This window comes from Myodes glareolus, chromosome 4 (assembly GCF_982192425.1).
Source record: "Myodes glareolus chromosome 4, mMyoGla1.1, whole genome shotgun sequence".
Classification (NCBI taxonomy): Eukaryota; Metazoa; Chordata; class Mammalia; order Rodentia; family Cricetidae; genus Myodes; species Myodes glareolus.
In genome coordinates this window covers 2,469,462-2,538,593 of record NC_142029.1, presented here as the reverse complement: position 1 = coordinate 2,538,593, position 69,132 = coordinate 2,469,462, and the positions used below count along the sequence as shown (strand labels likewise).

The window sequence follows — 69,132 nt, the reverse complement described above, 5'->3', positions numbered from 1 at the left end:
CATTCTCCAACTCACTTGCAAAGCCAGTCATTGATGCCACGGTCAAAGTGCCTGTGGGAAGAACATAAGGACTTGACTCTGCCAGAGGCAGAGCCTTTGGGCATGGGACACAAAGCTAAGGACAGCCGGGAGCCAGTGGCGACCCGCCCTCCTCACTCACGTTTCTCCGAAGACATAGAGCGCAGTAATACACTTAGGCGGCTGCGGAGGGTCCAGGTGGTCCAGGCGTGCCACCGTGTTGACAACACCGAAGAGGACTGCTGCCTTCACCCAGTCGTACACCAAGTTGGAGTAGGCCAGGCCAGCTGGGGACAGGTGACATCACTCTCTGGAGGTCAGTGCACTGATGGCCCCGTATCCTGAATCTCACCTCCCAACCCCGTGGACAAAGAGTCTTGCTTTTGTCCCACCCCTATCTCCACAGAGACCCCGCACCTCTCTAGAGGTGTGTGCTGGGCCCCACTGACCCGTGAAAATCAGCCGCACCCCTCAGGTGGCATCTGCAGTTTGGGAGGCAAAGGGCTTTATGTGATGAGACAAATGAGCCGTGCACATTTCAAAGCCTTGGGTACCACACAAGTGGGGGCTTTCCTGGTGGTGGCCCTGCCTCCGTCCCGTTGGGGGGACCCACCGAGAGCACTGTCTGGGAGGCGGCTGGCAAACTTAAGGTCGTTGGGGATGGTGAGGATGTAGAAGAAATGGAAGAAGATGTCCACAGCTGCGATGGCCGCTGCGCTGAGTCCTGCCTGGGCCTGGATGCGCCACAGCTCCCCTTCTGGCCTCACTGGCTCCTGGCTCACCTGGAGGGGTAGAGCCCTGTTTGAGAGGGGAGCCACAGATGGTCTGAGGATGGGGTGCTCATACTTGAGGAGTTAGGTCTGAGACAGGAGTCCTTGTCAGGAGAAGGAGACCCAGCCATGGGTGTTCTGTGATCCCACGGGGTTCCCCTCACCTGAGCATGGAAACGGTCAAAGGTCATGATGGGCCCGAAGAAGAAGAAGGGCAGGTAGAAATTGTACTTCAGCAGGTCAGCAAGGGAGTAGCGGCGGTCAGGGTGGGCGCAGCTTTCCAGCGCGAAGCTGGTGCACCGAAGCACCGTGAAACCACTGCCCCCGTGGAAGAGCACGTCTTGAAGATCAAAGGTGCCTGTTACAAACCCACTCTGGAAGGAGACAGCAAGCCTCTGGCTCACTAGCAGGCCCATGCTTCTAGGAGAACCCCTTTCTGGCTTCCCACAGAAGCTGGGCCTGATCCTGCTAGGCAACACTGATTTTAGCTCGGCAACACAGCAGAGCAAGGGACAAAGTGCAAATGGCCACCTCACTCAAAGACTTGAGGACAGGTGGAAAAATCGAGGAAATGCTTGGGAATGCTCCAGACAAGGCCCCCGAGTCCTCATCCCTAACCCCCCTATCCTATGTACCTGCCAAGAGATCAGGGGGTCCATCTTGAAGGAGGCCAGGCTGGCCAGTCCAAGGGCAAGACACAGCCAGGGCTGACCCAAGAGTGAGGCCACATAGAGACCGACACAGTGGCCAAGCAGCAGCAGCAGGTACCATGGACCCATTGTGCCCAGCACAGCCAGGACTCCATACACAGCATACATCCAGGAGCGGAGCTGTGGGCACAAGGAGGCCTCGGTTAAACTCCCACAGTCTTTGGGGGGCTGAGAAGGGCAGGCAGGAGGAGGTCAAGTGCCCCAGGCCTGGCTCACCTGGGGGGCCACCATCGTGCAGAGTTTGGCAAACAGCACGTGTCCCAAGAGTGCAAAGACAATGATGTTTCGGAAGTTGGTAAACCACATCACCCACTCGAAGTCAGCCACGTCCTGGACAACCAGAGCAGGGGGAAGGTAGGCACGCTGAGGGCGGTGGAGAGGGTAGGACAGACAGCAGAGAGGGCAGGACAGACAGCAGAGGTCACAGGTGTCTACGCTCACCCTGAGGGAGGAGCCCAGGAACAGGAGGAAGGAATGGATGGGGGGAGGTGGCCCTAAGGAGGGGCTTGCTTCTCAAACCTAGCGTGCAGCAGATTGATGATACGCTGCTGGTTGCCTAGTTCTGGAAGGCAGTGCCCGCGGGACAGTTTGAGTACATTGTGTCCTAGGGAACCCATTTCCTAAAGGAGCCTGAGAGCCCTGAAGTTAAGGCAGAGCCCTCCTTGCCCTAAGGCAAACAAACAAACAAACAAACAAAAAAACAAAAAAAAAACAGCTGCAAGAGTAGAGAGTGGGGAAGGATGTGGGGTGAGATGGATCCAGGGTCAGGGACCCGAGAGGTATGGGAAACCGGGGAAACCTACCATCTTCCGGCCCAGGTACTCCCAGCCAGGTTGCACAGACTCCCGGAAGGCCTTCCTGTGGGCCCCATCTGAGAACAGAGCGAGGCCTCTGAGCAGCAGCCTCTCATAGGCCCTGCCCTGGGACATCCCACCCGGAGGAGAGAGGACAGAGCCTCGGAGCTGCAGCCAGAGGAGAGGGGACAGAGCCCCAGAGCTGCAGCCAGAGGAGAGGGGACAGAGCCCCAGAGCTGCAGCCAGAGGAGAGGGGGCAGAGCCCCAGAGCTGCAGCCAGAGGAGAGGGGGCAGAACTCCAGAGCTGCCGGGCTCTTTGGTAGAGAGGGATGGGAGGTTTCTTTGGCATCTACAGCTCTCTGGATCCAGGACTGGGTGTTTTGCATGTCTGAGTCTAGGTCAGGCAACCTCTCTATCCTCTCTTCTCCCCTGGCCTCTGTGTGTATGAGTGTGTGCACCTGTGCATGCATGCATGTGTACTTGTACATGCATGTGCATGCATATGTGTCTAAAATGGTTTTCAAGGACTATGCCTAACCTATGGCCTAGAGAATACTTAGGGTCTGCAGTCTCCAAGTTCCTGGCCCTGTTGATCAGAACTATTACCTTGCGATGCCTCCAGGAGACCTCGGCCAGCGTAAGCCAGGGACCCGCTCAGCACCAGGGAGTAGAGACCGAGTTCCGCTACAGGCAGTGCTGTCTTGATGCCCATTGCCTGAACAGGGCTGCAGGAGAAGCATGGGTGAGTCCCCCAGTTGTCAGCCTTGCCTACCCTCATCTCATGAGCTCTCACTGGGGTGGTGGAGTCCTGGGGAGACTGTTCCGCTCCTTCCTTGGGGGCACTTTCTGTCAGTCTCTCCTCCCACCCAGGTACCTCCTTCCTTCCTCTGCAGCTGCCGATTCTGCTTCCTTAGGAAATTCTCCAAAGTCCAGACCTCACACAACCACCTTCCTCTCCTTCACATCTCTCTGACGGACTTTGCCCAAAACTGCCCCTCCTCGACCCCAAGGTCTTTCCCTTGGGGGAGACCCTGCCTCTAGCCCATCAGTCAGTTTCCCCATCTCTCAGTGAGGGTGCCTTCACCCCAGCAAAGCCATGCTCACAAAGCCCCTTCTTCCCAGATCCTGTGGCTCTGCCTGACCGTGTTCCTCCACCAAGTAAGTCCCTGACCAGTAGTTTGTCTTATCCCGGATCCCTACCTGTGTTCACCCACTGACCCCCCCTGGGAGTACTGTGTAGCCTTGCTGGCTGCTGGCTGGAGGCTCTGCTATCCTGCTGGCCAGAGCTGGGCCAGGCAAGGCCAGGCAGGAACTGGGAGTGGGCTGGCTGCTGTCCAAGGTACTGACCGGTATCAAGCCCAGGATGAGTCTAGTCACTCCTGCTACCCTGCTGGCCATCCCTGGGACCCAGGCCATACCGAAGCCCCTCCCACCCCCTTCAGCCTGCAGTCTCCCCAAGGACTGCACAGGTTCAGACTTGGAACTGAGTGAAAGAGGAACACGGTGTTGGTGACCTTTTGGAAATGGTTAGGGTCATTCCGTCTCCCCCTGCCCATGGTCTTCCTCAGCCCTGCAGCCAGGGCTCCGAGAGTTCACAACTTCTTATACAGCAGAGGGTGTGGGCCAGAAAGGGGCAGAGACCTAGTGAGCTTCTCTAAAGGGCAGGTGCTCTTGGTGAACCCCTCCAGAGTCCCAGCTCAGACCAGACCACTGCTGGCCCCGCTCGCCTGCCTCAGGCCCTGACCCTCCTGGCCAGTCTCTGCAAGGTGGGGGAGGGAAGCATGGGATCAGGTTAGTGGAGCAGGAGAGTGAAACCAGAGAGGATGCAGAGAGCACAAAATAGCTGTGTCAGCTGCCTCCCACTCTCCGCTTTCCAATTTTAGCTCCCCATGGCCGGTGGGGAGTGTCCCCAGTGAGGCCTCAGCAGGCGGTTGGCCCCCAGCCTGGGGCCCCTCCTGGGACCCCGGACCTGTGCTGACTGTGGACCCAGGGTGCCCTTTGCCCAGCACTGCTTGGCTCAGGTGCACCTGCAGCGAAGCCCACCTTGGGGCTCTCGGTCTAGGAGAAGAGCTCTGGGGTAGGACCCACAGGCCTCAAGGGCCCCGGAAGAGCTGCACACCCAGCTTGCACTGACCTTGAAGAAGCTGTGAGGGACCCTGGCACACTGCCCACCTCGGGGCTCCGGGGTCCTGCTTCCGACTGTGAGTCTGTCCGGCTGGCTGAGCTGTGGGGCCACGGTGGGGTGTGTCCAGCTCTGGGGTCCCCACCCCCTGGAGGCTAGAGCGGTGAATGGTGACAGCAAGGGGAGGAGGGGAGAGGAGGAGGTGGCCTTCCTGAAGTGGAGCGGACCGTCTGTGGAGCGGAGCCCAGTGCTGCAGTACTGTTGGCCACGGGGAGCCGCAGGGAGTGGCAGGGAGGACGGAGGTGTGACCGGAGAGGGAAGGGATTTCTGGAGATGCAGGCTCAGATGGGGGCTCCTGGGCCTCACCTGACCCCCACCTCATGCCAGGAAAGCCTGAGCACCCCTCTGTGCTCTGTGCCAGGACCTCTTCTTCCAGGAAGCTCTCCAGGCAGCCCTGCCCCCCACTGCAGTCCCCACCGTGAGTCTTCATCCTGGCAAGAGCCTGGGCTAGGTAGGCACTGGTGCTTAGGGGAGGGCTGGCGTTTCTGCTGGAATTGGAACTGGAAGGACCATGGCTCTGTGTAGTGGTTTCATTTGTCTGAAGATCAGAGAGTAAAACAGCCCCACTGGTCAGCCTTACAGACCAGGCAGTGGTGACACACACCTTTAATCCCAGTAGCCACACTAGTTTACCATAGAAACCAGGCGGTAGTGGTGCACGCCTTTAATCCCAGCCTAGAGAGGAATATAAGATGGGAGGAGACAGTTCTCAGCTCAGTCTCATTCTGAGGATTAATGGAGGCAGGATTGCCTTTTCGGATTGATGTAGAGGTAAGAGCCAATGGCTGGTTGTTTTGCTTTTCTGACCTTCAGGTTGAACCCCAGTATCTGTCTCAGGGTTTTTACTAATCGTGTTGCAGTGCTGAGGGGCTCCAGTATCCCGGCCTTGTGCTCACATGGAGTTGTCTGGGTGGATGGGTGCCATCAAGGTTATCTGGAATGGACAGTGTCCTCTTAATGGCAGAAATGGTCCTCTTAATGGTAGTAAGAAATCTGAATGTAACATCCCCAAGCAGTCGAAGCGCCTGCTGGGCAGGGGCCCCTGGAGAGGTCCAATCTTGAGTCTTGGAGGAGCTGGGTATGTGGGTCCTGTCTACACAGGTCAACTCTTGGGCACCAGGGCTTGAGAAAAGGTCCTGGGAGCTTTGTGACTGTTGTGACAGGACTCTTGGTCTCCCATCCTGAGCTCAGCTGAGGATGGACAGGGAGGGAGATGTCTCCACCCAGCAGAGTCCTGGACAAACCCTGGGAAGTTAGGTCACAAGCTTCCTCCCTGGAATGCAGACACATGGGCACAGAGGGCGTGGCTGGGAAAGCTCCACACACCCTCCTCCGAGCCCACCTCAGAAGCAGAGACGCTGGTCTTTGACCCTGAACAGTGTGCTGGGCAAGGGGTTGCAGTGGACAGGTTGCCTGGGGCTGTGGTTGCAATCCTGATGCTAGAGGATGAGTCAGTCACAGCTCCAGCTTCTGGGCAGGCATGGCTGACATTAGGGCACTATGTTGAGGGACAATCAGTGGTTATCAGGGACAGTAAATAATAACAGCCAGGATGAATGCGGAGAAATTCCTTTTAATTTCTTGTGGGTCCCCACAACCCACGAAGGCCATCTCCAGCAGGTAGAAGAAAAAACTGAGAAATACAGTAGACAGTGGTTAGGATCTGTCCAGAAACTTCTGGAAGAGACTGCATCATGGTGTGAACTCAGGTCATCCACACCAGACAGGTGAGACCACCCTGGGTGGGTCATGTCCACACCAGACAGGTGAGACCACCATGGGTGGGCCATGTTCACACCAGACAAGGGGAGACCACCCTGGGAGGGCCATGTTCATACCAGACAAGGTGAGATCACCATGCATGGGCCATGTTCACACCAGACAGGGTGAGACAACCCTGGGAGGGCCATGTTCACACCAGACAGGTAAGATCACCCTGGGAGGGCCATGTTCATACCAGACAAGGTGAGATCACCATGCATGGGCCATGTTCACACCAGACAGGGTGAGACAACCCTGGGAGGGCCATGTTCACACCAGACAGGTAAGATCACCCTGGGAGGGCCATGTTCATACCAGACAAGGTGAGATCACCATGCATGGGCCATGTTCACACCAGACAAGGTGAGACAACCCTGGGCGGGTCATGTTCACACCAGACAGGGTGAGACAACCCTGGGTGGGTCATGTTCACACCAGACAGGTGAGACCACCATACATGGGCCATGCGCTTGGTGTGTTGTATAGCAGTCTCCTCTGAGATGAAACATTCCATCCTTCATGAAAGCTTCTTACCACTGAGGAAGTAAACAACTCAGAAGCTCAACAAGCTCCTGAAACTGACCAGATCACACTAGGCCCCTTTCTCCCCCACTGAAGACAATACTAAGGACTGCCGAGACGCTCAGAACCACGATGGGACCCTCCAGCCTGCTGAGCGGCCTGCAGGCTGTGTAGTGTGCTCCAGGCTCCCAGCGTTTGGGAGCTGTCACCTGTGCTGGGAGAAGGTGATGCAGCTGCCATGGAGTCGTTTCTGGTCCTGTAAGTGACCCCTCACCCATGTAAATAACCCCAATAAAACTCACTGGTTCACCAAGGTGGACTTTGTCTGTTGTCGGTGCCCTACCTGGAATAAGCAGACACGTGTTTGTGTCTCCCCAGGAAGAGTGTCCACATGACATGGTGCCCTCAGGAGGTGCCAAGAGGGCTGAAGAATTGAAGTCACTGTTTTGGGGCTCCAATTTTTATTTTTTAAGTGGGTACACTATGTATGGGTATTCAGTGCTTTTAGGGGGTCCAGTGACTCACCTCATGTGCACGACTCATTACCCTGTGGGTGCTGGGGAGCCAGACACTGCGGCAGTGCCCATTGAGCATTGGCACACTCCAGGTGACCCCGACACTGTAGCATGCAGGGATGTGGCTTTGGGAAGGCAGAGAGTGGAGACTAGTCAATCCCTCCACCTGTGCTAGGGGCTGTCGGGTGGGACACTGCTCCATAAACAAAGGACAGGAAGTTGGCTGGGCTGACATCTATAGGACTGCGAGCTACTTCCTGGTGCCTCCCGGGTCCCTGGAAAAGTTTTGAAGAAGGGACCCCATTTTGACTAAACGGCAGAGGCTCTTCAACTCAGCCTCATGTGTGTTGCTTCTTAAGTTAAAACTGTGGGTCACGTGTGCTGGATGTGTGTGTGCTGTGTAGCATCAGGGTGTGAGAGTTATATGCTTGCTGTGTGGCATGTGAGTGTGATGTGAGCTGTGTATGGAGGCTCGGGGATGGCAGGAGAGACTGCGTGTGGCAAGACCACTGGCGTGTGTGTGTGTGTGTGTGTGTGTGTGTGTGTGTGTGTGTGGCGGGGGTGACGGGAAACTGCCCTATGCTGAAGGCCAGCTGCTGGCTCCCTGGAACCCGGGGATGCGAGACAAGCTGGTTTGGGGCATTCCGCTGGAAGCCACCCTGTCATGGACTCCCTGAGGATGGGGAAAGGGCCTGGTGATGGTGAGTTTGTTTGGGTCAGCCAGACCAAGCCTGCAACCTTGCCGGGCTGCTCCGTCCAGAGGCCCCCATGTGGACAGAGGCCTGACCACTCCCATGACAAAGTGCCCCCATCAGTGTGGAAAGGTGAGCTTCAGATCCATGGCACCTTCCTGGGGGGTGGCCAGGGACCCTCCCCTAAGGTCACCAGCTTCTTTGCCTGCGCCCCTCCCTTTTTGCCCGGCTCACCTGGTGAGGGATGGAGCACTCACTCATCCTCAGGGACCACGGGGTCAGGTTGTACCCAGGGAGACACCATTGGAGACAGACCAAGCTGCTCTTCTCCCCATCTGACCTAGCTGAGTGAGCCCTCAAGACCCAAGTCCTTCATCCCTTGATAACTTCCCCACTTCCCCTTAAGAGTGCTCCCATCCGCTCATCCCAGCCCCTTCCCCTAGGAGCCCTGCAGAAGAGCTGGGGAGGGTGCTCTGTGCCCGTCTACATCCTTCCTCTCTCCACCCACGCCATCACAACCTCTTTCCCATGTCCTTCTGACTGGGTCAGTTCCACCCCAGGCCCTTCCCAGGCCTAGCAAGGCGATGACTACTTGATGTCTGAATATATGGTAACCGTTGGGAGCCTGTCTCCCCATCTGTCCTGGGAATTCTTGGTACCCAGAGTGCTCACCTGCCTCACCTCAGCGCCTGGGGATGCTTCTCAGCAAGTATGTATTGATTGCACCGGGGAACTGCGAAGAGCAAGCATTTGCTGAGTGCTTGCTGTGAGCTAGCCGCTGCTCTGCACACTGTGTGCTCTGCTCGCTGAGTGCTGAAGCAGCTACAGTGAGGGACACTGGGAATCTGGTTTACCTCAGCCAGCAGAAGTGGGGGGATGGGCCCTGGCACGAAGCCCCAAGCAAACTGTTTGAGGTTGCCCGGAGGTTTTATAAACTCTGCCTGCTGGCCTTTATCTCCAGCGCCTGCAGGAGCTGGCATATGTCAGGACTGCCCATGCAGGACAACTTCTGTAAGATGCCAGCTCACCCCACAGGGTCCCAATGAGTCACTGGAATGGGGGAAGTCAGTCTGTGGACACTTGTCCTTGCACAGAAGTCATCAGTAGATGTCCTGTTCTATGGACAGACCCCTGAACAAGATTTCTAGTGCTGCCCCATTCCACAGATGAAGACATGAGGTTGCCAAGTGGGATGCAAAACTGCCTGGCTCCCAGCTAAGGTTCGGGCTGCACAAGCCAGGACCCCTTCCTTCAGTTCAGCCGGGCTAGGAACCACACAGACTGCTGCAGTAGCCAGGACAGGGTCCAGTCCTACCTACCCTTCCCTGCCGGCCTCTGAGAGAGGCTGGCTGGTTCTTGTCTGCGCTTCTCACTCCCAGAGGTTCTGCTGAGGCCTGGTGCCCGCAGCCCCATGCTCGGATTTCTCGCAAGGTTCCCCAGTGTCTGAAGAAGGTGCCCGTGACTCTCCTTCTTACGGTCACATGCTGTCTCCTCCCAGCACAAGTCTTCCTGTCCTCTCTCTTCTCTGCCCACTGCTCGTCACAAGGAGCCAGGGGAACACTCTTCCTCCCTAAGAGTCCTGGGACTGTATCCAAACTGCTCCTATCCCAATGGCCCACCTCTTACTGTGACATCTTGGACTTCTGTTATCCAGGAGGTCTTGGGCAGCGTGGATTTCTCCACAGACCCCTGAGAATGAGCTGAGCACACAGGGTCTCAGGAAATCCCAGCTTTCCAGGGAGGGTACTCCACAGTGTATCTTGTACAAGCTGTACACGTGGTTGTGTTTCATGGGAGGGGGTCTGTCTGCTCTTTTCTCAGGGCCTCTGTGCGGAACTGCCTTATGGTGTGTGTGAACACATGTGCGAACCTTGTGGCTGTGATATGACTGTGGGTGACCATGACACTGTTACAGTCACTGAGATGAGGGTGTCCTGGGCCCCTCCTGTAGCAGCCCCTAGCTCACCATAGCAATGCCACAGTACTCATGTACCAAGGCCCACTGCCTCACCTGTCCACCTGTGCCCAGGCCTCCTGGTGACTTCTGACTCTAGCACCTGTGCAGCCCTGGGGCGAGTCAGAGCTCTGGGCACCCACTCATCTGGGGACCCCAGCTTCAGAGTCAGGTCCACCAGAGCAACCGACTGGCTCAGCTTCTATTTGGAGGTCTGTGCCCACAACTGTAAAGCCCTGGCAGGGGAGGAACACATTCAACCAGAGCCGCAGTGACTGTGAAAGTAGTCTTATTATGCCAAGTCCACAGAGAGGCAGGGCACAGCGGAGGGATGCCCAAGTGGGTGACTATGGGGAGGGATGGATGGCACTGGTGGATGCCCCCATCAGGAAGCACCAAGGGTTTCATCTTTGTGTGTCCTGGCCAGGCCCTAGGACAAGGCCACAGCACCTGCTCAAGGTCACACATCTGCTGGGGGTGGCCCGGGCATCCTCCCTGGCCCGGGCATCCTCAACCTCAGCCTGCCTGCTGAGCAGGTCTGAGCTCAGCTGGTAGTCCAAGTTGCTTCTGGGAGGAGCCTGGTGGGTGCAGCCTGCACAGGGGGGTCAGTCGTCTGAGAGCCCTGCCCCCCAGGAGTCGAGCAAACAACTGTGCCCTACTGCTTGTTAGCTTTCTGCTGCCGCAGGGCCTGCAGGAAGACCCCCTTCACCTGGCCCAGGGTCTGGTGGTACATGCGGAAGTCCTCTTCCTTCCCACGCAGGGCACTGCCCAGGGCGTCCCTCAGGATTCCGTTCTCCTCCATTTGGATGGCCAACCTAGATGGGGGGAGGGAGATGGGGCTGAGTGTGTGGAGGCAGCAGGTGTTCTGGAGCCCAGGGTTTTAGCAGATGCTGTGGTGCAGGCTTAGGGATCCCTTCCAATTGCCCCCTCCTCTCTGGACTCCCCAGGAGACCCATACCAAATGGATCTTTCTCTGGGCTTACCCACAGTCCTGACCCAGAAGCTCTGAGCAGCCTCAATTACTCAGATTCCTATACACCCCTCATTTCTTGCTTTTTTTCCCCACCATACTTTTAAATTTATTTATTTATTTATTTATTTTGAGATAGGCTCACATGTGCCCAGTAAGCAGCCAGGTGTGAGTGCTGCGATTACAGGCGTGGACGGCCACGTCCTGTGTACACAATGCTGGGGACTGAACCCAGGGGTCTGTGCAGGCCATGCCAGCCCTCTCCTGACTGGGACACACCCTGGCCCCTTCAATTCTCTAGAAGGTAACTACTGGAGAAAGCGAGGGCACACCCCAGTGCCAATACAGGTTCTCTTGGGACCCTGGGGTCATCGGGGCCCTGGGGAATCCCCCTACCCCAGGCCAGTCCTAGCACAACCATCCTTCTGGGCAAATAGAGGTCCTCGCTGCAAGGGAGAGGGACATGGTCCCTCTGCCTGTGAAGCCTCCATGTGGGCATCTCTACCCTTTCTGGAAGCCTCCATGTGGGCATCTCTACCCTCCATGTGGGCATCTCTACCCTTTCCGGAAGGCTGGGCAGGAAGCACCTGGCGGTCAGCTCTTCGATCTGGGATTCCATGGGCATATCAGAAAGCTGAGTGGAGGACGAGTCTTTCTTGGCGCTCCCAGGTGGGTTGTGCTTGGTGCTGGTGGCCGGTGGCCCTGTGGAGGGGCAGCAGCCACGTTTTGTAGTGAGGCCAGAGTTATTAGAGCTCCCCCTCCCCACCATGCCCACTTTCTGTGTTCCAGCTTGTGGAGAGTGGAGATATCACATCTCCTACAGGGTGCAGGCTGGGGCCACCTCTCTCCAGAAGCCCTCCCTGCTGCTCTCTGCATTCCCATCCTGGCTCTGCCTGCCTGTGCCACGGTGGCCCTCACCTTCACTCCTCCACGGTTCTGTCACCAAGAAGAGACAGTGGGACCTTAGGGTTGGCCTGAGATCTGAGCCCAAGTCCAGGCTGTCACTGCTTCTGAGGCCACCCCTACCCTGGTCCCCATATCCTGGTCCCGCTACTGGGTTCCATGGTTTCCATTCAGGCTGGCAGCATTATATTAGGAAGCTATGGGCGACTAGGCCCAGTGGCCACAGAGTGCTCAGAGAAAGATGGCAAAGCCATTTGTGACCTTGGGTGATGATGTCAGGGCATCAAAATATTCTGAGCTAAAAAGGCCTCAGGAAATACCCAGCCTTCACCCCAGCTGTATGGCCTTGGATAAACCATGGAAATCCCTGAGCTGGCCTCCTCCTTGGCACTGCGAGGATAGACGGATTCCAATTTGCCCTCAGTGAGCGTGACCGAATCACAGAGAACCCCTGTGACTTAGGTTACCCCACTGTCCCTTGGCCTCCTGTCTCCTTGCTGTTCCTTTGAGCCTAGCTGAGCCTCCACCACTGTCTTTGTCCTGACTGGCCCCTCACCTGTGCTCATGAGCTGTCCAGGGCAGGTGGCGGGGGTGGGGTGGGGACAGGAGAGCTGTGCTCCACGATGGGCCAGTGAGAGGCAGAGGACACAGGGGCTATCTAGGCGTCTCGGGTGACAAGACAGAAGCTGCCCATGCGAGGAGAGTGGCACCCTAGAAAGGGACTTGGGCCTCCCAGCCATGGAAAGTTCACCTGAGCCTTTCTTCAGAAGCCCGAGTGTTACACTCTCCCACTGTGGTTGGCCCAGTGGACCAATTCTGCCCGAGACCAGCTATGATCAGGGCTTGATTAGGCTCAACCAAGGGCCAAGCTAAGGCTCTGGAAGGTGGCACAGGGAGTAGAGGCCGAGGGCATGCAGCAGGGGTACTGCCGGTTCAGGCTAAGGCTCCTACCTGGCTTGCTCCTGGCAACTTTCTGGGACACTGAGGTCCTGGAGGGCTCCAGGCGCATCTTCTCCAGGTGCTGCTCCAGCAGGACTGCGCGCTGGCGTTCCTCCTGCAGCCTCTGCTCCGCCTCCAGCAGCTTGCTGCTGCTCTCCTCCACCCTGGACGTTAGACACAAGCTTCATGCCCTGCAGGCAGGTGCCCCCCTGCGCGATTCTTGGATCCCACAAGTGGTGCACACACTATGGAGGTGAGGGCTTGCCTCCCTCATCTTGAGTTCACAGCAGTAACACCAGAACAGGCGTTTCAAACTCTCTGAGGCGTACGATGCACGGCTGGCAGGTGAGCCACCCTGAGCTCCTAGCTCCTGCCCTCAGAGCAACCAGCTCTGGTGTTTTTGTTGCTGCTTCTAGAACTTTCTGCCACACTGTACAGATGCTCATGAGCCTAGTTTGGAGGACTGGACACAGGTCTTGGTTTCCTATCATGCTGAGTAAGGGTTTCATTTTGCTTTACTGTCTCCTGTCAAACACAGTCCCCTCCCTGCTTCTCGGATGAATTTTTACTAGGTAGTCTGTTTCTATTGCTGACCCACCACAAAACAGTAGAAATTAATAAGCAAAATTAACACAAAATTGCTTGAAGACAACACAAAGTTAGCATCTCATGGCAGGCTCCAGGTACCACAGGTTGAAAGCCAAGCGTCTGCTGACGTGGGTTCCTATCTAGAATCCCTAGTGGGAGAGAATCCCCTTCCAAACCCACTCAGCGTCACCTCCTGCCTACTGCCGGCTTCAGAAGGCACATCATGCCCTCCATCCTCGAAGCTGGCTTTGGATTACTCTGACCAACTCATTCCCCACAGCTCCCTTGAATGGCCCCAGGTAGGAAAACTCTGCTTCTCTGGGCTGAAGTGATCACCCCGGGCTTGCCTTGTTTTGGGGACCATGATGCACTGCTGATATCCACAGGCAGATACCATGTCCTGCCTTCCATGGGGCACATTCAGTGACTCTGCAGATGTAGGGGCCATGACACGTCCTTACCGCTCTGTTCCCCTGGACCTGGCGCGTGCCACACGCTTCTTACACTGCGCTCTTCACACCTGCTGCAGACTGAGGCCCTTGGACATCCTACTCTGATTACCTCACACAGAAGCTTGCTCTGTCCTGTGGGCCTTGCTGAGGCTCCCTAAAACACTTTGGATTTCTGTGGCCATAAAAACTCAGAAGGTCAGGGATTCCTGAGATCCACCCGAGCCAAAGGTTACAGAAATAGTGGCCGATCGGAGCTGCAGCCCGGAGTCCACAGTGGACAGCAGAGAATCGAATCATCTCTCTGTGTTGGTGAAGAGACAATGGAGGATTGGAAGGGCAAGAACCTGATTACTAACCAGAAACTGTACACTGGGCTGCCGTACACTAGCCAGAATAGCCAGAGGCACCCATGAGGCACGAGTTTCTTGAAACTATCTTCAAAAGCAGGGTGCACAGCTGCTCAAAGGCCAAAGGAATCAGATGGAGGAGTGAGGCTGGCTCGTGCCCCACACGCTCAAGCTGAGCTGCCCTGGCCGGTGTGGTGGTTGTGCCCAGTGCCCACAAGTAGCTCTAAAGCAGTGAACTCTAAAGCAATGAGCTCCCCTGCTCCTCAGGCACGCTGGCAATGTACCAGGCTTTGCAAAGGCTCCTGTGGTTAGTGGTTGCTGCACTGCATGCCACAGGCCTAAACCATCTCTACCAGCTCTGCCAAGTAACCCCACTCTGACCAGCAACACACACATGGCTACTCTGCAGGTCATAGGTCACCCAAACAAGACAACACAATGACACCAGTGTCAGTAGGCCTGCCTCTTCATATCCGCCATGCGAGAACTGAGGTCCTTGACAAGGGAGGGTGGATGATGGACAGCTTAGTCTGGATGCGGTTGGCAGTGGGGGCAGGGTCGCTCTGGTCCCTGTCTACTCAGTAGAGCTTGCAGCAAACCCAAGGCCCTGCCCTGCGGGGTGTCACAGCTCTTCTGGGCTCTATGGTCATCTAGAATGGCCTTCCCTGGGCTGTCCTATGACACGAGTACTGCAAAAGAATGGGGCGGACGCCAGGAAGAAACTGAGGCCCTGTCTCAGAAACAGACAGACAAAACGTCAAAGTAAAACAAGGACAGAAACGAACGTCTAACACAAGAAAGGGTTTGCAACTAGAGACCAGGAACTCAGATAGAGAGAGGGGTGCTCGATCAGCTGGGAAGTCATGTGATTCGTCTGCCTCTCCAGGAGGAGAGCGATCCATGGGGTACCAGTGAGTCAAATAAGCAGAGGTTGTGCATAATGTATGGTGCGATTTAAATATTTATAACAAATTAACAATTTAAAAACAAACAAATCCAAGGCTCATGCCAGCCAGGACCCTTCCTACTGTACCCTGGGGTAAGGGGATCCCAGCTGATTGTCGGACCTTCCTCGGGACAGCAGAGGTTAGGAACTAGGTGAGGAAGGAGTGAGGCAGCCAGAAGCTGCAGGATGGGCGCCGGGGGAGACAGAAACTACGTAAGTAACACCAGGGCTAACTGCTGGGAAAGTACTTGGGCTCTGAGGACGGGAAGCCTGGTTTTGGGGTGATGCTCTGAAACTCAACATATCATATCTTGGCCGAAGAACCTGAGGACAGTCCTGCAGAGCTCCACAGTGACACAGGGCAGCAGAATGAACCAGGGGCTCCAACGGCTGATGGAGGTGCCTGTGACTCTCAGCCATTGCCCCCTAACACATATCCTGGCTGATTTCCTGCCTCACTCTAGGCCCAAGGCCACTTCAGGTGAAGAAAAAGGCAATGGGGAGGGAACTGAGTCACCCTGCTCCACCTGTGGCAGAGAGAGGCCAAGGGGGCGCCCCCAACTGCCATCATGTGGGGCAGTTCCCAGTGAGGCGCAGGATTTCTAAAGGACCAACCATGCATTGTACGTAAAGCCCCTAAGTCAGGACGGCAGGTCTGCGGCTACAGGTAACCAGGCCACCCTCCAACCATAGACATAACCTAGAGAAGTGGGGCCAACGCCCCAGACAGAGGACAGACATTTGCACTAGCCACTGAATGCAGTCATAGAGAAAGCAGGTGTTTTCGGTGCCTGAGAACCAGCGTGTGAGACTCTTCATTGCTTCTGCACTGGCCCCCCCTAGTTCCCTTGGAAGCAAGCCCTCTCCCCCAATTCCGTGAGTACCGGGGGGGGGGGACCACCAGTCTGGTTGCTCTCTCTTGGGGATGGGGTGGGGCTATAACTCCCAGAAAACACGCTATCAAGACCTCTGCACCTCCTCGGGCCTTCTGCTCTGTTCCCCAGCATTTCCAATGCTTTCCCTCTACTCAGCTGAGGCAGGGCGGTGACTGACACACAATACCGTGGTGAGGACAGGAGCTTGGTGGTGTCCCTCATGGCTGGCCCATGTGCCGGCCTGGGTACCTTCAGTTATTGCCAGCCAGGCCATGGGAGCAGGGGCACTGAATGATTTGAGTGGAAGCTGTCAGCAACCCTCTGGAGGCGGCTAGCCCTCCTGGGTACCTCAGCTGCATGCTGGCTTCCTGCCTCTCAGAACCTCATCTTCTCAGCTCAGCCACCCTGTGCCCAGCAGCTGCCAGCATCAGGCCAACTAGGCTGTCACTTTCCCCACAAGATCCTCGGGCAGCTCTGACAGGACGACCACACGCCACAGAGCTTAACACCCCTTGAATTAAGTCTGACTGTTCTCGCTACAGAGCCAGGCTCCCAAGGTTACCACCTGACGGGCCTTCTGGGTGCACAGAAGACAGGACTGTCCCTGAGAACAGGTTCTCCAGTGAGGACAGAGCCCAGTCCCCAACCACACAGGACTAGGAGAGAGCTGGCTGGGCGTCATGTGTTACCGCTTCTGCAGGACAGTGACAAACTCATTCAGGCGGTCGCGCTCCACCTCGGCGGCTTGCCAGAGGGCCTTCATTTCTGCGGCTTGCGCCTGCCAGCCTTTCTGTTCTGGGGAGTCCAAGAACCTGGGGCCAGAGTGGAGGGCAGAGGGCAGAGGTCATGTTAAATTTGAAGAAACAAACATCCCCATACAGTGGCAGGAGGGATTGTGACATCTAGAGGTTCTGGATGGCCATAGGGGAGGAAGCCCAGCCACCACCTGGTTATGTAAGTCACTCGGGCCCACTAAGTCTATCAATCCCTATGGAGGCCCAGGGGCCCAGGATGTGGCTTCTGGGCCTGGTTCCCTGCCAGTGTCAAGTGTCACAGGTACTACTTCACGAGAGACAGCAGGCCAGAGAGAGAAAACCAACTTGCTTTATAGCCACATGGTAAATCTCAAGCGAGATCGCCTGGATCCCGAGCTGACCTGCATGGGGCCGGGGCATGCTGGCAGCAGGCGTCTCCAGTGGACAGTGCATAGGACAAACCATCCTTTGTCCGTGAGCCCACAAGAACAAAGGGTCCTTTTAAACCCTGAGCCTGGCTTTATTCATAAACAGGGGGCTGGAGAGCCAAGGGGATATCAGTGACTTAGTGTGGGGACCCACATGATGTGGGGTGCTCCCCCTGGAGAAAGATTCTCAGCGGGTAAGAGAAGGCTGTGGAAGGTGGAGCCGGGCTGACTCCCTAGTAACAGGAAAGAGGCCCAGACTGCCTGTCAGGGCCAAGGTCTGGCTCTGAGGCTGTTTACTCTATCAGGTGGCCCCGCCACAGGCCTCTCCGGCCTTATGTAACCCTCCACAAATGCTTGGACTTTGCCTGGCCTCAGTTCTCCATCCCTTAATAGGCTGGGGATGCTGAGCCAGGGAAGGTGGTAAGCGTGGGGACTCCAGAGTTAGGGATGCTAGGCTCCTACCTGGGTGAGGTCCCGTGGGGACTAGTCAGGGATGGCCTTGTGAGAGCAGACTCCACCAGTGTGTGGCCCAGGCTGGTCACAGAGCTGTGTGGAGGCAGAGGGGGACATCAGCCGGGATGGAGTGGGCACTGCTGGACTACACAGTGAACAGGGAGAGAGGGAGACAGTGGAGGAGGCCGTGTGGGCCTCAGTTTCCCCATGGGCCAGTTATCCTTCCTCGTTCAAGATAAAACAGAGCCCAAAGCAATGCAACAGCAGTGAGTCTGGGAGACTTGGGAGGAAGTGCGCCCCGAGGCTGGCGCAAGAAGCTGGACAAGGGACTCCCAGCAAGTGCTTGAAGTGATGAAACCCAGGGCTGACAGCCCCTTCCTACCATGAGGAGCCAACAGAATAGGAGAGGGTTTCAGGTGGCTCGGCAGCAGAGCAGGCAACTTGAAACACTGCTATGTGTGCATGTGTGTGGTGTGTGCATCATGTGTGGTATGTGGGATGTGTGTGTGTGTGCTGCGGTGTATGGTGTGTGTATTGCATGTGTTATGTGATGTGTGTGTTGGTGTGGTCCGGCTTTCTAACATGCACAAGATCCTCGTTTTGATTCTCAGTATTGCATGAACTGGTGGTATCTGTAATTCTAATACTGGGGAGATAGAGTCAGGAGAGGCAGGAGCTCAGTCATTCTTGGCTACATCTCAAGTTCAAGGCCAGCCTGGGATACTTGAGACTCTGTGTTAAAAACAAAAAGGCCAGACATATTGGTACAGGACTTTATCCCAGCACTGGAGACAGAGGTAGGAGGATCCCTACATACTGAGTTCCAGGCCAGCCAGGGCTATATAGTGAGACCCTGTCTCAAAATAAATAAAACAAAACAAAGTTGCACTCAGGGGCTTTCTTTAAGAGGAAGCAGGGAGACATCATGTCTCTGAATACTACGCAGTCACTCACAATCCCTTCAGCCTGTGTTTTCCTTACCGAGAGGATCCTAGCCTGCCGACATGATCGCCTGCCGAGGCTGGAGAGCTGGTTACTGGGGTCTGGTCCTCAGTGAACCTGGCATGGGTGGGGCTGGCCCCTTCACCCCCTCCTTTACTGTGGAGATACTGCAGGGAACAGATGTGGGGTTGGATGTCAGGGTTTTGGTGCCAGCAGGGAGAGGGCAGGGGCAGGCTTGACTGGCTTCCAGCTCCCCGGTTATGAAAGAAGCTCCTCTTCAGGGTGAATGCTGGCCTGGGCCGCCAAGGCACGGCTTGCATGACAATGACAGCTCACAAAGCCTCTGCTCTGACTGAGGCTCCAGATGAGATCAGTGCCGGCCAGGATCACAGGGAGGTGTGAGGGCAGTGGGGGCCAGAGGCACAGAGAGGTCAGAGCTGATGTCTGTCCTCGGTGGCCCCACACAGGGTATGACCCGAGGTCAGGGCCAGACTAAGTCCTCACACCTGGACTTCAGTCTGAGGGCCAGTGGTTGTGTGGAAGTGGGGCTTCCCAGACTCCTCCCTCTTTTGGCCTCTTCCTCTCTTGTGTGCACCAGCAGATCCTTAGCGGGAGGCTGAGCAACCACCAAGGCAGTGAGTGTGGCTTCTAACAGCCTGACATGGTATGGCCCCAGGAATTCGCAGAAAACCAGAATATGCAATTGCTTCGGTGAGGGGAGCTTGGCTCCCAGCTGACTGGTGACCTCTTTTGGAGACCCGGAACAAGGTCAGAGGTGATGGTGCTAGGATGTTCCAGCACTCCTCTCAGAACGTCAGGACTGGACTGCAAGGCGATGTCCCCCACCTGCCTGATGCCCAGAGCTCTCCCTGGGCCAAGCCTGCAGCCCCAGGCTCCCCTGGACACAGCAGGCCAGCCAATTAGTGCCAGTCTGAGTTGAGAGAGGTCAGAGCCCTGGCAGCTCTGATGGACCTGGGGTCCTAGAAGGAAAAAGGGACAGAGCTGCTCTGGGCACCACCTCCACCCACATGGTAGGTCTGAAGGGACCCACCTCCACCCACACGGTAGGTCTGAAGGGACCCACCTCCACCAACCCGGGCCTCCTGGAGGGGCTTGTGGGTGCTTGCATCCTAAGGAGCCGCTGGCCGGGGCAAGGCAATGGGAGAGGAAGGAGAAATACACGTGTAGGGACATTCGAGGGACGGGGAGACTGCAGAAAGGAGAGGGGTGATGGGAAGACACAGAAGGGGACGTGGCCAGAGTTGGAACATGTGCCCAGGATCTGGATAAAACGTGGGCTAAGCAGGAATGGGCATGGGGTGGTGGTGGTGGTGTAATGGAAACCAAGGCTCTATGAAAAAGTGATATGGGAAAATATTATTTTATAAGCCAATTAAAATATACAACAATTAAAAAGAGTGTAAGAGAGGTGCCCTGCAAGGGTGGACAATGCTGCTTCTAAAATCCACAGGCCGTCAGATGAAAAGTGCCCTGCCGGGCAGGTGACTCCTCCCTCCATTAATCAGGGAGGCCTCACAGGCTCCCAAAACAGCACAGGCTTTTAACACTGCTCTTAGCTGTCCACCATAACTAGACAGTAAGGTCCTACTGCTGAAGGCATTAGAACACAGAGAAATCTAGCCAGGGGAAAGTTGGGAGTGTCCACTCTGCTGTCCTGGTGCCAAAGGTGGTATGGAGGCTGCTGGGGGTGGAAAAGAGTCACCAAGGGTCATACCTAGCTGTGACACTAGCCTGCCGGGCAAGATGTGCCCACTGGCGCGACAGTGGCATGACTTCTGGGGGCAACCAATTGATTTTTGATTGGATTTGAAGCCTGGAATTCATGCCTGATACTGTAAACATGGGCAAGAGCCCATGGCCTAGGAGGTCACAGACCATAGGGAGGGATCTTCTACTGTTATTTTGCTAAATGGACATGGTACCAAACTGCCTTCCAAGTGCGTTATACCCGCAGTTTAGTGTGGGTTTCGGCCTCAGTCACAGAAGCTTCTGCTTGCGGTGACAGAGACTTACAAATGGGCAAAGCGCTAAGAATAAGTAACTGAGAGCTTAGCCCTAAATTGGACACCTACACTCCCCTCTCAGAGGTTCAGCGAACTCAAAGAACAGGGGACAGGAAGAGCATCATGAGGATGGGAGGGGAGCTGTGAAACATTGGCCCATGGACGTGATGCGGCTGCTGCCCTCATGCGGTTACAGCAGGTGCGGTTCCCCGTACAAGCCCTGAACAAACAGGGCCTGCCAACAGTCCAGCAGGGGAAGGGAGGGGCTCGTAAGACCACACCCTTCTCGGGAACTTCTGACAGCCAATGGTTGCTGAGGACTCAACTTTCTTCAGTGTTGTAGCCACTGGTGAGTTGCCCTCCCTTAATGCTAAAGCAACCCTAATTAAATTCAGTGGTCACACACACAGAGAAAATAAGAAAGCAGGAGACACATTGGGAAGAGAGTTAGTGCAGGGTGGGAAGGGTGAGAGAGGGTAACTTGTATGAAAACAACCCAAGTATCTTTCATACATGTATGACATTGTCAAAGATTTAAAAGTTTTAATTTTAAAAAAAAAGTGTGGCCGTCCTACTGACTGCAGTGTGAACACATGGCTGGAACACAGCTCCCACATGGATCATGAAGATGGGGGCCACAGCTGCACATGGGAGAGGACAAGCTGGGAGGAGTCTGGATCCTCTTGGCCCTGGTGAAGTTGAGGGTGACAGGAAGCCAGGGTGGCTTTGAGCTGAGCAGGGACATGATCAGGCTGGTGTTTTAGAGAGGTCACACGTGCTCAGGGTGGTGTGGCCACAGACAGGGCTTGTGTTTTAGGAAGGGAGCGTGTATACAGAATTAGACAGAAGACTGCTGGACACAAGGGGTCCACGTGGACCCAGGATGGCGCAGTGTGGCCAGTGCCGACCTGAGAGCAAGGAGGTAGAAGGTACTAACCGGGCACGGACGGGCCAGCCTGGGTGGCACCCTGCTCACCTGGACACTGAGTTGTCCCCCGGGTGGCACCCAGCTCACCTGCACACTGAGTTGTCCCCCGGGTGGCACCCAGCTCACCTGCACACTGAGTTGCCCGATCTCCAGCTCCAACTGCTGCACCTTGGCCTCGCGTTCAGCCACCATGGCCCGCAGCTGGGCCACAAGGCTGCTGCTCCGTTGGGCCTCACTGTTGACCTTCTGGTCCAGGTGGTGCTGGGATGTACGCCTCGATTCCTCCTGCACACTCAGGCTGCCCAGAATGTCCTGCAGCTGCTTTAGCTGGTCCTGAGGGGCAGACAGAGGGCAGGTAGAGGCAGCCTTGGGCTACTTTGGGTAGGAAAGAACAGGACGGGGCAGCTGGCTTCCTTACCCAGAGCCATCTGACTTTCCCTAGGCAGAGACCACCCTGGCAGGAGACACTAGTTATCCCACTGAGAACCAGGAGCACCTTCCCTGGGGATTCAAGGCTCAACTCTGATGCCTTCTGGCCTCAGATTTCCTCCTGGGAGACTGGGGCCAAGAAGGCCAGATGGGAAAAGTGACCCTTCAGTTAGCAGAAGGCAGTTCGGTGGGTGGGTGCCCAGCTGGTAGGCACACATGTGAGTGCAGGGAAGGACTGATCCAGCATGCCGCGTGAGGAGCCCATCAGCACCTGACCTGAGGCCTGGACCCTGGACATATCCCCAGGGAGGCTCTAAGGACAGAGGCTCCTTGCTTTGGGGCAAAGAGGAACGACAATATGACTTGGGACAGGAGACCTCAGCAGAAAACGGAGACTCAGAGCACTCCAGGCACAGAACTGTCAGTGAGGTGCCCACAGAGGCAGACTGACCCTAGAGGTGGGTGCCCCCATCTCACCCCATTACAGAGTGCTGTCCCCTCTGGGGTCCCAAGGCCAAGGGCGCTAGGGTCACAGTTATCTCCCTCAGGCACTCTGGGCTGTAGGAAGCACATCTGAGGTGTCTTTGCTCTCAGCGCCCCCCGCCCCCCGCATACCATGAGGGCATCAATCAGCTCATCGTCATGCCTGCCCTTCTCCACCAGGGTCACCATCTGGGTCTTGAGGGTCTTCACCTCACTGGACAGCACCTTGTTGCGAGAGCGCATGCCCTCAAACTTCCTTCTCAGTTCTTCCAGCTCTGTCTGGAGGGCGTCCCGCTCACTGGCCAGCTTCTGTAATTAGGGAGTGAGAGTTGAGGCTAGCCCATGCCGTAGTTTAGGGTAACCCAGTTCCCATGACTGGGGAGACTCGGAAGGGGCGGCTGTGGAAGGCCACAGGAACCAGGGATAGCGCCAGGGCCCTATCCCCCTTTTCCTGATGGGCACATGGCAGACAGCTCTAAGGGACAGCAGCGCACCTTCCCTGCCTTAGAAAACGAACGTGAAGACTGGCAAGATGGCTCAGAAGATTGAAACCCGGCCTTGATCTCTGGGACAGGAATAGAAGGTAAGTCCTGCAATACTCTACAGGTGCACACACACGCACATGCATGCACACATGCCTGGACTCTACATGTGCACACACATGCACATGCATGCACACATGCCTGGACTCTACATGTGCACACACATGCACATGCATGCACACATGCTCTCTCGCACACACAGCACATAACTACAATTAGCCACACTGCCTACCAAACCCGTTTCTTCATCAAAATGGCTGGTGGCCACTTTACTTGTGTTTTGTTTATGGTTTCTAACAGAAATACAATGCTGTTGGGAGCTGACTACTGACCTCTTCCCACTTAAACCCACTCAGCAAGGGGCCGCACAGCTAACAGGGCTTCTGCAACATCCCTACAGTGTAGATATGGGAATCCCCTCTGCATTCTGCACCCGGTCCTGTCCGGTATGAACTAGATGCTCACATGCTTCACGCATTTTCAGAGCCTCTCATACCTTCCTTCTTACGCTTCCTGTGGGCCTACTGTGTGCACTGTGGCAGGAGCTGGGTGAGGCCGAGTAAAGCAGAGTATATGTTCCTAAGGAGTGACCCTCACACCTGGGAGACAGACTGCTGCCTACTGGGATGTGGGGGAGGGGGCAGCTGAGCAGAAATGGGAGCTGCCTTGAAGAGTTAGTCCTGTGCATGCTAGAGTTCGGGCGGAGGAGCTGGTCAGAGGTGGGCCAGTCAGAGGCAGAGAGGCAGAGAGGCAGAGAGGCCAGGCAGACCAGCTAAGCCCTTCAGAGTCGCTAGGGTGGGTGGGGCAGCAGAAGGCTTCTTCCTGGATCCATTATGTCTGGAACGACATCAGCCTAGCTAAAGATCATGGACAAGTGGAGCGGTAGGACGTGATGGCTTTACCCAGCTCTGGATAGAGGACGCCGTGGGCCTGGACCTGTCTCCTCCTGTAGCCATTGTGACTCAGGCAATCCCTTCTAAACGTCTTCCCACAGTGTGCGCTACAGCCAGGAGCAGGCAAAACTGCCTTCCTAATCCTGCGGTTCCCTGTCCCCAGAGTCACCCCCACATCCCATGTGTCCAGCCTGCCGTCGTCAGCTCCCTACCTCGGGGTGAGTGCTGAGTCACATCTCGGAGGGTCTGTCACTCTGCCTCTGTGTTGGCTTGAATAGGAATGAAAGCCATTCCTATCCACAGACTCGTGTGTTTGACTGCTTGGCCGCACGGAGTGGCACTGTTTGAGGTGTGGCCTTGTTGGAGGAGGTGTGGCCTTGTTGGAGGAGGTGTGGCCTTGTTGGAGGAGGTGTGTCACTAGGAAGTGGGTTCTGAGTCTCAGAAGCTCATGCCTAGCCAGTGTATCAGTCACATCTGATGTCGATGGGTCAGCTGCAGAACTCTCATCCCCTCTCCAGCACCATGTCTGCCATGCTTCCCACCATGATGATGATGGGCCAAACCTCTGAACTGTAAGCCAGCCCCAATTAAATGTCTTCCTTTATAAGAGTTGCCAAGGTCATGGTGTCTCTTCACAGCCATAGAAACCCCAAGGAGGACAGGCTCTCACCCCTCCTATTTCACCTCCTTCCCCCTAAACCATGCCACCCGTCCAAAGATCAGGGGACCCTGTCTCTTCACAAATCCAAGTGCCTTGGTGATGATGCTGGCATACGAGGTTCAGCAGGACCCAATGTGCCCAGCCCTACAGACAGCTGACATGCAGAAGGCTGGACGAGGCTATGACAAAGCTCCCGGCACCCCGGCACAGGCAGATGTTGGAAGCCTCTGTCCAGTGCTGTGGGCCAAGTGAGGGTCACTCGCAGTCAGCGGTGGCAGAGCCTGGAGCGCTGGCCCCGCCCACTCTGTTCAGAGCTTGGTGGGCTTCCATCAGCCCCCCACCCTGGGAATGTGATCCAGTGTGAGGGTGTCTGGATTTGGAATCACCATCACTGAGAAGACACACTCTGGGCGTGCCTGTGAGGGTGTTTGCAGAGGAGAAAAGACCACCCTGAATGTGGATAGCACATCCCATTGGCGGAGACCCAGAGGAAGCCAGCCACACCACAACACACTCACCCCCTGCCTCCCACTCCTGCCACCACCCTTCCCCTCCAACAGAGAGCTGAAGCCAACCCTTCTGTCCTCACAAAGCTTTGTCAGACATTCATCACAACAGGGACAGTGACCAGGACAGTCTGCACCTCCACATCTAGTTCTCCTCACGCTGCCACGGGTCCAGGGTGAGGTCCCACCGGGCAGCTCTAGCTGACTGAGATGGAAAGTAAGATCCACTCACAGAGCTGCCCCAGGGCCCAGCGTCGGTGGCCGGAGGGATGGGTGCTATGGACCTCCCACCCGTGTGCTGAAGCCTATGGCTGGGCCCGCCTCACCTCCCAGCTTTCCTGCTTGTCCCTCTCTAGGCTGCGGATCCTCAGCAGGTTTTTCTCTTGCGCTGTCAGCTTCCGTGGGTCTGAACCGACAGGCAGTGGCTCAGAGCCCGAAGAGCCTGTCGTCTTGTTCTGACGCTGCCCCAGTTGCTTCTCAAGCTCTCGGACCTGAGGACGGTAAAGCTGGCTGTCCCACAGTGTACAGCCAGGGGGCCTGCCACGTGGGTACCTTCCAGGGTGTGGCACAGGATGGGCCCAGGCTAGGAAGATCTTCTGCAGACAGGGGAGCTGTCCAACGGGTTCAGTTTAGAAAACAGGATTCTGGGTCAATGAGAAAAGTCCCTTCCTTGTGGCTGTCCCAGGCTCCTGGACCCTCTGAATCTCAGTCCCATCAGGAACATGGGTCTGCCCGAGGGTACATTCTGCTTAGAGCTGCAATGGGGGGTGGGGAGGGCTCAGCATCCCAACCCACCTGAGCCTAGCAAGGCCCTTAAGTTCTTGCTGGAAAGACAAGTCTTGGAGTTCACTCCAGACCAAGATGCAGGGCTCTGGGGGCAGGAAGGGCCTAGAAGCCAATTTTAACAAAAGCCATGGGTGATTTTATTTCTTAAATCATTCATTTTTATTATACATTTCAACACTTACAGTAACTGTACAAAACAGTGTTTCTCTGCATCCGTCCCTTACATTTGTGACCTGTATGTGAACGGCACTCACTCCCCTCCCTCCCTGGCTCCCTTCTCTTCACTGCCCATCTCTTTTAGGTCATTTTAAAAAAATCCTCTCTGAGAGAAACCAAGAAACATTGTTCCTCTGAGTGTGGCTTGTTTCACTTAGCACAACGATCTCCAGTCCTCTCCATTCCCTGCAAATATCATGCTTTTTATTCATGCTAAGACGCCACTGTTTATGCATGCCACATCTCTCTCCCTCCACACTCCGAGTCTGTGCTGTACATATGAATGGGCACCCAGACAGAGACCACGCAGTAAGCAGGTGTCTGTGTGCTGAGCAGACTCCTCCGAGTACTTATCCAGGAGTGGGACCCGGAGTTGTATCACACCGTAGCTCGCGCGCCAGCTTTCTGAAGTCCCTCTACACGGACCTCCACAGTGGCCACAAGCACCATGTGCAGGACCCCGCGGTGCACAACGCTTTTCATTCCCATGCCCTCACCAGCGTACGTGGTTTTCTCCATGGCCGTGGTCCTAACTAGAAGACATGGAGTCTTAATGCAGTTTTGATTTGTATTTCCCTAAGGCTAAGGCTGTCAAATATTTAAAACACGTATTTGTGAGGGCTGGGGAGATGGCTCAGTGGACAGAGTGCTCATCATGCAAGTGCCCACACGGAGGGCAGGCAGGCATGGAGACAGGGGAGCCCTGGGACAAGCTGGCTGGCTGGACTAGCTGAGCCCTCGAGTCCTGGGTGTAGGGAGAGACACTCCTTCAACACAGTCGAGGGAAACACCTCCTGTCAACTCTGCCTCTGTGCACGTGTGCACACACACAAACACACACACTTGCTATCCATTTGTGTTCCTTCTCCTCAGAAGTGTACGTGGAAATTGTTCTACATTTTAAAATGAGTTACTTGTTCCTTTGTTAAGGTTCTGAGTTCTTTGTGTATTTTCTGAGTGTTGATTGATCTCCAGAGGCACACCAGGCCGAGACCGCTGCACTCAGCCGCTGGCTCTCATCTGCTGACCCTCAGCTTCCTGTGCTCCTGTCAGTCCCTGCCTCTGGGTCCCCAGCTGCTGGGTCCCATTCAGGCCTAAGCTTCATCTGCTTTTCTAGGGCATTTTCAGAGTTTTAGGTCTTACACTGAGGTCTCTGATACATATTGAGCTGATATTTTACAGGGTGAGAGGTAGGGATCTAATTTAAGTTCTAAGTAGATATCCAGCTTGCCCAGCCCCGTGCCAGAGGCAGTCTCCTCTCTGGTATGTCTTCCTCTCCGGTGTGTCTTCCTTAAACCAAGAATCAGACGCAATCAGCTCAAGGCGGTGTGGCGGTAGATAGGACACTAAGAACACAGCTCAGTGGCAGCGGTGGTGGGTCTGTTGAGCTGGCCTGTGCTGGGCACTTAAAGGTAAGGAGACTCGAGCTCATGCCTCTAGGATCCCAAAGTTTTGGGGTGCCCTTCATGCTGACTTCAAGGATTTCACAAAAGAACCTACGGGAAAAGCCATCCAGCAGGGTGGGGGTCTGGCGCCTGGGAATGTACGTGGCATGCTTGAGGAACTGAGGGAATCCCATGTCTTCCACAAGCTTCTCAGTCTAAAGGCAAAATGAGGGTTGGTGGAGCAGCAGGCCTGGCTAAACACTGCCCCGTGATCCCGCCAGGATGGCGCTGTGCTGAGAACCTCCGCCCCACACATGCTGACATGGTCATTCCTGCCAGAGCCCAAGGGCTGGGGGAACAGGTGCCGCTGTTGTCCCCACTGCATAGATGTGGGAACTGAGGCAGAGACAGAGGGCTGGCGTCTGGATACAAGTCGGACAGCTCTGGGGCCGCTGTTCCTCACTTCCTCTGGTATGTGTCAAAACACTCAGAAAATGAAAAGGGAGACCAGGCTGTTTCATTTGTTACCAAAACCTTTCAGAAGGGATTTGCGAGTCTCTAGGACGAGACTGGAAAAAGTCTACCATTAGAGCAGTCACGCAAATTTACATGAACTTGGGGAAAACAATCCCGTAGAGAAGCCAGTCACACGCAAAGCTGTGGGTTAAGGCCAGGGCCAGGCATGTGAAAATCATTACATATGTGCATGCGTACGCAATAACAAATGAACACCAGGCTCGGAGGAGGATGTAAGCCTGCATTCTGCAAGGTCGTGCTGTGGGCCAGGGCGGTGTTTTGGGGGGCACTCAGATCTTTTGTTCAGGGCCGGGAGATGTCTGTGACTCACCTTACTCTGTAAAACTAGGATTTGTTGAGCCCTCCCCCTCCAGGTCCCTGGTGAGGCCAGGAGTTGCTGGATGTTTACATCTTCCCCAACTTCATTGGCCAGAACCTGAAATAAAGCAAGGGGTTCAGAGCTCAGCATGACAGGAGAGAGGCCCCCCCCAGTCCTTCCTGCCACTCACTGCATGGGACTCGGAGCTGGGGCAGGGTTCCCAACGGCCTGCTCCCTTGGCATGGCCTTCCTCACATCTCAAAGCTCAGCTGTCACAGGTCAGTTCGGCTCTGTCTGGTGAGGTGGCTCTGTGGCATTCCAGCACCGTCCTGCCCCACAGAACCCATCAATGCCCACTTCCTTGCACCACATGCCTGTTATCACAGAACTCCTGTTGGCTTAGGAACTGCTGCAGGGTCTGGCCCTTTGTGACGGTCACTGCCAAGTGTCTCTTGGAAGCACAGAAGAATCGAACGAGGCTGCTCTGTCTCGGGAAGATCTGACACCATGGCCACCAAAGTTGTATGAGGTCAGGCCTATCTCGAGACTTGGGGTAGAACTAATACCCTCCATATGTCACCAAGCTGATCCCCGTCCAGCAGGCCGAGTCTCTGGCCCTTGTTTCCACAACAGAACACTGTTTTGGAACTCTTGGACAGTCTAAGTGGTTCCAGTGAGGAGGACACATGCCAGAGAATTCACTATGTCAATACCAACAGTCAGCTGGCCCTTGGGGCCTACACGCTACACCTGAGCAATTTCCTCCGAAAGGAGCTCTCAGGGCACAGATTCCCCGTTCACTGTCTACACTGCAGGTCACAGAGGGCAGCAGGTGGGCCAGGCGCACACTGTGTGGAAACCTAGGGTGGGTCTACCAGGGCACAGGGCAGCGTGGGGGTGGGGGAGGTGCAAGAAAGCTCCCAGGCCTCTCCCTCGTGGGCAGAGCTAATCTCAGTCCATAGCCAGATCCCAGGGCAGTGGGAAGCCCCCAGGTAACCAGCTGTCCTACCCTGACCTACCCCTAGGCAGGGCTGACCCAGCACAGGCAAGAGGAAGGCCACCTGCTTTGGAAGAGAAGGCAGCGGGCAGGACTTTGGAAGTCAGGATTTTCCTGGGACCAACCCTGGCCATGTAAGAAATCCCATGCCCTGACTCTGAGAGACCTTCTGGGCCACGCGGAGTTCCTGCTTCGCGGACTGGATCTGGTTGCGCAGGTCGGTCATCTTTAGGTTGGTGGCCGCAAGCCTTTCCTGCAGGGCCTTCACTTCTGGGGACTCCAGCTGGTTCGGAAGAACAGAGAGGAAGTCGTCACTGTGGCCTATGTCGTAAAAACAGTCAGGGCTACTGTCTGTCTAATGTATGTTCCAGGCGCTGGAAATCCCAGGACCTTGGGATGCAAAGCTGAGGTGGGTGGGAGGTAAAGCATCAGAGGCCTGAGCTACGGGGCTATGTAGGGTGGAGCAGGGACAGTCCAGCTTCAGGGCTGACCTGTGTGCTCCGTGTATTGCACACACACGTGTGGTCACAAGCATGGTCAAGGTTGGAGCGTCTAGGGGAGGCAGCAGGTTCCACCTCTCCCAGATACTCTGCTGTGCCCAGAGACAGGTTTATGCTAAGAGCATTCTCTGTTCATCTGCAGAAAGCCGCACCAGCTCACCAGCACACTAACGCCCCCACTCAGGGCCTCTTCCACGGCTGCAGTTGCCAGCACAGGCCGGGAATCCGCCAGCAGAGGGGGAGTGCTGCGTGTTTGCTTCAGTGGGATACGGTTTGAAACAACAACCCTGGAAGACACATGCTGGAACTCGGGGACATCTGCTTTTTATCTTTTCTCTTAAAAAACTGATGTCTGAACTGGGCATAGTGGCACACGCATTTGATCCCAGCACTTGGGAGACACAGTCAGATGGATTTCTGTGAGTTCAAGGCCAGCCTGATCTACATAGCAAGTTCTAGAACAGCCAGGGCTACACAGTGAGACCCTGTCTCAAAGATAATAATGATGCTTGAGGCAAATGTTGGGAATACATGATCAATATACTGTCAGGGCTGGAGAGATGGCTCAGAAGTAAGAGCACTGGCTGCTCTTCCAAAGGACCCAGGTTCAATTCCCAGCACCCACATGGCAGCTCACAACTGTCTATGTGTCCAGTTACAGGGATCCTACACTCTCACACAGATATACATGCAGGAAAAACACCAACACACATAAAGATAAATAAAATTTAAAAATACATATATGGCATGTCTCTGTCTCAGTAGATTTTCTTGCAACTTCAAGTCAAACTCTTTCCGGTGGGTGAAAATCAAGTCCAGAGGTTGAGGGCAAAGCTGCCCTGGCATGCACAGGGTCAGGACAGCACAGTGGAATTAGAACCCTGGTCCTTCTGCTGTCCTGGCATGCACAGGGTCGGGGACAGCACAGAGGGATTAGAACCCTGGTCCTTCTGCTGTCCGGGCATGCACAGGGTCGGGGACAGCACAGAGGGATTAGAACCCTGGTCCTTCTGCTGTCCTGGCATGCACAGGGTCGGGGACAGCACAGAGGGATTAGAACCCTGGTCCTTCTGCTGTCCTGGCATGCACAGGGTCGGGGACAGCACAGAGGGATTAGAACCCTGGTCCTTCTGCTGTCCTGGCATGCACAGGGTCGGGGACAGCACAGAGGGATTAGAACCCTGGTCCTTCTGCTGTCCTGGCATGCACAGGGTCGGGGACAGCACAGAGGGATTAGAACCCTGGTCCTTCTGCTGTCCGGGCATGCACAGGGTCGGGGACAGCACAGAGGGATTAGAACCCTGGTCCTTCTGCTGTCCTGGCCAAGTCTCCCAATCAGAGCTTCTGCTGCCAGTGCTGCTACAGACTGTCATGGCAGTGAGGTTGGTTAGCAAGCTAAGGACTCATCAGGCCATGCTGAGACCTATGTTCCTGCCCCAGTGGACCAAGGGCCTGGGCTTTGGGAAGCAGGGTGGCGTCAGTGGGTGGCTGCTTCCTTTAGCAAACACCAAGAGAAACACGCATAAATGTTAGTGTGAAGGAAAGGCCCAGCAGACCAAGTCTGCAGACATCCATGGAACTTGGGGCCGCCTACAGAAAGGCAGTGGCCACAGAAATCAGGCCTGGCCGTGGGATTCAGGGGTCCCTGACTGCATTAACGCCACTGCCAGGATAAAAGCGAAAAATCAACATGGGTGATATTTGCAGAGTGGAGAATTCCACAAAATGCAAACAGATCCTTGAAAAAATACACAGTTGCTGCCCTCGTGGCTGCCGGCCACTCGCGTTCTCTTCTCTCTGTTAGTACGTGTTTTTACATCCAGCCTGGCTGAGAGGCAGCAAGCATTCTCTCCTGCTGCTCGGGGCTTCGTGCCATGAACCGTAGGATCTTGGCAATCCTGCTTCGGGTACTGCAGGAGGGCATGAGCACCCTGTAGCTCTGGGATCTGACAGCATCTGGAAGCTGTTCAAAGTGTGAGCAGAACACTGGACACACCTGGATCTAGAGCCAGGCTGTGATGCCCATTGCCCCAGCTCCTCACCACAGAGGTGGTCAACACTAGCCTCAGGTGTGTGGGAGGCACGCGGGAGGTGTGCCAAGGCCCCTGGCTTGGGTGAGCAGCTGACATCTGGTGAGGCCAGGGAACGGGACCCATTCTCCCTCCCAGCTACCACAGGCTTTGCTCTGGCCCCTTCTGAAGGAACAGCCACGGGAACAGGCATTGCTGACTGCTCACAGCCCAACCTTCTGAACTTCTTGCAGCGTGGAAGGCCTCAGCTGCACTCTGGAATACACTTCAGAGGAGACTGGGGCCAGAACGTGCAGTGAGAAGCAGGCTTTGGGTGCAATGATCAGACATGGTTTTGTTCTGTCTTTGAGCAGAAGAAGACAGGGAAAGGACCTGACCTGAACAAGATGAGATCTGCAATCTGGACACTCTTCTGTCAGAGACCCAGGTTCCTTAGGATGGTTACAGAACCCTACTGAGACCTCTACTCCAGCGGGCACTTGAGAGCCCTCGCCGGGTGCCCCCTAACCTGTTTGTTTGTTTGATTTTTGTTTTTTCGAGACAGGGTTTCTCTGTGTAAGAGTCCTGGTAGTCCTAGAACTCACTTTGTAGACCAGACTGGCCTCGAACTCAGAGATCCATCTGCCTCTGCCTCCTGGGTGCAGGGATTAAAGGTGTGCGCCACTGCCGCCCAGCTCTACCCTAACCCACTTTGTGCTGGTTCATTGTCCTTTTCCTGTTTGTGGGCTCTGGGGTCCAACCAAATACCATTTAACTGACACCCCAGTGAGCCAGCTATGCAGAATGTTCTGGTTCCCATCCTTTATGCTCGAAGGCACAGCTTCTCCTGGAAGGCCTTCACCACCCACGTCCCCTTCTCGACTCGCTAGCCTGCAGATGAGGACAAGCTCCTGCCGCCAGCTCAGGCCTGACCAGTTTCTCAAGCCCCACACTCCCTCTACACGGCTGCTACTTTTCCTCTTAGCCCCTTGGTGGACAGAGGCCAGGGCTTGATCCCTGTGTGACAAGGCAGATGTCCTGTCAGGCTAACAAGGGCCCTGACGATGTTACCCAGGCTAGCTCAAGTCAAGGGACTGGGTGAGCCAAGGGCAGGTTGGCAGTGCTCTTTGGCAGGAAGGGTTATAAAGGACATTGTCCACCTCCACCAAGAGCACACCGTAACTGCCTCCCCAGCAACGACGTTGGTTTACACACTTATCCCTACACCCCGAGGGGCCCACCGCTGCATACCCAGGACTGAAATTCTCTCAAGATTAGCAAGCTGTGACCTGATCCTGAGGCGTGGACAAGGGGAACGTGAGGTAGGAGAAGGAGCACTGAGCTGGGAGCCCTGGGGCTTGGTCTGCTCTGTCACCAGCTGCTTCTCAGCTGCTCTGGCGTTCTGAGAAGCCATGGTGTGGCTGCGGGGACATTCTGGGGACTCTGATGTACTTTGGCCTGTGCTGTGCTCTACATCCATGGAAAACCACATATGGCCCACTCACCTCTTGGAGCTACATCCACATGGCCTACTTTGTTTGCTTGTTTGAGACAGGGTTTCTCTGCATAACCCTGGCTGTCCTGGAACTCACAGAGATCCACCTGCCTCTGCCTTCCCAACACTAGGATTAAAGGTGTGCACCCACCTAGCACATGAATGGCCTACATTTTGCGGCCTATTCATTAGCTAAGAAGGGGTCTGGGGATGGATCTACAAATCTGCAGTGCTGCCCAGGGGCCCCCAACACTGCAGTGCCTGGCACAGGAGGCGGGGGAGACGGCTTGTTTGGTAAGTTGCAACTGTGAGGACCTGAGCTCAGTACCTAGTGCCCACGTAAAAAGCTGGCACAATGGTGAAAGCTTGTGATCCCAATGCCAGGGAGGCAGAAACAGGAAAATCCAGTCTAATCCAGCTGGACAGTTCAACCAGCCAGCAGGCACTAATTGACGAGAAACTCTGTCTCCAAGGAGTGACTGACGTTCCTGGGGATGACCCCTGAGGTTGTCCTCTGGCCTCCATGTGTATAAAAGCACACATGCACACTCCCACACATTCCCCACACACAAACACATGTACATGTGTACACACTGGAGGGGAAAAGAACAGAACTTCTCTGAGCAGCTGGGAGGATACCTGCTGCCTGGATTAGGCTTTGTGGGTGTCTCTCCGTGAGGGTACTACAGATGACAGGGCCGCCTGGAAGCAGGCAGCTAGGTAGACGGGCCTCCCCCCACCCCCGTCTTATGTCCCCAGGGTTCGGGCCTCCCCCCACCCTCGTCTTACGTCCCCAGGGCTCGGAGGCCCCAGCTCTACCAGCTTCCCCAACTCCCATGGAAACCGGCACAGCCGAGCCTTCCCTTGCCTCTGCTAAGCATCCTGGCCACAGGGCACAGATAGGGCTGTTCCCTTGGGGCCGCTCTGAAGAGTCCACAGTGGTAGAGAAGAGCCCTTGGCTGAGGAGGGGGTGGGGGACCATGGCAGGGTACCTGAGAACGCACGGGGAGGGGAGGCCCAGGTGACGGCTACCTCACAGACTCAGCACAGAGAAGAACTCCTACCAAGGCTCTGTCTCCCGTCTGGGTCCTCAGTGGCTTGGCCCCTGGGTCAGTGGTCCCCTTGGCCGGCGGCCTGGCTGGTGCCATCTGCAGCTGAAAAAGCAAACCTGGTACTAATACTTGGTTCTGCTCGCAGCTGCACAGCCAGCTGAAGTACCTGCTGCGGCTGGGTGTGTGGCCCCTGGCTCACTTGTGGGCCTCAGATGGAAGGGATGCCCTTTCCAAGTGACTTGTGACAGGAGAGATTTGGCTGATGGTCAGCCCTGCTTCCTAGCTGCCCTGGCAGAGCAACCTGAGAATCTAATAAGACCCACAGCACAGCCACACGTTTTGTGGTGGTTTCAATGAGTATGGCCCCCACAGACTAATAGGGGCGGCACTGTTGGGAGGTGTGGCCTTGAGCATCACTGCGGGGTGGGCTTTGCTGTTCTCTCTCCTTGTTGCGTGTGGATCCAGTTGTACAGCTCTCAGCCGCCCTCCAGCACGTGTCTGCCTGCAAGCTGCCTTGCTGCCTGTCATGACCATAACAATAAACCAAACTGCAAGCCGGCCCCAATTAAATGCTTTCCTTTATAAAAGTTGCTGTGGTCATGGTGTCTCTCCACAGCAATAAAACCCCAAGATACTCTCTCAGCCGTGGAGACAGAGAATAAAGAGAATGTAGATTTGGGGCTACAGGAAAGATAAAGGGCTGTGATGGAGCCTGCCGCAGGTAGCCAGGCAGCCGACCCTTCAGTGGTGGCCACTGATTTGGGGCACGGCCCCCTCTCACGCCCCTGGGAGCATCCTGTGCTTTCTCCCCACCCTGCACCATGAACCTCTGGGCCCTTTAAAGGGACGCTGTGTCCACAATTTCTGGCTGGGCCTGCTGGGTGCTCCCCTTCCAGCCACTCCTGCCGCTGCTGCCTGCCAGGTGTTCTTTCTTTGCCATGGCTGGGTGCAGTGCCACACCCCACATGGCTGGGTGCTGTGCCACACCCCACATGGCTCCATCTCCCAGAACTGAAGCCTCCACGCCTGCTCTAGTCCCTCCAGTGTGCCACTCAGAACCTGAGCCAAATCTCTAGAAGTTCATCCCAGAATGAAGAAACTCTTGCTCAGTGCCAGTGTGAGGACCAGGATGGGTCATGCTGGGCCTTGGGACTAGACTTCAGACTCAGGAAAGGCTCCCACCTCCCTCCAGTCCGAGGAACCCATTACTCCTAAGGAACCAGAACCGCAGGCTGTGCCCCTGCTGGAGCAGCTGGGAGGGAGGGGACAGCAAAGGGGGAGAGACCGAACATAGCAGGGTCGCTACTACTGGCTTCAGATGAACAGGGGTCTCTGGGAACTGATTACACACATGTTTATCCGGTGCCGTCTACACACCAGGCTTCGTTCTAAGTGGCTACAAAACGCCCATCATTCAGCTCTCAGCAAACCTGGCAGCAGGGTTGCCACTGTGGCCACCTGGGGTTGGGGACGGAGATACAGAGTTTGGGGCATGCTCTGTTTCCATTTCCCTTAGCCACACCATGCCATTCTTCTCAACAGCCAGTGACCCCTAGCTGCCTGGCATATGCCCTCCCTCTGGATGTGGCAGAACCTGGGGAATTCACTGCAAAAACTGTGCCCTGTGACCTCCAAGTGTGGCCTCTCTGAGTCCCCTCCTGAGGAAGATCAGCCCGGGCCCTTACTTCGTGTTCCAGCTCCTGGATGCGGTTGGTCAGCTGTTTCACCCTGGCCTTCGCGCTTTCTGACTCTGCCATCAGACCCCGGTTCTTTTTGGACAGTTCAACGATTTTGGTGGCAACTAGATCCCCAGCCATCCCAGTTGCCCCTACAATTAAAGAAATGGCAAGGCCCATTAAAAATACAACCTGCGCTTCAAGTCTACATGGATGTTCAGGGGATGAGGCAGGGTCTCTAGGAAGTCATGGCTTCCAGAAGGTAAAGAACCCCCATTTCAGCTGAGTTTGGGAGTAAGATGCAGTGTGAGCATACTTGTTGCTAATGGAACACAGTCCTCAAAAGAATCTGTTGGGGAGGGTTCTGGAGGGAAACAACTGTCAATGTGTGTGTGGGGGGAGGGTTCTAGAGAGAGAGAGAGAACTGGCAGCTACCCAGAAAAGAACAGGAATGATCCAGGGATGGACTTCCTGGGGGTTTATTTCCTCCTGGAACTTAAAATCCACTTTCAGCCCCCAGAAGGCTGTCCAAGGAAGCAGGAGGAGCAGGGAGAGAGCCCAGTGAGGATGGCAAATCCTTTCCCTGCCTTCCCCAGCCCTTCCTCCGGCACAGCTCGCTCCTGAAACCACAACCCTGGGCGAGTGAAGACAGTCTAAAATATGTGCAGCAGCTGCAACGTAAAAGCCGCAGCACTGACTATGAGCGCTTTCCATACAAGGGTAGAACACACAGAAAAGCAGTATGGTGGCTCATGTCTGCAATCCCTGCACTTGGGAGGTGGAAACAAAAGGATCAAGAGTTCAAGGCCTGCGTTAAGCTACACAGAGAAATAGAGTATAGCCTGTGCTACATGAGACATTGTCTGGAAAAAAAATCCCACAAATCTGTAATACGCAAGCAGGACACAAAGGAACCTAGATGGCACTAAAGTTCCTACAGCCCTCAGCAAGAGGAGAAAGGCATTCTCACTGGAGTATATGTTGTGCTTGGTGTAATTCTAAGTTAAACAAGAGATGGAGCTACGTCTGATGGTTCACTGGTAATCCAAGCACTTAGGAGGCTGAAGAAGGACCTCAAGATCCAGGACAACCTGAACTACACAGAGGTGTGAAGGGAAGAAAAGAAGAGGGAAGAAAAGATGGGAGGGAGGGAGGAAGGGGAGGAAAAAAACCAGACAAACAAGGGTCAGCCAGACTTCTCTCCCCAAAGCACAGAGTGGAACTGAGCCATCTCGGGAGGAGTCAGCCTGCACTGGCAGGCGGCAGAGACAGAGCCCCGTGGCGGAGATGGATCTCCTGCTCTGCCTGGAGCTTACAGGCTTAACCAAGCCTCCCCCCACCGCAGCCCCTGAGCAGCAGGAAGCAGAGCGGAGTGTCTATCCTCACAAACCAGAGCCTTGATTCCTGTGTTTTCTGTTCTCAACAGGACAAGTCAAAGAATGGAGAGAGTAAGAGCATCCGACTACCCATGGCCGTCAGGGTAAAGAGGTCTTTCTGATGGGACCTTTGCCAGACCTGCTGGGGGAGACAGGGTGGGACTCTGGAAAGAGCAGGGTCAGCCCTGCTATCCCCCCGGTGGACAGCGCGAGGCGCTGGCTTTCTGTTTACACCCATCTTCACCCATCTGTGACGTCTGCTGTGGTCCACAGGGGCACTGAGTCATCGGGGTCAGAGTCCTCGCCAGCTCCCTCGGCTAAGGTCGGAGGCAATCTAAGCAGAGCCTGTGCCTAGCTCACAACCACAGGGCCAAAGTTACCCCAAGATCTCACACCTCTGTCACCAAGATCTCCATCGGCAGAATCAGAGTGTAGCCCAGACCTACAGGGCTAGGGTCCACGTAGCAGCTGCTGGAGATGGCATGTACCTGGTGAGGGTGTTTGGGCCCCAGAAACTTCTATAGCATACAACAGTTGCTGGTAACATCCAAGCCAAGCTCAAAAAACAAAGAGACCCTTCCAGCAGCTCCATAGAGCACTGTGCCCACAGGACCCTTGCACTGCTCCCTGGACTGCACAGCCGCAGCAGAGTCACCTGTGAAGGCAAGTCTCTCCTCTTCCATCTTCTTCTTGAGGTGTTTTATCTCAAAGTCCCTCTCCTTCAGAAGCTTATACAGCCGCCCGTTCTCATCGACTGTCTCCCTGAGTTCACTGCGAAGCTGCTGAATTTCATCTTCCAGCACCCTGCAAGGGAAAGGAGGACCTGCTGCTCCTCACAGGTACTACCTGGTGCCTAGGGTCAGGCTGCCTGCCTAGGCTTGTAGTACCACAGCTGGGCACGAGGGGGCACTAAGATGTCTGTACAAAATAAGACTGAAAAGTAATTTCTTTAGCATGTTAGAAGGACCACGTTGCTTATTTCTTCATATGGGTTGTTTAAAAACCCTATTGTGTGTGCTTGTGGGTGTGTGTGTCCACATGTATGGGTGCATTTGTGTACAGTTTGAAGTGAGCAAAAATAGATTTGGAGCAAAACTAGACACAGAGACAACTAATCAATAGCTGTGGCCTTAGGCACAGGCCAGCAGGGGGCGCCACCTCAGCCTGCGCAGACTTGTTCGAACCCACTCACCAACGGCACTGTCAAGTCCAGAGCACTGAGAAGAAGCTGGGTATCTTTCAACTTCACACCAATCATTTAAGAGAAAAAAGTAGGGAATCTGCATAGTTTTGGAGCAGTGATGTTTAGGTGCTGCTGTCTCGGGTATGTGTGGGACTGCGGGGAGAGGTAAACAGGATCTACAGACTCTCAGTTCCGTCCCATTCCCTAGAAACATGGGTTTTAACAAAGTGACCGAAGGAAAACCCAGACAAATACACACGCCCTGAGGCGCTTACGGTCCTTCCTTCTGGCCTTCCATACACCTGCAGCTGCCATCCAGAAAGGGAGCTCGGTCAGCTACAGGAGCCTCAGCCCTGTGTCAGCACACTCTTAGCTCATAAACACTCACCCAGGTGGACCAGCTGTCTCTATCTGCATCTGCTTCATCCCCACCCTCCCCCACCCCTCCCTCTCCCCCATCCCCCTCTCCCCCACCCCTCCATCTCCCCCACCCCTCCCTCTCCACCTTCCCTCCCTCCTCTCTACCTCCCCTACCCTCTCCCCCACCCCTCCCTCTCCACCTTCCCTCCCTCTTCTCTACCTCTCCTACCCTCTCCACCCCCCTCTCCCCACCCCTCCCTCTCCACCTTCCCTCCCTCCTCTCTACCTCCCCTACCCTCTTCACCACCCCCCTCTCCCCACCCCTCCCTCTCCACCTTCCCTCCCTCCTCTCTACCTCCCCTCCCTCTTCACCACCCCTCCCTCTCCCCCACCCCTCCCTCTCCACCTTCCCTCCCTCCTCTCTACCTCCCCTACCCTCTCCAGCACCCCTCCCTCTCCAACACCCCCACCCTCTCTCTACCACCCCCTCACTCTCCACCTTCCCTCCCTCCTCTCTACCTCCCCTACCCTCTCCACCTGCCTGCACGCTGCTGAGGTCCTTACCTTTTCTCGAAGATGTTTTTCAGGTTCTGCTCCTCCGTGTTGAGGAGGCTCAGGTTGTCTGGGATCTCCGTCAGCTCCTCCTGGTCAGCTTTGCTTTTACAGCTCAGCTCTTTTTCCTTCTTTTTCTCCATCTGCTTCTGTAGCCTTCTGTGCTGCAGCTCCTGCATGGCCTTGAACTGGAGTCGCAGGGTGTCTGCCGAGCTCTCCTCCGCCTCCATCCTGCCCTGAGAACAGAGACCTGGTTCTCGACTGAGCCATCAGTGGGTCTAAGCAGACACTCACACCCCTCACCTCAGATCACCTAAAGCCGAGGCTGAGTCCCGCCTCGTTCCACACATCTGCCTGGTCCTTCTGCCAGCTGCTTTCAGCTGCAAGTTAGCATCTAACAGGAGACGCTGAAACTGAAGACATCTGGGCCCAACCCCAGACCAGCTAGATCCCAATCTCTGGAAAACGGGCCCCAGCCATCATTTCTTCCTTCAGAGTTGGGGACAGGTCTGGGTGGATGGCACATATCTACAACCCCAGACTTTGGGTACCAGCAGGACAATCAGGAGCTCAAGGCCAGTCCGGGCTATATGGGGCTGTGTCAAAAACCCACAATGAATACATAAATATTTTTATTTGAGGTATAATTTACATACATGTATATACATCATGAACACACAGCCCAGGAAATCTTTCTGCTTCTGAAGTGACCCACTGCTGGGGTTCAGAAGACAAGCTCCTACGTGCTATGTTTTGACCTGCTGAGCAGGAAAAGGCCCATGGAGTTAAGACTGCCTGACATGGACCCATTCCCCATGTCTGTTCTTTCTTCCCATGGGCAAAAAACCCATGGCATAAAAACCTTATTTACCTTAGAACACAACCCAGAAACAAAGTCCCCACTTTCCCTGCCCCCTCTGCAAGTTCACTATCAATATCACAGGAGTTTGCCACAAGCCCTTGAATGTCTCAGCCCCCTCCCAACTCCAAACAGAATCGAGGAGACAGTTTCTGTCTTCTGGGACCATCTATCTCTCCCAGACCGTCTGCACTCCCCGCTTTCCACTGCCCCAGATGCTCAGCAGCACCTGCCTGCCTGTGGGTGTTAAATAACTCACCTGGCCTCTCTCCTGCTTAGCTGGCCTGCTGCTGGTTAATACTTCAGGGGCCCAGGGCATCTCTAGCTTTCCCTTTATCCCTGGGCTTGATATGTCCTGGCCCACACATCAAGCCCTGCACAGCTTCTTCAGTCCATCAACCCCACCCCATAGCCACCATTCTACTTTTGACAGACGTGACCTCTCAGCTAGGCCACCACTATCACAAAAGGCATCTCCATCACACCAAAGGTTCTGGGGTGTCCCCTGTCAGTCCCCACCCCATGCTACCTCGGTTGCCTCGTTTTGCCTTTTGCAGAATTTCCCATGGCTAGAGTCACACAGCGGTTAGGTTGTTATGGCTAGACCGTTTTCTTTTCTCTTTGCCCAGTGCCCCCTTCGGATGTCCACCCCACTGCCGTACTACGTATCAGGCCGCCCCTTTTTACTTCTGTGTAGTATGCTAATGTCTAGAAGCCACACCGACTTAAAGTTCTGCCACTTGGATGTCTGAATAGCATCTAGTATATCCCAGAATCAAACTGCTATACACATCCATGCTGAGATGGTGACCATGTGACCGTGTGAGCATGTGATCATGGTGACCATGTGAGCATGCTTTCGTTTCTCTTGGTAAACACCTGAAGTGAAATGCTGGTTATAAATTCTGTGGTGAAATCTAGTTTACTTTTCTAAGAAACTGCTGTGCATGTACACATGTACATGCAGGCACAGATACACACACATATTCATACATGCATGTGTGTATGCAAACATACTCTGTCTTGAACCACCCCAGATTCTGGCAACCAAGCCCATCACCATATGTGGGTCCTCAACCTTGTACCTCCAGCTTTGTGAGCCAAAATGGATCCTTTTTTGTTGTTGTTGTTTTGTTTTGTTTTTTGAGACAGGGTTTCTCTGTACCTTTGACTCTGTCCTGGAACTAGCTCTTGTAGACCAGGCTGGCCTTGAACTCACAGAGATCCACCTGTCTCTGCCTCCCGAGTGCTGGGATTAAAGGCGTGCACCACCACAGCTCGGCACCAAAATGGATCTTAACTAACCACAATTTCAAGCTAACATACAAAGTAGTGGCCTTCGCTGTGGGCCCACTCGCTCTGCTCCCGTTGATCCTCAGGTCTCCCTCCTCCTCTTGCCCCCCAACAGTTCCTCCTCTGCCTTTGAGTCACATGTCTCCCACCACCCTCTTTCTCTGGACCCTTAGCTCCCTTCCCAGGTTCACGGCCATTTCTGCTTTCATGGCAATGCCCCCAGATGCCACATGGATGCCCCCCCCCACAGATGTCACATAGATGTCACATGGATGTCACAGTCTGGAGTCCCATGTGAGAGAGATGCGCTGTTCATCTTCCTGAGCTTCACTTCTTTTGTTTAACACAGTAATTTCCGATTCTATCCAGTGGTGAGGGAGAATTGTCTGTATTCTGTCTATCATGTTTTAAATAAACACTGATTGGCCAGGTAGGAAGTATAGGCGGGTCTTGTGTACGTCTTCTTCATCCATTTTCTGCTGATGGGCATCTATGCCACTTTCGCTCCTCAGCGACTGGGGATGGTGCCACTAGCACGGTGCACCGACATCTCTGTGGTGGGACTTCGGGGGTCTCCACCTTCTCTACCTCAGCCTCCAGAGTCTAGGGCCTAGACCAACAACCACCATCTAACAGGCTTCATAATTCATGCCTTCTTCTGCTCTACCTCACCCCCATACCCCAGTCTGTTCATATTCTCTCTCTCTCTCTCTCTCTCTCTCTCTCTCTCTCTCTGTGTGTGTGTGTGTGTGTGTGTGTGTGTGTGTATGCGTGTTTTCTTGAGACAGGGTTTCTCTGTAGCTTTGGGGTCTGTCCTGGAACTCACTCTTGAGGACCAGGCTGGCCTTGAACTCACAGAGATCTGCCTGCCTCTGCCTCCTAAGTGCTGGGATTAAAGGTGTGCGCCACCACTGCCTGGCTTCCAGTCTGTTCTTACACATTAGCCAGGGTCCTGACACTGTCCAGTGGAACATTGTCTACTTCAGCACTAGGGGTGCCGCAGGCTCACAGCTTTGCACACTTACTGTTCCCATGCTATCACTAGGGGCACCCTGGGCTCACAGCCTCACACACTTATTGTTCCCATGCTATCACTAGAGGTGCCCTGGGCTAACAGTCTTGCACAATTACTGTTCCCACGCGATCACTAGGGGTGCCCCGGGCTCACAGCCTCACACACTTACTGTTCCCACACGATCACTAGGGGTGCCCTGGGCTCACAGTCTCACACACTTACTGTTCCCACACCATCACTAGGGGTGACCCAGGCTCATAGCCTTGCACACTTACTGTTCCCACACGATCACTAGGGGTGCCCCGGGCTCACAGCCTCACACACTTACTGTTCCCACGCGATCACTAGGGGTGCCCCGGGCTCACAGCCGCACACATTCACTGTCCCTTCTGTACTCTTTTCTCCGTGTGTGTTCTCTGGCTCCCTTCTGGGCATCTCTGAATTCAGGGGGCCTCTCCTCTGGGATGGATTCCCTAATGACCGCCCTGTTAGATGCTGCACCCCTTCCCCAACTGTGCATTAATTATCCTTGTTGCTGTGGTCAAATCTGTGACAAAGGCATAGGAAGGGTTTGGTTTGGCTCGCAGTCCTAGAGGACACCGTCCGCGTGTCAGGGAAGGGCGGCTGAAGTGGGGGGTCACATGGAGTCCACTCTCGGGAAGCAGAGAGGCAGTACAGTTACTCCACCCCCTTCTCAGCTTCCTTGCTTTATTCAGTCCGGGACTCCATGGGATGCTGGGTCTTCCCTTCTGGGCTAAGCCTCTCTGGAAACGCCCTCACAGACACACTCAGAGGCTTATTTCGTAGCTGGCTCTAAATTTAGTCAAGTTGTTAGAGAGTATGGATGACCATCCCTGCTTCTGCTTTCTAAACCCGTGCTGCCCCCAGGTTGCTTGCCTTTTTCTCCTGACACGGAGCACATTTTACCCACGAATTGTCTGTTTTCACCCACGAGCATGTAAACTACTAGAGGACACTTGTTTGCTTCTTCTTTTCAGTTGTTTGTGCAGCGGCAATGGCTGACCACCTGCTTGCACTTGCTGTGTAGACCAGGCTTGCTTCAAACTCATGGCAATCCGCCTGCCTTAACCTCTCAAACGCTAGCGTTACAGGTATGAGCCACCATGCCTAGCACGGCACACTATGTTCAAGGCCATGTTACAGGACCGAACAGTGTTTGTGACACAGTAGGTGCTAAACTAATATTTCTAGAAGTGAAAGGATTCGGCTTTTTATAGATAATGATACTTTGTAACCAACAAGGTAACCACAAGTAATAGTAACAAATACTTAGATGACCATAGAAAACCAGAATTCCTTACAAACTTTGTTTTCTTTTCAAGACAAGATCTTGGTTATTCAGTCCAGTCTGGCTTCAGACCCGAGTATGGCTGTCAATTTGGGGCCAACAGGGGTTTTCTAGTAAGTTTTAGGCCAGCCTGGGCTACAGAGTGAAGCTCTGCTCAAAAGACCAAAATGAGGAGAAGAAACGTTTTCAGTGCCCGGAGCAGAGCTCCAGAAATTGCGGAGCATTGCTGAGGGGCTCTGAGCAGCACTTCCCACCAGCCCGCTCCTCACTGTCCCCCACCCACAACTTTTAAAATTCCCAGTAATAGCCTCAGGCCTCCGGAATGGAAGTCAATGCAGGGCAGCAACGCCTATGCCAGGGCAGCAGTGGGCAGGGGCCTGAGGCCACGGTCTGAGGGGTGGTTGCGGACGACCTGCTTCTAGTCTTACCTATGCGGACCATGGCCTGGGCTCTTCCTCGCTAGCTCTTCCCACGCCAAAAACACCAGTCCGCTGACGGAGGGGCGGCAAAGTCAGGTCTCAGGCCCAGGGAAAGGACCGGGCCACCGGCTGCGGCCACGCCTTCTGGATCTTAGTTAGGTCCCGGGTTCGGTCACCGCTCTCGAATTCCGGCTCGGCCCCCGGTTCGGTTCCCAACTCTAGACTCCCGGTTCGGTCCCCGCCCTCGGTCCGCGGTTCGGTCTCCGCCCTCGGCCCCCGGGTCGGTCTCCGCCCTCGGCCCCCGGGTCGGTTCCCGCTCTCGGCCCCCGGTTCGGTTCCTAACTCTCGACTCCCGGCTCGGTCCCCGCTCTAGGCCCCGGTTCGGTTCCTCGCTCTCGGTCCCCGGCTCGGTCCCCGGCTTGGTTCCCGCCGGGCTCCTGTCCTCTTCAGCCCCCCTACACTTACCGCGAACCGCTCCGCGGTCTATCTTCTGGGCAGCCAGCGCTTCCTCCGCCCTTCCCGACGCCGGCACGCGCTGCCCCGGCAACCGTCGCCAGGGAAACTAATCGGGGCGCCTACTACGGGGGCCGGGAGAGCCCTGAAAGGACTGAGTGGACGGGGCGACCTCTCAAACTGCACCCACTAGCTGCATGGAAGAGGGCAACGAGCCCTTGAAGCCTTCGCTCTCCTGAATATATTTTATTTACGGGTTTATTTTTTTATTTTTTAAAGGCAAGGCCTTATGCATCCCAGGCTGGCCTCGAACTCGCTCTGTAGACAAGGATGACACTGAACTCTGGATCCCCTTGCCCCCATTTAGTGCTGGATGACAGGCAGCGCCACCGTGTGTGTGCAGTGCCTCTTAAACGTTCCACACAGGGATGCTTGTCCTACCGACCTGCAAGGGTTTTGCAGCGGATGGTTTATCAGGAAACACAGTATCTTTGGAAAATCTGAAACAGGGTGTGGAGAAAGCTGTGTGATGAAGATGATTGCAGCAGGCCAAGAAATAATAACGCTAAAAAAGCTCATCTGTTGTTGGCTGCCTCTCGCTCTTTACCCTGGGCTTTTTAGGTCAGGGGGAGTTGTGAGGGGGCTCCACCCTGCTCCCAAATAAATCACACACGGAGGCTTATTCTTAGTTATGAATGCCCGGTCTTAGTTTGGCTTGTTGCTAGCCAGTTTTTCTTTTATTTTTATTGATTTTGTATTGAGAGCTACATTTTTCTCTGCTCCCCTCCCTGCCTCTCCCCTCCTTTCAACCCTCTCCCATGCTCCCGATTTACTCAGGAGATTTTTGTCTTTTTCTACTTCCCATGTTGATTAGATCTACGTAAGTCTCTCTTAGGGTACTCAATGCTGTCTAGGTTCTCTGGGATTGTGATTTGTAGGCTGGTTTTCTTTGCTTTATGTTTAAAAACCACTTATGAGTGACTACATGTGATAATTGTCTTTCTGGGTCTGGGTTACTGCACTCAAAATGATGTTTTCTCGCTCCATCCATTTGCCTGCAAATTTCAAGATGCCATTATGTTTTTCTACTGTGTAGTACTCCATTGTGTAAATGGACCACATTTTCCTTATCCATTCTTCTGTCAAGATTGTTTCCAGGTTCTGGCTATGACAAACAATGCTGCTATGAACATAGTTGAGCACATGTTTTTGTGGCATGATTGAGCATTCTTTGGATATATACCCAAAAGAGGTATTGCTGGGTTTTGAGGAAGGTTGTTTCCTAATTTTCTGAGATATTGCCACACTGACATCCAAAGGGGTTGTATCAGCTTGCATTCCCACCTGCAATGCAGGAGTATTCCCTTTACCTCATAACCTCTCCAGCATAAGTTGTCATCAGTGTTTTTGATCTTGGCCATTCTTACAGGTGTAAGATGGAATCTCAGAGTTGTTTTGACTTGCATTTCTCTGATGACTAAGGATGTTAAGCATTTCCTTAAGTGTTTTTCAGCCATTTTAGATTCCTCTGTTGAGAGTTCTCTGTTTAGGTCTGTACTTCATTATTTTTTATTGGATTATTTGGGATTTTTTTTTGATGACCAGTTTCTTGAGTTCTTTGTATATTTTGGAGATCAGACCTCTGTCTGATGTGGGGTTAGTAAAGATCTTTGCCCATTTTGTAGGCTGTCATTTTGTCTTGTTCACCGTGTCCTTTGCTTTACAGAAGCTTTTCAGTTTCAGGAGGCCCCATTTATTAATTATTTCCTCTCAGTGTCTGTGCTACTGGGGTTATATTTAGGAAGTGGTTCCCTGTGCCAGTGTGTTCAAGTGTACTTCCCACTTTCTCTTCTATAAGGTTCAGTGTGGCTGGCTTTATGTTGATATCTTTGATCCATCTGGACTTGAGTTTTGTGCATGATAATAGATATGGATCAATTTCCATTCTTCTACATGTTGATATCCAGTTATACCAGCACCATTTGTTAAATATGCTTTCTTTTTTCATTTAATATGTTTTGATTCTTTGTCAAAAACCAGGTATTTGAAAGTGTGTGGATTAATATCCGGGTCTTCTATTTGGTTACATTTGGTCTTTCTGTCTGTTTTTATATTAATACCAGACTGTTTTCAGTACTGTAGCTCTGTAGTAGAGTTTGAAGTCAGGGATTGTGATGCCTCCAAAAATTCTTTTATTGTATAGGATTGTTTTGGCTAACCTAGGTTTTTTGATTTTCCATATGAAGTTGAGTACTGTTCTTTTGAGGTCTTTGAAGAATTTTGCTGGGATTTTTATGGGCATTGCATTCTGTAGATGGCTTTAGGTAAGATTGCGATTTTTACTATGTTAATTCTACCTACCCAAGAGCATGTGAGATCTTTCCACTTTCTGGTGTCTTCTTCAATTTCTTTCTTCAAAGATTTAAAGTTCTTGTCATACAAGTCTTCCACTTGTTTGGTTAGAGTTACTCTGAGATATTTTATGCTATTTGTGGCTATTGTGAAGGGTGGTATTTCTCTGATTTCTTTCTCGGCCCACTTATCATCTTTGTACAGGAAGGCTACTTTTTTTGAGTCAATTTTGTATCCTGCTACACTACTGAAAGTATTTATGAGTTATAGAAGTTCCTTGGTAGAATTTTTGGGTTGCTCATGTAAAGTATCATAACATCAGCAAATAGTGAGAGTTTGACTTCTCCTTTTCTGATTTGTATCCCTTGATCTTCTTTTGTTGTCTTATTGCTCTAGCTAGGACCTCAAGAACTATATTGAATAGATATGGAGAGAGTGGACAACCTTGTCTTGTTCCTGATTTTAGTGAGATTGCTTCAGTGGGATTGTGAGTTTCTCTCCATTTAGCTAGGTGTTGGCTGTTGGCCTGCTGTATATTACCTTTGTTATGTTTAAATATGTTCCTTGTATCCCTGTTCTCTCCAAGACCTTTATCATGAAGGCTTGATGTATTTTGTTGAAAACTTTTTCAGCATCTATTGAGATGATCATATGGTTTTTATTTTTCAGTTTGCTTATATGGTGGATTACGTTGACAGATTTTCGTATGTTAAACCATCCCTGCATCTCTGGAATGAAGCCGACTTGATCATGGTGGATGATGGTTCTGATGTGTTCTTCGATTAGATTTGCCAGTATTTTATTTATTATTTTTGCATCAATGTTCATGAGTGAGATTGGTCTGTAATTCTCTTTCTTAGTAATGTCTTTATGTAGTTTGGGTATCAGAGTAATTGTAGCCTTATAGAAATAGTTGGGCAATGTTCCTTCTGTTTCTATTGTGTGGAACTATTTGAGGAGTATTGGCATTAGCTCTTCTTTGAAAGTCTTGTAGAATTCTGAGCTGAAACCATCTGGTCCTGGGCTTTTTTTGGTTGGGAGACTTTTGATGACTGTTTCTATTTCTTCAGCAGTTATAGGTCTGTTTAATTTGCTTACCTGGTCTTGATTTAATTTTGGTAAGTAAGTGATATTTATCCATAAAGTTGTCCATTTGCTTTAAGTTTTCCAATTTTGTGGAGTACAGGTTTTCGAAATATGGCCTGATGATCCTCTGGATTTCCTCTGTGTCTATTGTTATGTCCTCCTTTCCATTTCTGATTTTGTTAAATTGGATATTCTCTTTGCCTTTTGGTTAGTTTGGATAAAGGTTTGTCTATTTTGTTGATTTTCTCGAACTCTTTGTCTCATTGATTCTTTGTACTGTTTTCTTTGTTCCTATTTTGTTGATCTCAGCTCTCAATTTGATTATTTCCTGCTATCTAGTTCTCCTGGTGAATTTGCTTCTTTTTGTTCTAAAGTTTTCAAATTTTCTGTTAATTCACTAGTGTGGGATTTTCCCAGCTTCTTTATGTAGGCATTTAGTGCTATGAACTTTCCTCTTAACACTGCTTTCATTGTGTCCCATAAATTTGGGTATTTTGTGTAGTCCTTTTCTTTGAATTTTAGGAAGTCTAATTTTTCCCTTTATTTCTTCCTTGACCCATTGATGATTCAGGTGAGTATTGTTTAATTTCCATGTGTTTGTGGGCTTTCTGGAATTAGTATTGTTGTTGAATTCTAGTTTTAAGCCATGGTGATCTGATAAAATACATGGGGTTATTCCATTTTTTTGTATTTGTTGAGGTTTATTTTGTTACTAAGTACGTGATCAATTTTTGAGAAGGTTCCATGAAGTGTTGAGAAGAAGGTATATTCTTTTATGTTTAGATGGAATATTCTCTAGATGTCTGTTAAGTCCATTTGAGTTGTAACATCTTTTAGTTCCCTTATTTCTCTGTTAATTTTTTGTCTGACTGACCTGTCCAGTGGTGAGAGGGGAGTGTTGAAGTCTCCCACTATTAGTGTGTGGGGTTTAATGTATGATTTAAGCTTTAGAAGTGTTTCTTTTACATATGAGGGTGCCCTTGTATTTGGGGCATAGATGTTCAGTTTTGATATTTCCTCTGATGGATTTTTCCTGTGACTAATATGAAATGTACTTCTTTGTCTCTTTTGATTGATTTTCGTTTGAAGCCTATTTTGTTAGATATTAGGATAGCTACACTAGCCTGTTTCTTAGATCCATTTGATTGGAATTTTTTCCCAACCCTTTATTCTGAGGCAATGTCTGTCTTTGAGGTTGAGGTGTGTTTCTTGTATGCAGCAGAAGGATGAATTCTGTTTTTGTATCCAGTATGTTAGCCTGTGTCTTTTTATAGGTGAGTTGAGTTCATTTATATTAAGGGATATTAATGACCAGTGATTGCTATCTCCGGTTAATTTAGTTTTTGTTGTTGGTGATGTTATTTTGTGTGTTCTTCCCTTCTTGATGTGCTGCTGTGAGATCATCAATTATCTGTGTTTTGGTTGAGGTAGCCAAGTTCCTTGGGTTGGAGTTTTCCTTCTAGTATTTTGTGTAGGGATGGATTTGTGGCTAGGTATTTATTAAATTTGGTTTTGTCATGGAATATCTTGTTTTGTCCTCCCATGGTGATCGACAGTTTTGCTGGGTATAGTAGTCTGGGTTCACATCCGTGGTCTCTTAACACTTGACCATGACCTTCTGGCTTTCATTGTTTCCATTGAGAAGTCAGGTGTAATTCTGATGGGTCTGCCTTTATACGTTACTTGGCCCTTTCCCTTTGCAGCTCTTAATATTCTTTCTTTATTTTGTATGTTTAGTGTTTTGATTATTATGTGGTGAGGGGACTTTTTTATTTGATCCAGTCTATTTGGTGTTGTGTACGCTTCTTTTATCTTTATAGGCATATCTTTATTTTGGGGAAGTTTTCTTCTATGATTTTATTAAGTATATTTCTTATGCTTTTGAGTTGAACTTCTTCTCCTTCTTCTATACCTATTATTCTTAGGTTTGGTCTTTTCATGGTGTCCTGTATTTCCTGGATATTTTGTGTTAAGCTTTTGTTAGATTTAATGTTTTCTTTGACTGATGAGTCTATTTCCTTTATTGTATCTTCAGCACTTGAGATTCTCTCTTCCATCTTTTATATTCTTCTGTTCATGCTTGCATTTGTGGTTCCTGATCATTTTCTCATGATTTCTGTTTCTATAATTCCCTCAGCTTGTGTTTTCTTTATTGCCTCTATTTTAGTTTTCAAGTCTTGAATAGTTTCTTTCATATGTTTGATTGCTTTTTCTTGGTTTTCTTTAAGGGATTTACTGATATCTTCCAATTTTTTGTTTGTCTTTTCCTCCATTTCTTTGAGGAAATTTCTCATTTCCTCTTTAAGAGTCTCAAACATTTTTCTGAAGTTATTTTTTAGGTCATTTTCTTCTGTTTCATCTGTACCTGGTTGTTTAAGTCTTGCTGTTCTAGGGTCTCTAGATTTTACTGGTGTTGTATTGCTCTTTGTGGGGTTGCGTGTGTTCTTACCTTGTCTACTCATATTTTCCTCTGATTGGTGTGGTTGGTGCTGTCTGTGACTCTTGTGATTAATCTAGGTGCTAGTGGGTCCAAGGCTCAGATGGTTGTACCTCATGGTACAGTCAGTGCCATGGTTCTAGTTGCCCCATTGGTCACTCCGTGTTCCTGGAGGTCGCTCAGTCCTCCCTGGGTTTACTCTGCTCCCATGGAACTTGCTGCCTCAGGCCTGCTCTGGCCTAGGTTGCTGGCTCAGTCCTACTCCTGTGGAGTTCAGCTGCCCTAGGCCTGCTCCAGCCCAGGTCGCAGCCAGCTTTTCTTAAGTTACCCCAACTACCTTTTGCCTCTGGGCTTTCCCCCTTTTTACTTCTGCATGTCTTACTATTCTTCTTATTCTGTGACTGGCTGAGTGACTGGGATGCTGGGCTGCTGGGTGGCTGTGTGGCTGTGTGGCTGTGTGGCTGTGTGGCTGTGTGGCTGGGTGGCTGTGTGGCTGTGTGGCTGTGTGGCTGTGTGGCTGTGTGGCTGGGTGGCTGGGTGGCTGTGTGGCTGGGTGGCTGACCCTGAAGTTCTCCTCTTCTTGCTCTCTTGCTCCTTCTTTTCCTTGTTTCTCCTTCTATTCATCCTCTTTGCCTGCCAGCCCTGCCTAACCTTTCTCCTGCCTCACTATTGGCCATTCAGCTCTTTATTAGACCATCAGGTGTTTTAGACAGGCAAAGAATCACAACATTATGGAGTTAAACAAATGTAGCCTAGACAGAAGCAACACACCTAAAATAATATTCTATGTCACGTTTCCTTTTTTCAAATGGTACACAAAATTAAAAAAGGAATATTAGAAGTGATTATGGTTACACCACAGATGATAACATCTGTGTCCCTATCTGGCCCAGCCAAATCCCTGAGCTTCAAGTTCACTGAGAAACTATATCTCAAAAATCAAAGATGGAGAGCTAAGGACAAACCCTGAGGATTGCCTGTGTCTTTCCCATGCACACATGCACCAATCAAACATGTGAACACACCCACACTAAGAAAACCCATATATGAAACACCTACAGTGATTATAGAAAAACTGTGGTGCTTTTTAAATTTTTTTTTTGCATTTTTAGAAGAATTTTAAAATAATAAAATTTGGTTTTGCTTTTTTTTGGGGGGGGTTGTTTTGTTTTTCGAGGCAGGGTTTCACTGTAGTTTTAGAGCCTGTCCTGGAACTAGCTCTTGTAGACCAGGCTGGCCTCGAACTCACAGCAATCTGCCTGCCTCTGCCTTCCAAGTGCTGGGATTAAAGGCTTGTACCACCACTGCCCGGCTTGGTCTTTTGCTTTTAAAAGAAAACATTTTTTTAAAAAATATTTATTTATTTATTTATTTATTTATTTATTTATTTATTCTGTATACAATGTTCTGTCTGTGTGTATGCCTGCAGGCCAGAAGAGGGCACCAGACCCCATTACAGATGGTTGTGAGCCACCATGTGGTTGCTGGGAATTGAACTCAGGACCTTTGGAAGAGCAGGCAATGCTCTTAACTTCTGAGCCATCTCTCCAGCCCCCAAGAAAACATTTTTAAAAAATTCTTTTTGACAATGTGTTTTCCAGTTTGACATTGCTGTATTTCAGGGCCATGAAGAGAGGCAGGCATACAGGAAAGATGACCCAAGGGAGCCCCTAGGTGTGCTTGCAAGCCTTTATCACGTGAAAGCAGCCAGCTAGTTGAAGATGTTTTTCTTTCTGTTTGCCATCCACATTAAAGCGAGTGTCACATCATTCTCTATGAAGACACAGGACGGGGCCCTCACAGCGCTGTGACCATCTGCCCACCCCTCTGAAACGCAGTGGTGTGCAGCACCGCACTCATAAAGCTGCTGTGTGCGTGGGCGTGCGTGCGTGTGCATGGGTGTGTATTTATTTACAGCATGTGTGCATGTGCCTGTGGAGGCCAAAAAGCGTTCGGTCCCCTGGAAGAACAAGAATTCTTCTTAGCTGCTGAGCCACATTCCCAGCCCTCCACAAAATTTGTCTGGGATACATTTTGGTAAATTTAAACTTCTGAGGGGACCGTACTCTCCCTGTCCATCCAGTTTGCTGCACTCACACACACCCGCCCTTCACTGTGCACTTGGGGCCTCTGTTGCTTTTTCCCCTCTACTGCAGATGTGCTGATGTGACCAGAAAGCACGCATCAACAGGGTCTTTTGTTTGGTCTTCAGTCGCTGCGTGTTGAGCTCAGGCTGAGACCTGGGAATCTGCGTGACAGCCAAGAGGCAGAGTGGGTTCGGTGGGCAGCGCCTCAAAGTAATGGGGTCTACACAGCACACATGTATCATTCCTCCACCTCATAATCAAGAGGGAAACTGTGGTTTGGGGACATGGGAACCAGATGTCTTGGGGTCCTGGGAAAGCACTGTTCCCAGAAGCAAGTCAGGTCTCCATTAAGATGAGAATGCATTGCATTGGAAGATACAGAACTTCCAGCTGGCCTCTAGGGTATGTATTTGAAAGCTTCAAATTGGGCATGGATGCACTTGTCTGCAGTCCCAGCACTTTGGAGGCACAGGTAGGAGGATCACACATTCAGCTCCGAGTTTTAAGCCTGAGCTACACAGGGCAACCTGTCCTAGAGAGTAAGGGCTGGAGATACAGGTGTGGCACAGTGCTTGCCTAGCGTGTGTGAGACCTGGTTCCACCCCCAGAACCACACAGTGTGTGTGTACCTGTGCGCACATGCATGTGTGAGGTCCTGGTTTCACCCCCAGCACCACACAGTGTGTGTGTGTGTGTGTGTGTGTGTGTGTGTGTGAGACAGAGAGAGAGAGAGAGACAGAGAGAGAGAGAGAGAGAGAGAGAGAGAGAGAGAGAGAGGCAGGCCCTGGTTCCACCCCCAGCACCACTCAGTGCACGTGTGTGTGTGTAGCATGTGTATATGTGAGGCCCTGGTTCCATCCCAGCATCACACTGTGTATGTGTGTGATGTCACCTGTTCAGTCTGCATAACTATGTCTATGTATGTTTTAAGGACTGACCACTCGATATTGGATAAACAGTTGGTGTGCTCTTCTCTGAGGACTGGTTCTCCTAGCCTCAGCATTCCTTAGTTGCCTGGAGTTCTTTGTCCAGGGTTGAGGCCTTGTGAACTTCTCCCTCTCCATGTTTGCATGTCTCATGAAATCATTGTGTTCAGTTCATGCTTAGGCAGCAGCCATGTTGATGAGACTCCATGGGTGCAGCATCTGACGTTTCTGGGAGAGACAACGTCATAGCAAACTTTTGTTTTTAAAGTGTACACATGGAGACCGGATGCCAGCCTTGGGGTTGTTCCTCAAAGCCATTCATTCAGTTTTTGAGACAGGATGTGACGGTCAGTTTTGTCAGTTGTCACAATCGAATCTCACCTGGAAAGAGTTCAGTGACTGTCTAGACAGGGTGGCCTGGGGGGCAACTGTCCTATTTAACTGTGGGTGGCACTTGGTTTAGGTTTGAATTATATAAGGGCAGCGTAAGCTGGACACTAGGGGAGAAAGCATTGTTTTCCTTCTCTTGACTTCCCTGTGGTGATGCACTGAACCTGAAACTGTGGGCTAAGGTCAGCTCTTCCTCCTGACTGGCTTTGTGTCAGAGTATTTCGATAGCAACAGAAAGGCACGGAGGACATAGGGTCTCTCGCTGGCCCCAGGAGGCTTGGCTGGGCTGCTTGCCTGAGTCTCCCCAGCACCGGGGTTACAAGCCTAAGCACCACCACGCTTGCCTTTTACACATGGGTCATGGAATCAGAGGTCCTCAGGTTTGCAAGGCAAGCACTTTACCCACCGAGCCGTCAACCCTGTCCATGTGTATTTATCTTGAAGACAAGAGGGTCATCAAGTAGGCTTCCCTCACTGAGACTATTTTCCTCCTACAAATAAGCATGAAGTCTTCTGCTCAATGTAACACGAGTCAAGTCACAAACTTAATTTATTTTTCAAATTAAGTTATTTTATGTGACAGGTGCTTAACATTCGAGGAGACAGAAGAGGTCCTTGGATTCCTTGGAACTGGACTTATAGATGGTTGTAAGCTGCCATATAGGTGCTGGGAAATGAACCCGGGTCCTCTGGAAGAGCAGCCATTGCTTTCAACCACCAAGCCATGGCTCCAGTTTCCTCCATTTTCTTAAACAGCAGTATTACCACGGCTACGAGACTCAAACCGGTTGAGGAAGAGCTTTGTAATGTGTGACGTACCCACTGACGTATCCACTACCACTACCGCATACCTAGTTGCCCTGCTTCATAACGGGAGTTTTACTGTAACAAAACCAAGGCGTCCAGCTCCACCTCAGCTTCGGGGGTCCAAACTCCAATCTGCTACTCTGCGCGGAGTACCCCCAGGGTCTGGGTACTCCGCGCAGAGTACCCCCAAAGTCTGAGTAGCAGCATGTAAACAGGACACTGAGCAAAAGCCTGTGTCTGGGTGCTGGGATCCATATCTTGAGCTCTTTTCCGGGTGCAGACCCTAATGCCCCCCCCCCTCAGCTCCCCACCCAGAGCCACCACACAGGTGTTGTGAGCACAGATCCAGAGCAGACAGAGACAAACAGCCTGGAGACATTTTTCAGCAAAGGTTTTAAAGCCTTACTGATTATTCAGCTTCTTACTCAGGAGCCCCAAAGGATGAAAAAGTTCAGTTTCTTCAGACTCAAGCCTTGCTTTGATGAAGTCTGTCTTGTCCACGGAGGTTTGCTGGTCTTGGCTTCCTCTAGACCCTGGCCATCAGGGGTGCATCATTTTGGTTCCAGGCAGGTCTGAGTCCACCAGTGGAGCTTACGTCTAAGATGTGCTTGTATCTATGGAGACGTCAGACATCATAGATTGACTTCTCAGAAAACTCAGTGTTCTGACAAGACCCAGGGACCTCTTGTTCCAGGTGACCTCCCAGACAGGCGAGATCGACTCTGGTCCTTCACCAGGCCTTTAGTACAGACTGAACTGGGACTGACAATGGCCTCCGCTTGACCCACTTACAGATAGCTTCCCTCTTTCACCTCTGTCCCTTGCAGGAGGCTGAGGGAAAAGCTAAGCAGCCTCCTTGAGCCGGGGACGCAGGCACATGCGCAGTGCTGGTTCTTCCAAAACTTACCTAGGTTACTGGGTCACGTGGCACTCTATCTGATGGCCTGGGCTCGTTCTTTTCTCCTAAACTCAAAGGGCTATTAGAGCGAACATCGTTATCTGCAGTTCTACTGCTTGGTACACAGCACCTTTTACTTCATGATCCTTTGGCTTTGATTTAGTCTTACAGTCACGAGGGAGTGGGTTGCAGATTTGCATAGGGACAGAACCGTAACTGTGAATCCCGGGGACTCCGGACCCCGAGCTTCAGTTCCTCATCTACAGGACAGAAGGCAAGGTTTCCACGACCACTGTGGTCAGGAAGCAGCGGAATCTCTCAGTTTCTGCTGTGCTCCACTAGGGAGCTTGTGTGGTCAGATTCGACTCTCGCCACCAGATGTCGCCGTTGCTCAGACATGGCATACCCAGCAATGGCAGATGGGTTCTGGAACCCCCAGTGAGCAGCCAAACCTGCAGACAGGTGCTCAGGTCTCTTAAACAAAACAGTGAGGGGTTTGCTCATAAGCTGTGCACATCCTCCACGTTCTTCAAGTTTCTCCACGTTCCGCACACTGTCTAATGCAATAAAATGTTGTGTAACTGATGTTACACCACACCTGTAGGACCCCCACAGGAAAAGGAAATCCACACACGCTCGGTATTGACACACACAGAAATTTCACATCTGTGGTTGGAGGAATCCATGGACATGGAAGAAACTTGATAAATGCAAAACCCCCAAGATTGACTCTGATGAATTCAACAAGCATTAACTGAGCCAGAAACTAATGCCAAGCTCTTTGGGCGAAAGACCGTTGTGCCCTGACAGGTAACTGGGAAGTAAGGCTTGAAACAATCACACCACGTTCCACTAATTCCCAACAGCAGGACAGAGCTCTCCCTAAGGAGAACCAAAGTAGAATGCTGCTTCTCTGCGGAGACTTCCAGTCCAGCCCGAGGCTCCGGCCAGCCAGATGCTCCTGCTGCTTCCTCTACTGGCAGCCACGTTCTGCCGTGATCTTTAAACCTATACTCAGTACAATCAGAGTAACAGCAGCAACATACTGAGCCACTAAAGCATGGTGTGCTAGGCTAAGCCTCTGTGACTTCCTGTTTTCTCTAATTCTAGATTGTGTCCCCACTTTGGATGAGGAAAACAACTATTTGGCTCAGAGTGGCAGAACCATGAGTCCAGGTGTTACTCAATAACAAATTCTCAAAATGCAGAATACACTAAAGCAGCAAGCCAAAAGACAGAGAACTTTCTCAGGATTGCTCCAGCCGCAGCTAGACAGGCCCACAGAGACGCGGCTAGTCCATGCTTTCACGTCAGTCATACAGGCCCTGATCAGGACCAAAGCAAGGTGCAGCCTAATCCCATTAAATTCAGCCACTGCTGCCGCTCCACCTCACAGAGGCCACATGGCCGGTCCTCACATTCGTCGGCGTCTGTGGTGCTATTAACCTTCCCTGGGCTCTTCTCAAGGGCGATCCCATCTATTCTAAACTAGAACAATACAAAGCCAAGTCCCATGGTCAGTCCTAGGCACAGCATGAGGAATGCATGCTGTTAACTGCCCACCTCCCAGGCCCAAGTTCCAGTCATGTGACCCAGGCCCATCTGTAGAAAGGGTCTACCCCCTAAATCATTAATGCTTAAGCTCTTAAGGGCCAGCAAGAGGGCTCAGCAGGTAAAGGGGCTTGCTACCAAGACTGTGAACCTGTCCACACCCAGGAGAGAACCGATTCCTCGGATTGTCCTGTGATTGCTGTGTGCACGTGCACACAGACAAATGTGATAAAAGGGAGTGGGCTGGAGAGATGACTCAATGCCTAGAGCCAGACCTGCTCTTGTAGAGAACCCCAATTCAGTTCCCAGCACAATCGCCTGTAGCTCTGGCCCCAAAGATACTCAGTGCCTCCAGCCTGGAGGGCACCTGCAGTCATATGTACACACTCGCGTACATATCCACATCTACGCACAACTGAAATAAACATTTCTCAGTAGGTGCCCAACAGATGCCAATCAATGCTCCAAGCTGAAGATGGCGCTTAACTGTCTCCCACCACAGACATTCCACCACAAAGATTTCATCTTCTAATTTCTGGGCTGCTCTGAGGGAAGAGTCACTTTTCTCTATGCTGAAATAAATTCAAGACACCTGGTGTGTTCACTTCCTTTAATAACAATACATATGCCACGCTGTTGCTGTGGAATGTAAGTTCAGGCTAGTAGGGGGTTTACAGTGCACTAAGCATTCTCTATGTTCCAGTCCATGCGTGGTGTCTTGGAAAACCACCCACCCACCCCTCTCTTCTCATCTTCAGTACTTTAATATTTATGATTCTTACAGGGAAAGCAGGACACTGTCCACAAGAAGCTGTGTGTTTCCTTTATCATTTGTGTAAGTATTATCACTTACAGTCCCTATTTCTGCTGGGATGTAGCTCACTGGTACCAGCAATTGCCTAGTCCAAGTGAGGGCTTCATTTAATGCCCAGCACCACAAAAAAGAAACAAAAAGGGACTGGAGAAATGGTTCAGCAGTTAAGAGCACTGACTGCTCTTCCAGAGGACCCAGGTTCAATTCCCAGCACCCACATGGCAGCTCACAACTGTCTGAAAATCTAGTTCCAGGGGATCTGACACTTTCACACCAATGCACATAAAATAAAAGATAAATAAATCATAAAAAAGAAACAAAAATACCTCTATTTCAATATGACATTTAAAAACTATTCTATTACAGAGCGGCAAAAATATAACTTTGCAATTATTAAAGAGCTAAAGTGGAACCCAATTAACTACGTTTATAAGTTGATTCTAATAAACCCTGCTTCTCTGCAGCTGCCATCTCTCTCGGCTGTAGGGGGCTATGTAAGTTATTTTTCATGCACTCTTTGGAAAGTGTTTTCAGACACCAACAAACCTTAAAACCCTAAATTCTAAATTCAGCCCACAGGCAGCCAAAAAATGTTGAATGAACTGGGGCAGACATGATTTCTCCTGAAACCTCCAAAGCTAGGCCTGCTCTGAGGCACACTGTGTGTCTGACTGCCCGCTGTCCCCCTAAAACCTTTACTATAAGGGTGCAAGAAGAACACTGTTACCAGCTGCATTCAGGCGACAGGTTTCTGTTGTGTTAACTTGACTCCCCACAAGTGACCTAGTTAGTGAAGCCACTGACAATCTGGCCACCAGGCACACTAAGCTGGCAAGGAAGGAAGCCAATATTCAATATTGTGTCATTGTCGAAACCCACGTTATTTATTGTGACACAAACATGTAACCTCAATATGAGACGTCTAAGTAAAGCAAGCACTTCCCAGTCCAAGGTGGCAGCTCGTCGTCTACGGCTTGGGCTTGGCCCAGAATTCCTTATACATGGAATAGCCCATACCTGCAGAAAAGGAAGAGAAGCATCAGTACATCTCCTTCAGCATTTAGAAGACACAGAACAGTCCACAGGACAGGTACACGCGACAGCCTGTCGGGAGTTGGACAGCAGAGGCACACACTCCGGCCTCCTCACATTCAACCCTAAAATTCTGTAACTTCCTAGGCTGGGTAGGGCCAGTGTAAGCAGCTCATGTGTCCCAGGGTTCTGATCAACAGCCAGAATGCCTGGCATTCTGTTTGTTTTGCTTTTTTTGGTTTTTCGAGACAAGGTTTCTCTGTGTAGCTCTGGCTGTCCTGGAACTCACACTGTAGACCAGGCTGACCTCAAACTCACAGAGATTTCGCCTGCCTCTTCATCCTGAGTGCTGGGATTAAAAGCGTGTGCCACTACTGCCCGGTTTGCCTGGTGATTTTAAAACAGCCACTACACAGTAGCAGAAAAGTCAGTAAGTCACGATGCCAGTAAAAGCCTGTACGTCTCAGAATCTTTTCTACTTTCCAAAACTCACGACAGCACTCACATTCTCCCCAGGACACCGTTGCTACCAACCTGCATTCAAATGGCGATGAGCTAACGAGGGTTTACCTTGGCAGGGACAGCGATGAACTAACAAGGGTTTACCTCGGCAGGTAAAACTGTACCGCTGCCCCAACTATTCCGCCACAGGAGAATGAGTAGCAGGCATTTCCAGACGGCTTCAGGGTCAGGGAAAGGATTTACTGTGCTTTGTAAAGAAAAGCATCAAAGAGAGGCACATATCGGAAGTCGTGCTGGACCTACCAAGAGTCATGGCTCCAACAACAAAGCCCTGGGCGGCCACACGCATGTGGATCAAGTGGATGGACATCTTTGTATTTCCCCTGTTCTTCAGTTTGTATAGCCCATACCCAACAATCGCTGCAAAGCCTGCCATTCCTGCAGAACAAAGTCACACTCGCATTAGCGGCATGGCAGCGGGACAATTTCACCAGTGATCAACGTACTCTCTACTGTTGTGAGGCTACTTCATCAGCTCATAATTAACACACAAAGTTTTCAATCTTTTTTGCTTTACAAGCCCAAATCTAGAATTCATAGCAAACAGCAGCAAATCTAGATAGGATCTTCTTGGGTCTTTTGCTTTTCTGAAACAGCATCTCACTGTGTAGCCATGGCTGGCCTTGAACTCCACCTACCAAGCAGCAGGGCTTTTTTTGGGGGATGGGGGGTGGGGAGGGATTCCAGGTCCCATGTATCCCAGGCTGACCTCAAATTTGCTCTGAACAGAAAATGACCATGAATCCGAGTCTCCTGTCCCTACATTCCAAGTGCTGGGTTCTAAGCCACAATGCCTGGTTAAGGACTACTTCTGAAAACCTGTGGGTTTGTGGACTAAGTAGACAGATTTAAGACCAACTAAAGAGCAGCGAGATGTCTCAGTACCTGCTGCGAGGCAGGAAGACAAGAACAATCCCTGGAATCCAAGTTTTGTTTTTTTTTAAAGTCAGATATTCGATGGACACCTGTAATTATAGCAGGGCTCCTATGGGCAGATGCGAGGTGGAGACAGGGCCACACGGAGGTCGTGGGCCAGCTGGCCTGGAGTATGCAGTACAGAGGAAACAAGAGCTGCCTCAGGGGGGCGGAGAGAGGACAGACCCCTGAAAGTTGTTTTCTGACCCACACTTGAGCACTGTCGCACATATATACACATATAATAATAAATAAAATTTTAATTTAAAATAGACCATACATTGTCTCAAATGTCTAGGAAGTTTTGACAAAATTCAACCATACATTAGGCCACAAAAAAAAAATTGAATTTCAAAATGGCTCTCTCTTAGACTGCATAACCTAAAACTGGAACTCAGCAATCCATACAGAGTGGGCAACAAACACACGCACACTGCAGAGGTTGAGCTGGTGACTGGGCTTGGATGATAAAACAGAAAGAAAGAAACTGGGAAATAACCGTGTTAACACTGAAAAGGAAAAGACAACAGCATACTTCTCAGAGTAGACGATTTGTGAGACCCGAGAATGGAAAATTCAGGCGGGGCACCTACCATCTGCAGGCAGACAGTGGTGTCCTTACTGACGATATCTTAGGCATTCCTCGGGTTCCCCCAGATATCTAATAATGTACCAATGAAGTAACCCCTGCTCGGCTTCAGCATGAACGTTCCTTCTATAGCAGTGGTTCTGACCCCCCACCCTGCAACCCTTCGATACAGTTCCTCATGTTGTGGTGATCCCAACCATAAAATTATTTCTATTGCTACTTCCTAACTGTAATTTTGCTAGTTATGAACTGTAATGTAAATATCTGTGTCTCCCCATGGTCTTAGGTGACCCCTGAAGGGGTCATGAGTCTGAATTGAGGTATTGCCCAGATTAGACTGACCTGTGGTCATGCCCATGAGATAATGTTTTGATTGACAGTGGGAGGGCTCAGTCCACTGTGGGTGGTCCCAGGCTAGATAAGCAGTTGGTTGGATGCAAGCCTGGGAGTGAGCCAGCAAGCAGTATCCCTCCTAGTTTCTGCTTCCGGTTCCTGTCCTGACTCCCTTCGGTGATGGACTGCCATCTGGCAGTTTAAGACAAATAACCTCTCTTTTCTTTCTTTTGATGCCCCTGGCAATGGATCTTACCATAGCAACAGCCATATAACTAGGACAATAATCTTTTCTCTATTTGGTCTAGCTGTTTCTCATTTGATTTTCTTGTATTCCCTATGCAGATAATTATATCACCCACAAACCAATAGGGTTTCTTCCTGAAGTATGCACACAGCTCCTTTCCTGCCCTGCGCAAAGTATCCAGGATTTCTGGGCAACAACAGCAGAGTTCACCAGGATCCCTGACCCATTCCATTTAAAGGGAACGTGTCTAGTCTTTTAATACTAAATATAATTTGTATCTGCTTTAAGTGAATAAATTATTCCAATTTTCTGATTTTGGAATTTCCACTGGTGATCATATCGTTGTTTCATGAGCTGCAAGGCCTCCATGGACACGGCACGCCTGTGACTGACCTCAGAACAGCCTAAATGCCAGTGTGGGGCAGCTTTCCCTTTGCCCAGGCTGCCACACAGCCCTGGAAGGATGCGGTGTCCTCGAGGAGGAGACACCGTAGCATACACTTGGTTTGCCCTGGACTTCATGGCAGGTGTCTTTGTTGACGTTCACCTCTGCCTTTCCAGTGTCGTGAACCTTAACACGATTATGGTGTTTTTGTTTTGAGCCCTGGAAAACCTCGGAGTCAGAGGTGGTCCTGAGATCTGACCAGCACGAGTCACTGAGACAACAGTCAATCACACAAACCCGAGCCCACGAGCTTTTGGGATGAGCTCTTAGGATGCTGGCTTTATCACACTTCAACAAAATAAGAAAAAGGTATTTCAGGATTCACTCAGTATTCAAATTTACCATAGTTCCATCGCTTTAGGCTCACAGCAGAGTGATCATCAGTGCCAGCCACTTACCAATGGGGACAAACGGTGTTTCCTTAGCTTTCCGAATAAACTTAGACCCCTGACCTTCGTCGTACGAAGAAAGGGAAAGGTCTGTGTTGGTCGACATTGTGATTTCTTCAAGAGTCTTCCTGAAAGAGAATTGTTTGAGGTTCTCAATTAAAAGCAGCTAACACATCACTCTGCTCCGTCTCCATGGCGTCTGCTGTGAACTGGAAACTAGCCCTAAACTTTCACCACTGAAGAGAACTGTGCACCTTTATCACCCGTCACATGTTTTACAACACTATGAAAACCACAATATTCTTTTAAAACATATGTGCAGGGTGTGCCTGTGAGTGTGAGCACCTCCTTGATGGACATCTAGCGGACAGCTGATCCGCCTTCTTTCCTACACCTTCCCAGTGCCCCCAAGCCTTCCTCTATAGGTCTACCTTCCTGTTACAACATTGCTTTCCGTGGTTCCCAGAGAGGGCCAAGATGAGCTTAGCAGTTAGGTGAATACAGAAGCAGGACAAAAATAACAAAATGTAACAAAAAATAACAAAAAAGTAACTCACTTCCACCATCACAGGGACAAAGGCCCCCTCCCTACAATCATTTCAGGGACATTTCATCCCATCTTTATCCTGTGTTTCTTTACTGAACAATTTTGAGCTGCCTGCCTGTCATCCTGACCCACAGGTTCAACAGAGGAGGCAAACACGGCTCACAGTACACAGACCTCCCACTGGCACCAATTGTTGCCCATTGCACGCACAATCCTGGACTCTCTCTACAGGCAGGGCATTCCCTTCAGGACCAAGGGCAACAGATTGCTCTTCCTGGGGGTTAAATGGCAGCAAAGTCCTCAAAGATAATCCAAGTCTAAAGCAGGAATGTCTGTTTTGAAAGTGAGCTCTACCTCCCTACAGAGTCAATAGTACCGTCCAGTAGAGAAGAAAAGGAGCTAGCTACACACCACATTCAGAATAGAAATGAGTCTTTTTTTGGTACTCCATTACTTCCTAACGCATTAATCTTACTAAGCTTTTGTATATACAAGGTTCAGTAAGCTCAAGGTTCAGGACACTCACTATATTTGCAAAAATAAAACAAATACTGACTAGGTGTGGTGGCACACAGTTGTAATACCAACAGTCTGAAGGGGAAGGATCTTGAGTTCCAGGCCAGCCTGGGCTATAACGAGAGGATACCCTCCCACCTCAAAGAAAGCAAAACAAATAAACAAAAATCTCCAATAGGCTATAGAAGGTATCCTGACTCGAAGAAACACACACTGAAATAACCGATGGTTCAAAAAGCTGATTATTTTTTAAAAAGGAATGGATGGAATGTACTTATTTGCCAATAACATAATCCATATTGAACTACAGAAAACTATCTTAGCTAGAACAGATTTGAGAGGTTTCATAAACACCTAGGACCTCAAGAACTGCATGAACGGGCTCTATGGAGGGATGACACGTTGCATTGAGCCCCGCAGATCGGCCCCCCAGAGCTACCTATCTGAAGGCTGAACGGCACTCAAGATGCAGGGGCAGGTGGGTCTCTCCGAGTTCCAGGACTGCCAGAGCTACAAATAGACCCTATCTCAAAAATACAAAAACAAAACAAACCTTCCTTTGCCCTTAAGCCTCCTGAACTCATCATGTGAGATTATCTCCAGAAGTGGGGTGTGATGGGTCACCTGTTGGCACGCATGAAACCGAGGGCGAGATCCCTAGCACCAACAACCAAACAACCGACCGACCGACCAACCAATCACAAATAAGGAAACAAACCACAGTGGTACCTTTCCCCCATTTCTTATGTGGATGAGGGTAACTGCCCAGTGGGTTCATGGAGCAGCAGGCTCTTCTTTCACGAGGGAGAGACAGCTGGCTCTTTCTGTACAGAAAACCCAGCAGGCACGGGTCCTCTCCCTCCATCACCTGTGATGATTTCCCTACAGACTCTCAAGATAGCACGGGAAGGGCACTTGACCTCACTTCCAGAATGCTGCCTCTGCAGTTAAGACTTGGGGCACACCAAGTGGCCATTATTTGTTTTAGGGGACTAGTGATGGCCAGAGAGGAGGTGATGCACACCCTCTAATCTCAGCACTCAGAGGAGGATCATGAATTCAAAGCTAGCTTAAACTATGTAGCAACACTCTGTCTCAAGACAACAAAATAACGAAATCAAGTTTATAAAAGACATCCACCAGGCATGATTGGACAGATACCTGGCAGGAAGCTGAAGAGAAGCCTAGAGCTCAAAGAAAGTCATGTTGATGGGACTGTAATTACGTGACCTACGTGACAGGCATTTTCCCCAATGCATTAGCATGCATGTGTACCAATTATATGTGTTTGGCTACCAGGAGGGGCTACAAAAGACGAAATAACTGAACAGTTGTGTGTGGTGGCACTTGGCTATAATCTCGGCCTCAGACTAAGGAGGCAGGAGATCTCAAGTTTGAAGCTCCCCTGGGCTATACAGCAAAACCTTGATTAAAAAAGAAAGAAGAAATAACTAATGACATTTTTGGATTCAGGAATATTCATGAACATATTTTAGGACACAATTAGATGAAATAGGAGCACTTAAAAGTCCAATGCATATCAGAAATGTAAATTCATATTAGACCTTCATATCATCTTTAAAATGATGTAACTTTAATGTAATCAGTCTAAATAGAAAACACTTTTTGAATATGTAATTTTGATAATTACCTTATCACCTGGAGATTTCCCGAGTATTCATGAACTACCACCACGTAAATGAAGAGGAAACGATACCCTTTAAAGTTCCAGGGTCAATACGCTCAGATCATACCCTGGATAAGAAATGAGTCCAATGGCGATGGATATGCTCCTTTCAGGGGTGGCAGAGCCAGGTTTGGAGGGCCACGTGAGTTGGTCTACACTAGGAGTTCACCTCTGGAAAGGCTCTTCCCCATGCAGCACACGGCCCTTTCAGGTTGACAATATATTTATGGCTAAACCAACTTATGTTACAGGTGCAAATTTGAACTGGAAATTCAAAAGTCCATTCCTAACAGAGCCCCAATACGGTCTCTGAAGTGGAAACACTGTGTAAGTCATACCTAAAATGAAATGGACTCTCTTCAGTGACTTAAACTATCTAACAATTCCAAATTTGATTTGAAGAGACTTCCCCACACTAGATTTTCTTTTATTATCTCACTCACCCAGAGACTGACCTATATCTGTTGGGAAGTAGAACATTACTTTTATTTTTAAATCACCAATAACCAGATATTCAAACCTATTATTCTGTAAGGCCAGGTATGATTACTGACAGCCTGTTGCAGATGCATGACAACCTAGAAGAGGTAAAATGGCTGAGCTGAGGTGATGCAACAGCCGGAGACCCTTCCCAGCCTGTCCCTTTGATCCCAAGAACTATGATCTAAAACAATGGTTTCAAATTCTGATTTTGCACCAGTCACCCGTCAGCTTGTGCAAAATGGCTGCCAAGGCGCCAGCCTGGAGATGCTGATTCAAATTGACCAGGGGCAGGACACTGAATATATGTTTTAAGAAGCCCTTTCAAGCAACACTGCTGTACAGAAGACGAAAAGAGGATCCCTTAGCACACTCCGTGAGCACCGAGAACCACTTGGACCTGTCAGAATTTGCAAACTGTCACGCTGCAAGGTGCCTCGGTACTTCCGGAAGCAGCTCCCCTTGGTGGGGATCACATTCTCGAGGGGGGCTGTGCTCCACCCCGAGAATACGCGAGGAAATCAGGCAACACTGTTGAACCACCGGGCTGCTGGCAAATCCATCCGGGCGTCTGTGATCTCTACGCCACGTCCCCCTGGTCAGGGACATTTGCATTCCGCCACAGCCTTCTTCCTAGGCGACACAGGTCATCTAAGGTTGGCGCTAACCCCGGGTGACGCACCGGGAAGGCCAGGCCGAGGTGCCCTCGCGTCCCACCCTACTCGTGACCTTGGCCCGCCTCCGTGGCCGGTTCGATCGCGCTGCTCCCTCCTCGCCCGCCGCTTCTCCCGGGATCCCCGAAGCTGGCACCAGCCCAGTCCCCGTCTCAGATGGTTCCCTCGGCCGCGATCCTCTCCAAAGCTCCGGCCTCGGTCCTCGGTCCCCACATCCCCGAGCGACAGGGACCCGGGTCCCCCCGCCGATCCCCGCCGCCCCCGCGCCCCACGGCTTGCAGCCCCCGGCCTCCGGCCCTCCCGAGCACCCTCCGCTCTTCGTCCTCCCGCCCCGGCCCGGTTTACTCACAGAGACGCGGCGTCTCTTGCAGTCCCGCCGGCTCCTGGCCGCCAACCCAAGTGCGAGCACACCACCTCCGCCCGGCTCCGGCCACCGCTCACCCCAGCCAATCAGAAGCCAGTAGCCGGCTCGCCGGGTCCCGCGGGCTCAACTTTACGTGAGAGGGCGCGGGGGGCGTGGCCAGCCGGAGCGAGACGCCGATTGGCTGGGGCGCCGGGGCTCCTCGGCTCGCGTCGTCGCACGCTCTTCGTGTCAGACGTGAGGCCCGGGCGGCCCGGTTGGTTCGGACGGGCGCTGGCTCGGCTACCAGGTCGCCTCCAATCTCTCATGACTCGCTCGCCCGGCTCCGCGGACGCCGCGCACGCGCAGGCTCGCCCGGTTTGCTGGGTCCGGCACGGGAGCATGCGCCGTCGGGTCTCCTTTGGGGACCCTCCCTGCAGCTAGTGGAGGACGGAGAGCTGTGACCTCACCCGGGCCGGAGGAGTCGTCTCCGGGGCAGCCGGCTTCCGTTCGTCCGAGCCCTGTGTCCGAGTTAGCGGGGCGGGACGTGGCGACCTCCCGAGAGGCGTCGGCCGCTCGTAGGGACCCAATGCTTGGTGACTTGGGAGAGGAGCGAACGCCTGTGCGTCCCGGGTGGGGCACCCATCACAGACCAAAGACAGATTCCGTCACCGGAGCCTGCGCCCCGTGAGCTGCGAGCCCATCCCGTCGTGGTTCCTGACAGCGGCCTGCCTGGAGCGCCCTCTCCGGCTTGAGGCTGCCCTGTGTTTGCTGATTAAACTGGGAGGAACCTGATGAATCTAGGAACTTGCTGAGCTTTTCATACCTTAGTGTTTCTTTTCTTTTTAAACTGATTTTATCACGTTTATTCATTTGTGTGATCGGTTGCCGAGGTCAGAGGACAACCTTTGCCGGTCGTCTCTTTCTACTGAATAGATCCTGGGCGTAGAACTCCGATTGTCGCATTTGGTGACCCTTACCCAATGAACGATCTTGTTGGGGCCTCAAAGAGTTTCTTGAATCTCCTGAAGGTTGACGTTTCAATAGTGTCCTTAATCTTGTGAGCCACCTTTCAATAACTACACGACAGACTTGATGAATATTTACATTTTTATTACATTTTTTATTTATTGTGGGGAAGGGTGCATGTGCTATGACAAATGTGTGCAGGTCAGAGGACAGCTTGAAGGAGTCTGTCCTCTCCTTTGACCGTGGCCCCAGGAACCTAACTCAGGTAAAAAAAATTATTTATGTAGGAAACCTTTCATGCTATGTATGATAAAAACTCCAAGCCGGGCGGTGGTGGCGCACGCCTTTAATCCCAGCACTCGGGAGGCAGAGGCGGGCGGATCTTTGTGAGTTCGAGGCCAGCCTGGTCTACTAGAGCTAGTTCCAGGACAGGCACCAAAGCTACAGAGAAACCCTGTCTCGAAAAAACAAAAAAAAACAAAAAAAAACAAAAAAAAAACAAAACAAAAAACCAACCAAACAACAACAACAAAAAAAAACAAAACTCCATACCTTGGGGGTGGAGAGTTGGCTCAGTGGTTAGGAACACTTGTAATGCCTGGTGATGCTAGTGCGTCTCTACTCCCAGCAATTGGGAAGCAGAGGCAGTCCGAGCTCTTGAGTTAAAGGCCAGCCTGGTCTACAGAGGGAGTGCCAGGACAGCTTTGGCTACACAGAGAAACCCTGACTGAACAACCAACAAACAAAACACCTGTTACTCTCACAGAGGACCAGGTTCAGTTCCCAACACCCGTCTGGTGGCTCACAGCTGTCCATAACTCCAGTCCCAGTGGAACCAATGCCCTCTTCTGACCCTACAAGCACCAGGCATGTACATATGATGCACATACTTACACTCAGGCAAAAGGCTCATGCAATAAATCTTGAAAATAAACCCCTCCATACCTTTATGTGGCAGCTTTCTCTCCTTGAAGACAGGCTTTTGGTACGGGTGCCCTGAATACAGTTGGGCTAAGTAGAAATCAACCATCGTAATTTAACCATGGCAAAAGACCTAACTGTAGAGAAAGCTGGCCTTGCTCTTAGTTCCCCCACTTTGGTGTAGAAAAGTGGCTTTGAAGCCTGGCGGTGGTGGCACATGCCTTTAATCCCAGCACTCGGGATGCAGAGGCAGGTGGATCTCTGTGAGTCTGAGGCCAGCCCAGTCTACAAGAGCAAGTTCCAGGACAGGTCTCAAAGCTACAGGAAAAACCCTATCTTGAAAAACAAACAAACAAATAAATAAAAGAAAAACGATGTAGCCTTGAAGTTCTGCCTTGCCTGGGATGCTTCTATTTGTACATTAAC

At 51.8% G+C, this 69,132-nt stretch overlaps 3 protein-coding genes across 7 annotated transcripts in view; all 3 read right to left on the bottom strand.

Moving 5' to 3' along the window:
- Hhatl (hedgehog acyltransferase like) overlaps positions 1–4,667 on the bottom strand; it is an 8,232-nt gene extending 3,565 nt beyond the window's left edge. Inside the window, exons 1-9 of one of the 2 annotated variants that reach the window (XM_048424063.3) lie at positions 4,427–4,666; positions 2,899–3,017; positions 2,302–2,369; positions 1,715–1,828; positions 1,424–1,618; positions 953–1,162; positions 632–800; positions 161–305; positions 16–51 (exon numbers count right to left, since the gene is read on the bottom strand). In XM_048424063.3, the coding sequence (XP_048280020.2) occupies positions 16–51; positions 161–305; positions 632–800; positions 953–1,162; positions 1,424–1,618; positions 1,715–1,828; positions 2,302–2,369; positions 2,899–3,004 (1,043 nt within the window). In that variant the 5' untranslated portion in view covers positions 3,005–3,017; positions 4,427–4,666. Of the gene's footprint in view, positions 1–15; positions 52–160; positions 306–631; positions 801–952; positions 1,163–1,423; positions 1,619–1,714; positions 1,829–2,301; positions 2,370–2,898; positions 3,018–4,426 lie in introns of both variants that reach the window. The other variant, XM_048424064.3, reaches the window with a different exon arrangement.
- A 5,523-nt stretch (positions 4,668–10,190) lies between these two features.
- Ccdc13 (coiled-coil domain containing 13) lies at positions 10,191–44,835 on the bottom strand. Of its 4 annotated transcripts, none has more exons than XM_087905122.1 (16): positions 44,765–44,835; positions 39,417–39,640; positions 37,965–38,113; positions 35,943–36,085; positions 34,270–34,359; positions 29,368–29,484; positions 28,217–28,321; positions 25,309–25,473; positions 22,513–22,689; positions 21,595–21,801; positions 18,556–18,683; positions 17,584–17,667; positions 16,628–16,750; positions 12,743–12,894; positions 11,448–11,590; positions 10,191–10,733 (listed from the first exon to the last, which is right to left on the bottom strand). In XM_087905122.1, the coding sequence occupies exons 2-16, from the start codon at positions 39,632–39,634 to the stop codon at positions 10,584–10,586; spliced, it is 2,151 nt and encodes a 716-aa protein (XP_087761248.1). In that variant the 5' UTR covers positions 39,635–39,640; positions 44,765–44,835; the 3' UTR covers positions 10,191–10,583. The 4 variants fall into 4 exon arrangements, with proteins under 4 accessions (XP_087761248.1, XP_087761250.1, XP_087761251.1 ...); XM_087905124.1 differs by having other exon boundaries at positions 11,476–11,590; XM_087905125.1 differs by having other exon boundaries at positions 22,591–22,689.
- Positions 44,836–58,957: 14,122 nt separating this feature from the next.
- Positions 58,958–66,986, bottom strand: Higd1a (HIG1 hypoxia inducible domain family member 1A). The gene is made up of 4 exons (XM_048423729.3): positions 66,826–66,986; positions 62,582–62,700; positions 59,898–60,032; positions 58,958–59,117 (listed from the first exon to the last, which is right to left on the bottom strand). Exons 2-4 carry the CDS (start codon positions 62,676–62,678, stop codon positions 59,068–59,070), a joined length of 282 nt encoding a protein of 93 aa, XP_048279686.1. The 5' UTR covers positions 62,679–62,700; positions 66,826–66,986; the 3' UTR covers positions 58,958–59,067.
- Positions 66,987–69,132: the final 2,146 nt, after the last annotated feature.

Excerpts from the sequence above, each read along its gene's own strand:
- Ccdc13 (XM_087905122.1), bottom strand. The coding sequence starts at position 39,634 with ATGGAGGCGGAGGAGAGCTCGGCAGACACCCTGCGACTCCAGTTCAAG. Across the intron at positions 34,360-35,942 it reads TCCAGGAGCTGGAACACGAA|CTGCAGATGGCACCAGCCAG; the intron begins GTAAGGGCCCGG and ends TTGCTTTTTCAG. Across the intron at positions 12,895-16,627 it reads GTCACTGTCCTGCAGAAGCG|GGTGGAGGAGAGCAGCAGCA; the intron begins GTAACACATGAC and ends TCTAACGTCCAG.
- Higd1a (XM_048423729.3), bottom strand. The coding sequence starts at position 62,678 with ATGTCGACCAACACAGACCTTTCCCTTTCTTCGTACGACGAAGGTCAG. Across the intron at positions 60,033-62,581 it reads AACACCGTTTGTCCCCATTG|GAATGGCAGGCTTTGCAGCG; the intron begins GTAAGTGGCTGG and ends TTTGTTCTGCAG. Across the intron at positions 59,118-59,897 it reads TGTTGGAGCCATGACTCTTG|GTATGGGCTATTCCATGTAT; the intron begins GTAGGTCCAGCA and ends CCTTTTCTGCAG.